We start from the raw sequence: 71248 nt of genomic DNA, 5'->3' as shown, positions 1-71248 counted from the left end.
AGTATATTAGCACCATCTCCCAGGATCTTTGCAAGGATATTAAATCCTGTATCATGAAAGCGTAGTCCCATATTGATATGCTTCCATCATCCAACTTTATGTCCTCTCCTGATCTAGAATCCTCAGAACGCTTTCCCACATACACTGATCTACAATCCCAGAACCCTCAGAATTCTCCCCCACATACACTGATCTAGAACCCTCAGGATCTTCCCCCCATGTACACTGATCTAGAAACCTCAGGACACTCATCTACTGATCTAGAACCCTCTCTCAGAATCCCCCCCACATACATGGACCTATAACCCTCCCCCATGTACACTGATCTAGAATGCTCAGGACCCCCTGTACACTGATTTAGAATCCCAGAACTCTCAGAATCTCCCCACCATGGACACTGATCCACTGATCCAGCACCCTCTCTCAGAATCTTCCCCCACATACACTGGTCTAGAACCCTCAGGATCCTCCCCCACATGAACTGATCTAGAACCCGCAGAATCCTTTCCCATGTGCACTGATCTAGAACCCTCAGAATCCTTCCCCACATATAATCTCCCAGCTGGTGCCAGAGAATGGTGTCGAGGTCTTGTAGCTCCCTCAGACTATGGTCCCTTTCCTCCCTTCACAGGCCCATCACTTCTCCAGCCAGGCTATGGAAGGGCTCAACCCTACTTATTGGCCTGGTGGCATCATCTTAAAGAAAGAGGGAGTGCTAGCCTTTAACAGTGAGAAACACATCACTTCCGTGGGCCCAGACGGTCCAGAGGGATCTAGAGATTCAAGATTTTACTGACCTAGATGTCCCCACTGTGGTCTCAGGATTCTACTCTTCCCAACTCAGGGCCATGACCTCGGCATAGCAGGCTTGACAGAATGACAATTCAACCCTCTCAGGGACACTTGTACTCTTCCAATGGTTTTGGGCCATTTGGCACAGCCTTCCCATTTGGCCTTGTTTGGTGATTGATTACCATTAGCCTTGACTATCTTTCTTCAATGCACCGATTGCCCCTGTCTATGACCCTCCAGTTCTAGCTTCTAAATTACTGCTTCCTCCTTAATTGGCAAATGCCTGACGTACCACCGTGGCCAGTGCATTCATTCTCACTGGTGTTGCATTCCAGTTGGCCCCAGCAAAAGTTGGGATGACTGCGTCCGTAGAGCACGCCAGGGGCAACCCATGCTCCCCGCATCAGGGACGGGCATCTCGCTGCCAGCTGGGTGGAGGGTGATCGATACAGGTTTGGTGAATGGACGGCGCGTAGGTAGACGGCTGCTGGGAGGGGAGGAGTTCTCCGGAACCCCACCTGGTTAGCCTGAGAAATAGCTGAGAAACACTGGCATTTCCTAACCAAAAGTTTTCCTTTAATAAGAACACTATACAAATAACAGGGAAAGAAAAAGCAATTCTTTGGGGACTTCTGACTTCTCAGCAATTAATAATAAATCTGTAAAGTGACAACTAAAATGAACAATCATTAACCAAATATATTATGACCATGAAACACTAATGTAAGTTCTAATACACTTCGGTCAGAATCAACATCAGTCAGAGGGGCCAGAGGAGACGAGATGCTCTGCCCTCCAGGCCCTGGAGCCCGGTGGGTGACAGGTGTCTACGTCACTCTCAGCACTGCCTCCTTTGGGATATTTATGGTGTAGTTACCAGGCAAAGCCCAGGAAAGAGAAGGGCAAAAAGAGAATTTCTTCACATTGAATACTCTGGCACTGTTTCCAGACCAATTCAGAGCCGGGGGCCCTCTCTGTTCCTCCCTGGTCATTTATCGAACTGCCAGAGAAGCTGAAATATCTCCAATTGTTAGGAAATACCGCTGTTTTGAATTTTGACATCCTTTTGTTCATTCGGCCTCCAGTATGGAGACAACGTTGAAAGTGTGAACACAGGTAGCCCCTGGGTACTCACCCATCCTGTGGTCATCGACCATCCTTCAACGGTCCAGTTAAGGGGCTGAATGTCTTAGTTCTGGCTTATGATTGTCACAGTCCTTGTTGCTTAAAAAACATGTCTCCGGGGGCGCCTGGGTGGCGCAGTTGGTTGGGCGTCCGACTTCAGCCAGGTCGCGATCTCGCGGTCCGTGAGTTCGAGCCCCGCGTCGGGCTCTGGGCTGATGGCTCAGAGCCTGGAGCCTGTTTCCGATGCTGTGTCTCCCTCTCTCTCTGCCCCTCCCCCGTTCATGCTCTGTCTCTCTCTGTCCCAAAAATAAATAAACGTTGAAAAAAAAAATTAAAAAAAAAAAAAAAACATGTCTCCATCCAGAGCCCTGCGTCAAACGTGCCCCGTCACCATCTCTTTAGGAAAGATGCCCCGTGAGGATCACCGGCAGACAATGAGACAGTGTCACGGACTCAAACACATTTATTTGTCAGAGCTAAGGCTTCTGCTGACCCTAAGGTTTCCTGAGAGTTAGGGGAAAGGCACCTGAGTCCAGACCAGAGGCGAGGCCTGGTGAAGTAAGTGGGATGCTCGCAGCTCCACGTTCGTTCCACAAACGTTTGTGAGTGTCCGCTCTGTGCAGGTGCCGCGGACACCGAAGAGCAAAACCCACCCAGGCCCTGCCTTCTAGAAACTTCTAGCAGGGAAAACAGAAACTGATATAAATACATGTGTAGTGTATACATATACATGCACGTTGTGTGTGCATATAAACGTAATACCCTGGAACAAGCTGCGGGAAGATCTGTGAGGGTCTAGGTCCAGAAAGTTCTAAGAGGGAGCACAGTGTGATCTGCTCTGGTCTGGGAGGGCAGGGAAGGCTTGCCTGGGGGGAAGGGGGGGGAAAGGGCAGTGCCCACAGTTCTGCCCCCTCCCCACCCCAGGGCTGGAAGATTGAACACTGCGTTTCCCAGACTCCCTTGCCAGCGGGTTCTGCACGGGGAGGTGGGAAGTGGGAGGCAGGGAGATGTGGTCGCCGCTGCCGTGGCGGCCGTGGGCTCAGGGCAACACCACGCTCTCTTCTGTGCATCCAGCCCCCGGAGGCGGCCGGGCTTCCTAAAGCAGCCAGTCTTTGAGTTGTTCGCCTTCCCCTTTCTGCTCGGCCGCTCTTGCGAGACCTCCATTACCAAATTCCTGCGTTAAATTCCCTCTGTTTAAAACCCTAGAGGAACTTTTGCTCCCCGACAGCACTAACGCTCAGCTCCTGACACAGCCCCACGAACGGACTCAAACATGGGCGTCTGGATGGGTCACCGGAAGGGACGCTAGCGGCTGCAAGGCTCGAGACCCATAAAGCTTCAACGACCGTGAAAGAGAACCTCTTGTCTCTCACAGACCCAGAGCCACCTACTAGAGGTCAGACCTCACACCTGATCGGGCAGACTGCAGAATTATCAGTAACAGACCCACCGCGTCTCTTTTGAGTCCTGTCCTGTGATCTATAACCAAGCAAGCAACCCAGCTGCGCCTCTAGGTTGTGGGTCTGGAGGTGCACAGGACGCATGGTACACAGGACCAACGGCCCTTCCAGCCCCAGGAAGGTCCAGGCACAGATCGGAGGAAAGGCACTCCAGGCAGAGGGAACGGCAGGTGCGAGGCCCAGAAAGGGAGCCAGAATGGAGAGCGTGAGGAACGGGGAAAGGCCGGCGTGTCTGGAGCACGGCAAACGAGGAGGAGCTCAGAGGGGCGTGGTGCCCGAGAGACAGCGGGGTCACATCTGGCCCAGCCAGGATGAGAACTCATTTTCTTCTGGTTTAATAAAATCCAGTTGAAGGCGAAAAGCAGGCGGTTTCCTGGGGTTCTGACACTAACCACTCAGAGTCAGCGCAGAGCCCCCTGGTTCAAGGGCACAGCCCCCAAGAAGGCAGTCACTGCTTCAATGCCAGCTATGAGCTCAGGGTCCTGAGGCCGCCCACACGTCTGCCAAGTGGCTGAAAATGCAGGGGTTGCTATGGCCTCCTCGCCAGGGTGACTCACAGCCCCCAGGGAAGCGCGGTGCCTGTGGTCAGAGCTGGATTCGAATCAGGACCGGCCAGATGGAGAGACACATAAAGCCAGGTCTGGGGGAGGCCCAAAGGCAGAGCCTCCATAGCCTCCCCCGGGGACCTCCAGGGACCCAGGGTGTGTCACCAACCGGGGCAGCTCCCTCCGGCCTCAGTGCCCAGAGCATCTGCGGGGTTTGGTCACCACGGAGAGACTGGCGAGCTGAATCGTGGGCCACGTGGTTGGACTGCACCTTTTTCGTTTTTTAATTTTTTTAACGTTTATTTATTTTTGAGACAGAGAGAGACAGAGCGTGAATGGGGAGGGTCAGAGAGAGAGGGAGACACAGAATCCGAAACGGGCTCCGGGCTCCGAGCGGTCAGCACAGAGCCCGACGCGGGGCTCGAACTCACGGAGCACGAGATCGTGACCTGAGCCGAAGTCGGACGGTCAACCGACTGAGCCACCCAGGCGCCCCTGGACTGCACCTTCAAGCCTCTCCTCCCCCGAGGGCAGGCTGGCACCACGTGCTCACAGCCCGACTGACCACAGGCTTGGTGCTTCTGGGGTGGGCTATCTCGTCAGCATAAACCATCAAGAACCACCACGAAACAGTGGCACTCGCATCACTTGGGAAATCCGGTGGGTTTTAGAAGTCCACGCTAGGAACCTGGGACAGAGACCAAAGAAATTCCTTGCGACGTAGCAGCAGGAGAGTTTCACAGTCAGAGTTAAGTTTTACAAAGATCATCGATCGCAGCTGCTATGTGGAGGGGTGGACAGCAGGCATCTATGGTGGCGTTCCAACAAGACGGCCCCTGGGCAGACACCTAGTGCCCTTGGTTCTGTCCATGTCCAAGCCTGGTTCCGTGGCCTTCCCGGTCATTCTGGGAGCTACAAAATGCCCTCGTAACAAAGTGTTTCTGCCCAGGTTCACTGGGAATGGTTTCTGTACTTTTCCACCAAGAGCCCTAAGCGTGGCACATCTTTCTAGGCTCCTATGGCCTAGAAATGTGGCCTAGAATGTGGCGGGGGCCTTGAACGCTCGGCACAAAGCTCCCGCTGACAACGAGACGGGAAACCACCAAATCTTTGGCTGGAGACAGGTGTGACGGAAGCTTCGTCTACGTGGTGGCACCAGGCTGGATCAGAGGTGACGGTGGTGGAGACGGAGAGAGACAAACAGTGTCGAGATAGGATACGGATGTTCCCTCTGCACGGAGGATGGAAGAGAAACAAATCATCATCATGAAAGCCAAAGTTGTGTAGAGGGAGAACAGTAGGCACCGATTTATGAAGAACGTCCCATAAAGAACAGTCAGTTCCTCGCCGCGTCCTTTCTGCTCCTTCCCGAGGTCAAGAGGCCACGGCCCTGCCTGCTAACGGCCCAGACGCTCAAATCTGATGAACGGCTGCTTCTCCTCGAAGGGGAAATGGGGCGGTTTTGCTGACTCAGCCCCATTTTCCCAGTCAGGCAAATTTATTTCTCGTACGCACACGCACCCTATTCAAGAGCCTCGTCTCCCGCTTTCCTCTCGTGCAACTTGTTCTCAATTCCCTCAGGGAACCTCCCTCTGTCCTCCAGTTTCTTCTTTTTTTTATTTTATTTTATTTTTTTTTAACATTTACTTATTTTTGAGACAGGGAGAGACAGAGCATGAACAGGGGAGGGGCAGAGAGAGGGAGACACAGAATCTGAAACAGGCTCCAGGCTCTGAGCCGTCAGCCCCAGAGCCCGACTCGGGGCTCGAACTCACGGACCGTGAGATCGTGACCTGAGCCGAAGTCGGCCGCTTAACCGACTGAGCCACCCAGGCGCCCCAGTCCTCCAGTTTCTTCCACGCGTGAGCCGAGGAAAAGCGAGCCCAGCATGGTTAGTGCACAATAGTGCCAGCGACACACCCTCTCGAGGAGGAAGGTAGGCCTGACACTAGGAAGCCAGGTCTCATGTCCTGAAGATCCCATCACCTCCCGGAACGTCTAAGGACACACATTTCCCTGCGGACCGCCAGCACCGATCTATACCATCATCCTTCCTTAACTAGCCCTATGTCCCCATAGGTGTCACTGTTTAGTAAAAATGAAAACCTTCCATAATCAGTTTCAGGGATGACGGATTAAATCACTTACCTAAATGCTAATGTTGCAATGGAGAAGGATTTTACTACAAATTTTTCTTGCAGACATACAACCTGGCACTGACTGATATCAGTTTTTAATTTATATTTTTAAATTTTTCAATGTTTATTTATTTTTGAAAGAGACTGAGTGTGAGGGGGGGGAGGGGCAGAGAGAGAGGGAAACACAGAATCTGAAGCAGGTTCCAGGTTCCGAGCTGTCAGCACAGAGCCCGACGCGGGGCTCGAACTCACAAGCCATGAGATCGTGACCTGAGCCTGAGTCGGATGCTCAACCGACTGAGCCACCCAGGCGCCCCAATATTATAAGTTTAAATGGTTAAATGGTGTTAGAGGGCCAGCCTGGGCACCCCATTGTATTTTTATTTTATTTATTTTTTTATTTTTAACGTTTATTTATTTTTGAGACAGAGAGAGACAGAGCATAAACGGGGGAGGGGCAGAGAGAGAGGGAGACACAGAATCTGAAACAGGCTCCCGGCTCTGAGCCGTCAGCCCAGAGCCCGACGCGGGGCTCGAACTCACGGACCTCGAGATCGTGACCTGGCTGAAGTCGGACGCTTAACCGACTGAGCCACCCAGGCGCCCCATGTATTTTTAGGAGAAAGTGCGTTAGGCCTTCAAACAAACACTTTCAAGGTGACTGCTGGAAACGCAGGTTTTGGAAGCTGAACACAGCTTAACTCTTTTTTTTTTTTTTTTTTTTTTTTAAGATTTTTTTTTTTAATTTTTTTTTCAACGTTTATTTATTTTTGGGACAGAGAGAGACAGAGCATGAACCGGGGAGGGGCAGAGAGAGAGGGAGACACAGAATCGGAAACAGGCTCCAGGCTCCGAGCCATCAGCCCAGAGCCTGACGCGGGGCTCGAACTCACAGACCGCGAGATCGTGACCTGGCTGAAGTCGGACGCTCAACCGACTGCGCCACCCAGGCGCCCCACAGCTTAACTCTTAATAAAAAAAAATTCTAATGAGACATACGAAGTTATATAATTATTTTAAGTATAGTAGCGGAGAATTCCAACATGCGTGTCGAACGCATGTGACTTCCTTTCTCGCCACTTAATTGGTTCTGGTAACCTGCCAGTCCTCTCTTTGTTGTTCTAAAGCTGTCATTACGAGTTTTGCTGGCTCGCAGGGCGACAGAAAGGCAAGCTGGAGGTATGAATTCTGCTGCCTGAGTTTTCTACATATATTTATTAATACTCCTTAAATTATCCTCGAAGCTGGGTGTCTCTCTCGATTTAGAGCCTCTTCTCACCTGGTTTAGCACCGCGGTCTGCCTTTGATTGTTCATACGGCCAGATGCAGCTGCATTTATTCACATGTTTTAAATGAACGCCACGCTTAGCTTGTTGACATATCGGAGAGTCTACAAGTGCCCCGGTTAAAGCCCTCCTCACGACGACACCCGCAGGGCCGGTAGAGTGGAATTAGCCCCATTTGGCAGCACTGTTCCTTTTTTTCGGGGCAAATGCCCGAGCGGGAGCTAAGGGCTCAGAGAGCCGTATTACCAAGTGACATGGAAGGAACGGTTTGGGTTGCATTTCAAGTTTCCAACGGAAATTTCAAGTCGAGGCCATGACACAAAAGCCACGGGAGCCACGTGGAACGGAAACACAGCTGCACTTGCACTGCGCCTCCAGGAACCGGATTTTCTTCTTCTGCGCCTCTGTCCCCAGCGACGAGAGGGCAGGGGTTCTGAAGCTGCGATCTTCAAGGCCAGCCTTGAAGGCCACGATTACCCACAGCGTGTGACTTCGGCAGTCGTCGTGCACCAGCTGACAGGTGAGGAGAACCCACCGGGCTTCACGCACGGTCCCGTGGATGGAGCCACGAGACCACAGAAGTGAGTAAGATTCCGTGGCCCTCCTCCCGCAGCTCCCGATCTGGAGACAAAGCGAGTGGCTATAATACAAAGCAGACAGGAAAGAGGTTCCCTAGGAGAAGAGGAAGCAAAACCGTGCGGAAGGGCAAAGCGGGGACCGACGCGTTCCAACCGGTGGAAGCGAGGAGGGTCCCTCAGACGGCAGAGCAAGGACACGGAGGCAGGAACGGCAGGTGGGGCGGCGCGGGGAGCCGGAGGAGACGGATGTGGTGGGCGAGGGGGCCGGAAAGGCAGGTCGGGGCCACATCCTCCAGGGCCCGAGGCCACAACCAGGGCTTGAACCAGACACTATCTGACCCGTGTCATAGAAGAACACCCGCGTGACAACGGGGAAAATGGGCTGGAAACCTGACCCACCCAGAAGCTCCTGAAATACCCAGAGTAGAGTTAATCAGGGTGGAATTTAGAGCAGAGCCACGGCCCTGGGATGGGAGGCTCACAGGAAGAAAGCGCAGGGTTGGCAGTCGATCATTTGGACATCGAGAGGCACCGGAGTCCAGAGAGAATGGAGGGCAAGGGCTGGAAGCTGGCGGGGCATCCGGCCAGGGTAGGGGCCCCCAGCAGCCACGTAGGTAAACACGGCAAACGGAGCAGCGAGGTGGAAAGTGGGTGTTGTTTCAATGCAGCCAGTTTTCGTCACTGATGAGAGATGCGCATGAGGACATCCAGGAGAGCGTCAGAAAAACGGTCATAGCTCAGACCCTGCAGGAAGGGAGCCTGGAAAAGAAGATAAAAGACGGGAAGATAGAACTTGGAGGAAAGCTGCATTTAAGTTGTGAAGTTAAGCCGTACGCAGAGAGCGGACCAGGAACAATCACAGAGAAGACACGGCCCAAGATACAGCGAGAGCCAGAGGAATGTTCCCGGCGCTCACGAAGGGGAACGGGGTCATGGGGTTTGAAAATAGCCCCAAACCAGAGGCGCCTGGGGGGCTCAGTCGATTGAACATCCACCTCTTGATTTCTGCGCAGGTCACAATCTCACGGTTCTTGACTTCAAACCCCGCATCGGGCTCTGTGCTGACAGTGCGGAGCCTGCTTGGGATTCTCTCTCTCTCTCTGTCCCTCCTGCGTGCTCTGTCTCTCAAAATAAATAGACTTAAAAAAAAATTTTTTTTAATTTAAAAAAAAAAGGAGAGACAATCCCCCCAAACCAAAGCTCTTTGAGTTTGCTACCTGTCTTGGCTAAAACCAGAGTGGAACGATCAAACCGGACCTGGCCTTGGGGGTGGTTCAAGGCCCTGGCCCTCCCCCACACACCTGCTCATGAATATTCAGGACACACGCCTCCTCTCGGCAGAAAACCACCGGGTCCGTGAGACTCTCGGGGGACGGTTCCAGCACTGAACAAAGTCGGCAGTTTGGCAAAGCCCAGGTTGCACCCTTTCCCCCTCGATCGGTGCGTCCGATTCCTATTCTTCAATCTGCCCTTCCTGCCCCGGGTCCCGTGCTGCTGTGGAGGGAATGGAGTCGTGTGTTGGGGGCGACGCTGACCGTGAGCAGGCGGTGGCTCACAGCCCACTGGGTCCACTGACGCTGGCCAGGTGTCCCCCTGAAGGCCCGGCAGCTGCCGCGTGTCGACACAGCGCTTTGGCCAACGAGCGCTTCTCCGCGCGTGGACGCACTTACGCCGCCCCACCAGCCCACAAGGAGGACGCTATTTTGCTCCCTCTGACTCACACGCTCGGAAACCCCTGGCCCCTCTGTCTCGGGGCTGAGTCTGCGTCATCGTTCCGGAAACTTCTGCAGCTTGTCCTCTCCCAGCGTGGCACCCAGCTCACATGTGGCCGGTGATCCTCACCTCTACCCGAGTCAGTATTCTCCGCTGGCAGCCCTTCCCCCCGTGACTTGTCCTAATTTTAGGTGGCCCTCCCTCCGTCTCTGCCCCCTCACCCTTGAGCCATCAGAGAACCTACACGACAACTTGGCATTAAGAAACATCCACTCCCCACCTAAAAAAAAGTGCCACCAAAATGCAAACAGGCTTGAAAGGGGGCTGTCCCAACCGGGCACTCCCGGGACAGCCAGACCAGAGGTGGCTGGGGCAGGCTGCCAACTGCTGGCCCTCGCTGCACAGGCCCCAGCCGCACACACTGCCCACGCCCCGTGTCCCGGGACCTCACTCTGCATCCAGGGAGGCCAGCCTCGCAGATGGCGGCCGCGGCCTCCCTGGCCTCCAGCTTCTGGTCGGGAGAGGCCAACAGGCATCCGAGGATAGATGAAGCAGACGATCGGAAACGTGCCCCCCGCCCCCTGCCGCTCTGAAGGTGACGGTGGCCACTCGTGTCCATGGCAGGCCCAGGTCCCGGCACGCAGGCACCTCGTGGGCGCCACCCCCACCCTGCCTGTCCCGGCACCCTCTGTCACCCTGTGGTGGGACTCACCCCTCACCGCCCGTTAGGCCCTCCCCCGCCCACACCTTTGCATGTCCCCTCGTTTAACTGTCCTCAGCCACCACATTTGAGGGTCACCTGCCGACACGGTCCCTTTCCAGAACAAGCTCAGCAGCAGCCCCCAAGCCCCAAGGACTGTCAATCGTTGCAACGGCTAATGTGCTGACGGAGCAGAGGACACGAGGACACGAAGCTTCAGACAGCTAACCTGGGATGAAGGAACGAGGTACTCGTCGCCCGGGGTCGCCGTCCACACCACAGGCTGGCGGCTTCGGCCAGCAGGGCTCCCCCACAGGTGTGAGATCGAGGCGATGGCGGGGCTGTGCTCCCTCAAGGGAGGGGAGCACCCACCCTCAACTCTCCTGGCGCTTGCTGGCCGTCCTGGCATTCGCTGGACCGCATCGTGGGGCTTGGGCCTGCACGCGGCCTTCTCCTCGGCCTTCCCGGTGCGCGTCCCCACCCCCACGCGGCCTTCTCCTCTTGTGCCCGTTGACGAGGACCCGCCGGCACGGCACCCGCACCCGCCGCCGCTCAGTCGGCAGGAACCAGCCTGGACGTGCCCGTGAGCGAGAGCACCGGCCTCTGTCACGACGCCGTAGAAAAGGCCACGTCCGCGCGAGACTTTGGAGGCTCGGGCGGAGGCGCCGTGTGTGGTGACGACGTGCGATCGTGGAGGCCGTAAGGGACCCCGTTGCAGTAGAAGACGTGGGCACGGTCACGCTGGTCTGACCGCTGGCTTTTTCCAGGTTTGCTTTTCCGGAGTCAGTTACGGCTCCTCTCGAAGACTTCAACGCAGAAGGAACCTCTGTTCTGAGCCCGCGCGGACTTGCTGCTCGGGTGTTCCAACGGTGGTATTTTTAACGATCGTTCGTTTGTAGAATCAAGGTGACGTCTCTAGGCAGACCGAAGGTCTAAAATTCTTAAATCCCGGGCGCCCGTGGGGGCTCAGTTGGTTAAGCATCCGACTCTTGGTTTCAGCTCAGGTCACGGTTTGTGGGTTCGAGCCCCACATCGGGCTCTGCGCTGACAGTAAGGAGCCTGCGGGGGTTCTCTCTCCCTCTCTCTCTACCCCTCCCCTGCTTGCGCTGTCTGTCTCTCTCTCTCAAAATAAAAAAGATAGGGGCGCCTGGGTGGCTCAGTCGGTTAAGCGTCCGACTTCAGCTCAGGTCATGATCTCGCGGTCCGTGAGTTCGAGCCCCGCGTCGGGCTCTGGGCTGACGGCTCAGAGCCCGGAGCCTGTTTCGGATTCTGTGTCTCCCTCTCTCTCTGACCCTCCCCCACTCATTCTCTGTCTCTCTCTGTCTCAAAAATAAATAAACGTTAAAAAAAAAATAAAAAAAATAAACTAAAAAAATAAAAGTTAATTCAAAAGTAAAATTCGTAAATCTCAAACTATAAACCATTCCTCTCTGCCACCTGACCCTGCAAAATCAACTCAGCATTTCCAGTAATGGGCTTTACCACCGTAGGCAAAGCACAGTCCGAACTCCACGCAGCACTGAAGGTCCTGTCACCTCGCTTAACCACGCACGCCCCTTACATCCCATCACACGTCACGCATTTCGTTTGTTCACTCAACAAGTAGTAATTAACCACCTACTTCTTGCTTAGCAGGCGTCAACAGGGTGAACTGTGTCCCCAGCCGTACAAGTACCTGTAAGAAACCGTACTCAGTACCCGTGAATGTGCCCTTGTTAGGAAATGGGATCTCCGCAGGTGTAATAAAGTTGAGGTCGTACTGAATTAGGGTGGCCCGTCAGCCCAGTACCCAGTGCTCGGTCAGCCCAGGACCTAGCGCTCCGTCGGTCCATTTGCATTTAGTCATTTCACAGGATATTAACCAAAGCAAGAGAAGTCATCCCTACTGCGGGCTCTGGCCTGGGAGTTCCGTCTCTTAGCAACCGCCCGAGGGCTCTACCCTCCCCCTCAGCTTGGCGGCCTCCACCCCATCCCTCCCCCCCACAGCAGTGAAATTCAAGCCAGCAGCAGGGATGGGACATTTGTCGGCTCCTTCGCGTGTAACACCCCACTGCCCTGTACTGATTCCAGGCAGGAAGCTTTCACGACGTAAACCAGCTTGTGTGTAAGAGATCAGATCGGAGCAGGGAGCACAGGTTTACCGGGTCGTGAAACCGAATAGTCAGGCAGAAACCTGTCACGGCTGCACACGGGGGCTCGGGCAGTTTCATTCGGACCACGTTTGTCCCCACCTTCAATCCTCCTTTCCTCTGGGTTAGCTTTGCTCATTCGTGCAGGCAGCCACCCCGGGCTAGCATGCTCCCCGCACACACCCCGGGTGAGGCAAACACATCTCCTCCCAACATTCAGACAAGTCCTGAAACTGAGCCCCTCCCCCCTGCCTGGCTCAGATCGTGCTCCCACCCTGGGGACGGTGGAGACAGAGTCCTCCCCCAGCACCCTCCACACCCAAAGGAAAACCGGGGAGCGTCACTAGAGGGGGCACGGCGGTGGAAGGACGGGTGAGAACAAAAGTCATTTCCTAACTCGAAGGGTGTCGATCACTCGGGGCAAACAGTACGACTCACCCACCCCGTGTCCGTTCCCGATACTTCCTGTTCCCGGCTGATGGAATCTCAGTTTTGCTTGCTTGGCAACATGCTCGCTTTAGGGCATGAATCAAACCAAGTCAAAATTAGTAAACACGTTTCCTGTTTCCAGATTATCTAATGGATGGATTCAAAACAAGCTCTGGTCAATGAGTTAAGAGGGGAAATCTGGGAAATCTGCTGTGGACGTATGGCTCGGGGAACAATCCTCCTCCCTGAAAGGAAAGGAGGTTCATGAAGACAGTCCACACACGTGCTGTCCTGGGCTTCCCTCTGGGCCAAGTATATGGGGATATGATGGGGATGTGATGGCTGGAGCTGCCGCAGCCACCTTGCGACTGTGAGGGGAGGGCCAAGAGAATAGCATAAATGCCAACCCACTGCCCTGATGTCCCGGAGCTACAGACCCAGCTCCAGACCTGCCATCTCCAGGCTGCTTATCGGGAAAACCGCATGCACGAAGCCAGCCTGGCTGTTTCTCACAGCTGCACACGTCCAAACTATTCCACTACAATCCACGGACACGCGGGGCCTCTCCTCACACAGCCGTGGCAAACAAGGAACCAGCAGGCCTTCAGTCAACCACCCTTTGCTGAGTTAAAACTACCCGGATGATCACCATCCGGTAGCGTGCCAACACGGGACTAAATGAGGAACACAAGCCACAGATGCTCCTCCTGCCCCAGAGTGTCACTCTTTTCCCTCAGTTTCCCGGGGGTAAAATGAGGCTAGTTCTCCCGCCCGGCCTGGGTCACAGAGTGATCACAGCAACTGCGTGAAAGAGACAGGGTCCGGGGGCAGGCACCAGGTCTACCTTGCATAGCCGGTGCCCTTCGCTCGATAAATGTTTATTGCGGTAATGATGCATCCACAGTGCTGAGCAAGCCGCTGCATCGCACACACAGAGAGGTGTGGAGGCTGCAGTCAGTGGCCACCCCTGGGAGGGCCCGCTCTGCTGCTGCGGCCTCCCCGGCGGCCGTGCGTGCGGCATTTCTCCTTGGCCAGTGTTCGCTCCAGAAAAGAAAGCCAAGAACGCATCTCCCATCACGCAGCAATGCCCTGGCAGCGAGGCACCAAGGCCAATCCGGGGCGATGCGCAAACCCCGGCAGGGCTGAGACCAGCCCCGCCCCAGCCTAGCGCAAGCTCGGTGCGGGGTCCAAGCTCCTGCATCCGGGTTTTTGGGCCAGCTCGGCCACCTAAGCTCCCAGCCTGCCGCCCCTGCACACCCCACGGGCTAAGGCCCTGAGGGCCAGGCATCCCTCCAAGATCTGCTCAGCTCGGCCCCTTCCCTCCGCAGCGACCCAGATCCGTGGGGTTCATGGGGACCACTCTCCCCCCACCTCCATCAGCCCAGGCGAGCTGAGAGGGGGGAGGGAAACAGCTGAGACACATACACACACACACACGTATGTCCCACATCTGCCAATGAATATGCAGGTGCCCCATCTCCAGGCCCCGCGAACCCTGCCCCTGAAACGAGCCAGCCCTGAGGAGTGGATCGAGCCATCAGGGGCACACCCAGGCCTCCTGAAAAACCTGGAGGGGGCCCAGGAAGGCCCCGCGGGGAGAACCATGTCACCGTAGCGATGTGTAGGGACAGAGGGGAGGGAAGCGCCTGCCCCGTCCGTTCGGCCGTGTCCTACCCGTGGCAGACGCCACACCCGCCACACGGCCCATCAGCCTCCTTTGTGCAGGACCACGCCACTGACCACGTGCCCCAAGACGGCTGTAGAGACAGGGTGTGCCAGGCCCCGCTGTCGGGGCTGGGGAGAGGGTTCGCCCTGACCCGACCCCAACAGCGGAAGACCCAGGACGCTTTACCGCAGCACTTTTGCTTTGAGATGCAAGAATTTGCCACTTGTAGCTCTGAGCGGGGCTCTGAAAATGCAGCGATGAATAGGGTGCCACGGCTGCGCTCAAAGGTCATGGCCTCGGGGCGCTGGGGCGGGGGGGTGGGGCTCAGCCCGTCAAGCATCAGACTCTCGATCTCGGCTCGGGTCACGATCTCGCAGTTCGTGGGTTCGAGCCCCACATGGGGCTCTACGCCGACAGCTCAGAGCCTCCTTGGGATTCTCTCTCTCCCTCTCTCTCTGCCCCTCCCCCCTGCTCACGCTCTCTCTCTGTCTCTCTCTCTCAAAATAAATGTTTTTAAAAAGTTCACATTCGAAACCAATTTGTCAATAAATTTCATATATAAAAAAAAAAAAAAAAGTTCACATTCTCGTGGCCAAACGGTAGTGGGTTTGTAGTTGAAGAAGAGCAGGTGCCCCCCCGGTTTTTGAAAGTCCAGTTCAACCCGCTTTGCCTTTATCAAAGACCTACATTAGCACCTGTTCTTGCTAACTGAAAGGCATCCAAAGCGGACTTCCACTTTTACGAGAGAAAGTGAAAAGAGAAAATAGCCCTCAGTGGCCCCCGCCCAGCTCCCTCCCCCCCACCACGCGGACCCCCACGCAGCATTCCCACAGCAGGTGCCTCTAAGCGTCAGTTTTGTGCATCCGTCGGTAAGACGTGCCCTACGGTGTCAGAAAAGCCCAAGACAGGTTATTTCTTGGGTCTGGAAACGCTAAGAATATTTCCCATAAAAACCGACGGTAACTGTTGCTCCTCTCTGCCACTTCGGTTTATGGAAGGTTTCACGCTTTCAGATACTTTCAGATGCTGCGGGGAACCTCCAGCTGGTTTTATGTAATTAAATACAAAGTAAATGAGGCTCTTTTAATATTCATATAAGCAATGGCTTTCACACCTTCACCTGGTCCACTCATCAGCAATCCGTCATCGAGCTCTCCAGGGACGGGACACCGGGTTGACAGTGGGGACTCCATCCCGGGGCCATCTCACAACGTGACCTACGACGGCCTAGGGAAGTGCATATACAGAGCAGACCTAGTTTTTTTTTTTTTTTTTTTAATTTTTTTTTTTTCAACGTTTATTTATTTTTGGGACAGAGAGAGACAGAGCATGAACGGGGGAGGGGCAGAGAGAGAGGGAGACACAGCATCGGAAACAGGCTCCAGGCTCTGAGCCATCAGCCCAGAGCCCGACGCGGGGCTCGAACTCACGGACCGCGAGATCGTGACCTGGCTGAAGTCGGACGCTTAACCGACTGCGCCACCCAGGCGCCCCGAGCAGACCTAGTTTTTAACTAAATTAATCATCTGAAAAATGGGCAAGAGGCCTCCATTTTTTTCTAAGAAGGAAACGTGGGTTAAATAACAACGCAAGACAGAGTGAACAAGTAAAAGCCTGCGCTCGGTCAGTCAGCCACATCACGGGGAAGACGAGGCAGCCAAAACGTTTCCCAAATTATCAAGACCATCGGCAAGGTACCTTTACATTCGGCGTTGATAACGAGAAACCTAATCCCAGGCATAAACGGTGCCTCAGATATTAGCTGATGGCAGTAACGGAAACACTGCATTTGACAAGACATTTAAGACTACTGGTTACATTATCTTCACCTGTCGTTTCTGGATTTTTATGCATATTTATAAGGAGCATAATACATTGGTACCGTAATGCATGTATAAAACTACAAATAAATGGGTATACACCTGCTGGGCGCCCACTCACACAACAGCGGGCCATCAGAAGGTTCCAGGGGCACCTGGGTGGCGCAGTCGGTTAAGTGTCCGACTTCAGCCAGGTCACGATCTCGCGGTCCGTGAGTTCGAGCCCCGCGTCGGGCTCTGGGCTGATGGCTCAGAGCCTGGAGCCTGTTTCCGATGCTGTGTCTCCCTCTCTCTCTGCCCCTCCCCCGTTCATGCTCTGTCTCTCTCTGTCCCAAAAATAAATAAACGTTGAAAAAAAAAAATTAAAAAAAAAAAAAAGAAGGTTCCGGAAGCCACCGCTCTGAGCGACAACGCCCAGTATGTACCGGAAGTATAGTAATTCCCATAGATGATAGTGGGCTTCTTTTCAAATCCGTCTGTGTCCGTTTCATACGAGTGGCGGTTAAAATACCGAGCAAATAATGTAGCTAGAGTGCAGATTTGTGTGCAAATGTTGGAGAGGAAGGCGGTAAGTGGAGGAAGGTTGGGGGGGGGGGGGTGGCCTGGTGGGGGATGGGCACTGAGGAGGGCGCTCGTTGGGACGAGCACTGGGTGTTGCAGGTAAGAGATGAAAATCACTGGGTTCCACTCCTAAAGTCAAGACTGCGCTGCATGGTAACTAACTAAAATTTAAATAAAAATTTGAAACAATAAATAAATAAATAATCGGATATTGATGATAAAAAAAAAAAAGGACGATGAACGAGGGGCTCTTTGCCGCCAAGGTGCCACCGCCTAGAAGCAGGGCGCTGACCGCCAGCCTCCTGTGGATCCTTACAACCTCGGGCCGCTTTCTGTCCCGTCCTCCAGAAAGGGGGGTGGTTTGTGTGACAAAGCTGGGAATCTAACTGTGACCAGGAGAAATGACCAAATCCCCGGAAACAGAGTGAAGAACAGGCTGAGAAAACCGCACTCAGCCAGGTGCCATCTCCCGGCAGGAACGTGCGGGTTTGCTGCCCCCTGCTGTCCCTTCCTGCCCGCGCCGTGTCCTGTGTCCTACGCTCCCCGTGACCCGTGTCCTATGGCCCCTGTGCCCCCTATGACCCACGTTCCCTGTCCCAGCCCCTGTGTCCCTGTGTGAGTCTCAGAGGCCAAAGGACACAGGCCACAGGTGGCAGAGGCAGGTCTCGAGCCCTGGTCCGGAGGACCCCAAATCCCATGCTTCACGTGCCCACATCCTTCCGGGGCTTGGTTCTGTTGTGCGCAGGGGGGACGCGGCGGCACGGAGCACACAGCCATGACGGTGTCACCTCGGGGGCTAGAGAAGGGAAGGGCTACGATGGGGGCACACAAATGTTTTACTTCCTGTATTTTATTTTTTAAAACTTTTTTTTAATGTTTTATTTATTTTTGAGACAGGGAGAGAGACAGAGCGTGAGCAGGGGAGGGGCGGAGACAGAGGGAGACACAGAATCCGAAGCAGGCTCCAGGCTCCGAGCTGTCAGCACAGAGCCCGACGCGGGGCTCGAACTCACAAACTGCGAGATCATGACCTGAGTCGAAGTCCGATGCTCAACCGACTGAGCCACCCAGGCGCCCCGACTTCCTGTATTTTAAAAACAAAGTTTTGGGTTGCCTGGGGCTCAGTCAGTTAAACATCTGACCAGCTCAGGTTATGATCTCACGGCTTGTGGGTTCAAGCCCTGCGTCAGACTCTGTGCTGACAGCTCAGAGCCTGGAGCCTGCTTCAGTTTCTGTCTCTCTCTCTCTCTCTCTCTCTCTCAAAAATGAATAAACACTTAAAAATTTTTTTAAAAACTTAAAAAAAAATTCTCCCTAAGTATTTTTATTTTATTATTTTTTTATGTTTATTTATTTTTGAGAGAGAGAAAGAGAGACAGCGTGAGCAAAGGGGGGGTAGAGAGAGAGGGAGACACAGAATCCGAAGCAGGGTCCAGGCTCCGAGCTGTCAGCACAGAGCCCGACGTGGGGCCCGAACTTGGGAGCCGTGAGATCATGACCTGAGCCAAAGTTGGACGCTTAACCAATGACTGAGGTCCCCAGGCGCCCCTGCTAAACAGTATTTTTGAAGAAGAAGGAAAAGACGCTGAAGGAAGAAAGCATCCTCCGAGGATCTGAACACGAAGTCCTGAAAGCTGGTCTCCCGGCTCGATGGTCACAGGTGGCTGTGAAAACAGGTTTCTCCTCATGGAGAAAATCCAGGTATTTATACAGCACTTTCATCTGGGGACCGCTGAGCATGTCACAGACAGGAGTTAATGGCACCTCCCGTCACCTCCTAAAAGGCGGAGAGGCACTCGTTAAATAGAGTCTGGGCAAGGCGAAGCATCTGGTCTAACCCCGCAGCCGTGGCGGGGGCAGCGGGGGGCCGCGGGTCTAGAAAGCGGACAAACGGCCCACCCGGCCGCGGCGGTGACGCATCCACCACGGGCCCTGTGGGGGCAGCTCGGGCAGAGGACAGCCACCGCCTCCACAAGAAGCCCCATCTGAAAATATCCTTCCACATATAAATAGAGACCTTTTTCGGGGACAACCCAAACCACATCCTCTGCCTTTTATTTTACATGTTCAGCCAGCCTTTTTCAAGCACTGGGTCATCCGTCCTCTGTCCCCTCTCGGCAGACAGGGCCCAGGAGGAGCAGGGACAGGGGTGAGCAGCCGCTCCAGAACCCCCTTCAGAGCCGCAGCAAACCCACCTCTTCGCGGCAACACTAACCTGCCCACCCGACTCCGAGGCACGAGGGCTGGCGGTCCCCGAGACACTAGCGGGGTGTCTGCTCCCCCTGGCTCCGCGCCTCAAGTCCTGGCCCCCTGACGGGCCTCCAGGGCTCCAGACGGCCACCTGCAACAATCCTAGAGCCCTGATCTGACCCCGGGGAAAACCCTAGGTCCCCCCACCTGCCGGAGGCGGGTCTACACCCCTGCAGGCGGCAGCCTGTCCCCCTTTCCCAGAAGTAGGGCAGCCCTTGGGGCGGGTCCTTGGGGAGCACCGCAGATCCCCCCCCCCCCGAGGCCAGTCCAGGGAGGGAATCCCATGAAGCTGGGACAGGCGGGGGGGAGAGGCACGGGTAGCAGAGCGGGGGCTCCAAGCTGCGGGGGGCCGCGGGAACAGGACTCGAGCCACGAGGCCGCAAGCCCCTCCACGTCTCCCACAGACCCACCGAGGCAGAGAGCCTTCTGGACGGCCGCCCCTTCTCAGGCGCCCCTTCCCCGGGGAGGACGTGGGAGACACCTGCACGGTCATCAAAGCCCTGGGGACGCCGCTCTCGGGGGCCGCGCAAAAGCACCACGGTGACCCCGGCGTCCAGACTGCGGGGCCCAGAGCCCCCTCCCCCCAGAGCTCAGGGCTTCCGGGTTGTCCCGCAGCCGAGGGGGAGCCGTGAGGGACCTCCGTGGGCGGTGGCGTGACTGCCGCTCTGGCCGCTGTCCGGGACAGGGTCACGGCGTCACAGCCGACGCCGGCAGGGGCCCCCAGTGGCCAGCAGGGACCAGCAGAGACTGGCTCCCCACGCACGCGGGTGCCCCGGGCCTCAGCTCCGGTGTCTGACCCTGTGCCGCCCGTGCTATGGCTCCACCGCCAGTGACTCTGCGGGAGACAGAATACGCCAGGGGCGCGTACCCCGCTTCCCAGAAGTCTGTGTGGCGCGCTCTGCTTCTTCGGAAGACCTTCCGAAGCACCCGGTCTCGCTAAGCAGGAGAAACCGAAGCAGATTTTCACTTTTATGAGAGACAGTGAAACAGCGGCCGTTAGGGGGCAGCGACGGCGCCCGCCCAGCTCCTTCCCCGGGCCCCACGCGACATCCCCAGGCGGCCTCCCCACGGCGGGCGTCTCTGAGCATCAGTTTTGTGCAGCCGTCGGCCAGATGTGCCCGACGGCACCAGAGAAGCCTGGCGGGCTATTTCCCGGGGGTGGGGATGCTCTGGTGCCTTCCATGTAAATGAGAGGTACCTCTTCTTCCATTTACGCCGCTTCAGCTCACGGAAGTTTCCGGAGGAACGCTCCGCCTTCGGACAGCGAGGGAAGCCTGCCTCCGCAGGAGAAACGGGGGCTGGACTGAGCCACGCTTCGAGGGATGCCGAAGTAAGGGGACACTGGCATATTTGGTGCCATTAGCGATGCGGACTGGCGGACGGCTCGCAAGGAGATCTGATCCCCGCTGCGCTCAGCAAAGAAACCTGGTCCCCTGTGTCCCCCGAAGTGAGGGCGCTCGGAGCTCTCAGTCCCTCCCTCCCGCACAGTCCCTGCACGGAGGATCCCGAGGCGCCCTCTCGGGCCGCACCACAGAGCGCCGGCCACCTCCTGACCCTGACACCGAAGCTCACATCTCGCAAATCAGGACAGACACACACAGCACCAGATCCAACGGTGCGAGCACCTCCGTCTCTGCCGGGAAAGCCCGCTCCTTCCAGGGCTGGAAGCATCCGCACCCCCACGTCCGAGCTGCGCCCTCCCACGAGTCTGCAGAGGCCCGCGTCTGGATTTAATGACCACCGTCTAGAAAAAAACGTATCTGGAGACCCGGGAAGGAAGGAGAAGCGTGTGTTTCGGGCAAAGGGAGGACGATGTGCTTGTCTCAAACCGTCTAGCTTCCGGTTTGTAAAACCCGCCACTGCCGACGCGTGTCAGGCCGGGCTCTCACAGTGCTCCCGCGTGACGGGACGTGAGGACCGACGATGGAAACGCCTCTCATCCACCGCTCTGGGGGGCAGACGGCCCTCCTCGCACGCAGGGAGATGGACTTTCCTTCCAGAGAGAAAAGCCTAGGACTCGATGCCGGTTGTCCAGAAATGCCTAACCCCAGGCCCACGGGCATCCAACGTGTGTGTGGCCCAGAGAGAGTGCTCCCAGCAGGGGCCGGGTGTGGGCCTTCTTCCTCTCATCACAGGGCCCACGCAGAGCAAGCGTTCTCCAAAGCCGAGCGCACACAGCCCGTTTAAAGCCCCGCCTCGGTTCAAGGTGGAAACACCAATGGCGCCCCTCAGTCTGGGAAGCCTATGGGCGTCTGCACCTCGGCAAGAATCCAACGGGGAGACGCGATGCCAGGTACCCATTTCTTGCAGACAACCTCGAGGAAAGAGCAGGGGTGGAGGTGAGCTTTCCATACCGCAGTACGCTGTGGTATAGTGGGAAATGCTGTGCTACGCTGTGGTATACTCAAAGCCTTTTGGTTTAATGATGGGCCCTAGTTGACAAATCTGGCTGTTGTAGCCAACATCATGGGGATGTACACAGCGGAGAGAGCTTCTAAATATGCATGCATATTCAGCAAACCCTGGTACAGAATTTATGACACGTTAGGCACTATTTTAATCACTTTTAAGACACTCATTTAGTTTGGGGCGCCTGGGTGGCCCAGCTGGTTAGGCATCCGACTTCACCTCAGGTCATGATCTTGTGGTTCACAGGTTTGAGTCCCATGTCGGGCTCTGGGCTGACAGCTCGGAGCCTGGAGCCTGCTTCAGATTCTGTGTCTCCCTCTCTCTCTCTGCCCCTCCCCCGCTCATACTCTGCCTCTCTCTCTCTCAAAAATAAATAAAATATTTAAAAAAATAAAATAAAATAACGATATTCATTTAATTTAATGTTCTTATAAACCCAGAAAGCGGTTACTCTTGTTCTCCTCATTGAGAGACGAGAAAACGGAGGCACAGAAAGCGTACTTAATCTGGCCAGAGTCACAGTGCTATTAAGTGACAGAGTCCATACTGGAACCCAACCTGTCTGGACCCCCTTCCGTGACGACGCTAACGCCTGGCCTCTTTTCTGGGTGGCTACGATTCTCCTGATGTAGCCTCTCGTGTTTTGAGAACCGGCGCATTCACTGTTTTGTGAACACGAGGACTTCTCACGCAGGTGCTGAGAATCCAAATGAGATCGTCTCCCTAGTCCCGCACCGCCACGGCCCGATTGCCGAACGCGCGTGACATTCCAGCAGAGAAAGGGTCTAATGTAAAAACGACCATTTCCTCGTCCCACAGGCGACTGCTGGAGACCTGGGGGCTTGTGGGTTGCCCTGGGGCTCCCCCGCTTCCCCGAACAGGGAAGGCCTTGGAAGTAGGGGTGAGGCGGGCTGTCGTCACAGACCCGCCCCCACAGCCCGAGCCCACTAGCTCCCCCACGGCTGGGCCCATGAGCAAACAGCACAGTCCTGGCTGCCACAGGACCTTTGCGGTGGGGGCCGGGAGGGGAGTGTCGCAGGGAGAGCCGAGCCCGAAGGGGAAGGAGCAGAGACCGTGAAGATGGGACGTGCCAGCGCCGGAGCTCTGCCCGCAGGGCCGCGCGCGCCACCATTCTCGGACGAGGGGCAGATGCTGCGTCCTGCTGAGTCACCACAGCGCCACTTCCCCGCTGGGTTTTGTGTGACGCCCCCCGTCACGAAGGAATTTCGTTCCCGAGACATGCGCTAGTCCCCAAAGATTCGTTCCCAAAAGATCGCCAGTGGTCACAATTCCATGATCCGACATTCCTGAAAGTCAGAAAACTGCCCGAGGACCTTGGGCACCAAAATCTTTGTGACTCGGGGTGGGTGGGGCACACAGGAGAAAGCGCGTGCTTTCAAAGTGGCAAACGCGACTGAGCCTGCAAGCCCATCGATTCGGGAGAAAACCAAACCTGTAGCACAACAGGGAGCACATTACTGCCTTCAGTTAAAGCTCTGGCAACATTCACACACCCTGCACCTCCAGGTTGCTGATGAACCTTTTATTCATTTTTGAGAGAGAGAGAGAGCAGGGGAGGGGCAGAGAGAGAGGGAGACACAGAACCCCAAGCGGGCTCCAGGCTCCGAGCTGCCAGCCCAGAGCCCGACACGGGGCTCGAACTCACGGACCGCGAGATCGTGATCTGGGCCAAAGTCGGACATCCAACCGACTGAGCCCCCCAGGCACCCCTGCACCTCCAGACTTTTTATAATCAATCAAGAGTTTGCTGGTTTTGTTGAACACCGAGAGTCTGTACGGTATCGATATAACCAGGAAATAAGATTAAGGCTCAGAATCTGTTCTACCGAGACTGTGCCGCACGGCACAAACAAGGCCATAGCGTCAGTCTGGCAGCCGCGAAACCTCGGTCCCGCCACAAAGTCCCTCCGGGCCCTCGTTTTCTTGTCGGTGAAACAGGGACACTTACACCTGCCGCAGGAATCTGATGTTCTTGCAGCTGCGAGATACAAGTTAGCCAAAATGGGGGTGGGACAGGCGTCAAGGTGTTTATGGATCACCCCACACACGAAAGCCACAACTGGTGATCTAGCGAGAGAACAGAAGACACGGCTGGCTTTTAAAGAGCTCACGCCCGAGACGGGGAGCAAACGATCCTGTTAGACGCTGAGCAGCACGGAAGTCTTCCCAAACCTCGACCGAGCACGGACGGCGAGCCAAAGCACGCTGACTGCTTCGGGGGTGGGTCTCGTTGGATGCCCTCGGTGACCCGCTGAAGCACCTGCTTCCAGGCTTGGGTTTAGACTCCCACGATCCGGATCTGTGAACACGGGTGTGTGCCGGCCGGTGACGGTCATGTCTCGGGAAATCGGGCAGAGACTGAGGGCTAGTCGAGGCCGTGGCCCAGCCTTCTCGGGGGAGCCGAGTCCCGAAGGAGAAATGCGACCTGGACCGGCAGGTGCCAGGGTTGGCTGACCTGCGGCCATGGAGGGCTTGGACCCCAGGCCTAAGTGTGGAGGGCACCGCTCAACTGCACGGTCCTCAAAACCACCTATTTATTCAGCAGGACCAGTATTATTTGCATTCTTGAGATGAAGACAGAGTCTGAGGGACAGCAAGTAATTTGAGTGGAAGTTTGGTCCACTCACAACCAGCTGGGCTTTGTGACACCCACTCCTCATGCCCACCTGCCCCCAGAGAGGGCCACTGTGTGTGTGTCCCCGCTGGGCCCTTGTGTGTGTCCCCGCTGGGCCCGTGTGTGTCCCCGCTGGGCCCATGTGTGTCCCCACTGGGCCCATGTGTGTGTCCCCACTGGGCCCGTGTGTGTCCTGCTGGGCCCGTGTGTGTGTCCCTGCTGGGCCCGTGTATGTGTCCCCACTGGGCCCTTGTGTGTGTCCCCGCTGGGCCCATGTGGGTCCCCACTGGGGCCGTGTGGGTCCCCACTGGGCCTGCCTGTGTGTGTCCTGCTGGGCCCATGTGCGTATCCCCGCTGGGCCCGTGTGTGTCCTGCTGGGCCCGTGTGTGTGTCCCCGCTGGGCCCATGTGTGTCCCTGCTGGGCTCGTGTGTGTGTCCCCGCTGGGCCCTTGTGTGTGTCCCCGCTGGGCCCGTGTGTGTGTCCCCACTGGGCCCGTGTGTGTGTCCCCGCTGGGCCCATGTGGGTCCCCACTGGGGCCGTGTGGGTCCCCACTGGGCCTGCCTGTGTGTGTCCTGCTGGGCCCATGTGCGTATCCCCGCTGGGCCCGTGTGTGTCCTGCTGGGCCCGTGTGTGTGTCCCCGCTGGGCCCGTGTGTGTGTCCCCACTGGGCCCATGTGGGTCCCCACTGGGGCCGTGTGGGTCCCCACTGGGCCTGCCTGTGTGTGTCCTGCTGGGCCCATGTGCGTATCCCCGCTGGGCCCGTGTGTGTCCTGCTGGGCCCGTGTGTGTGTCCCCGCTGGGCCCGTGTGTGTGTCCCCACTGGGGCCGTGTGTGTGTCCCCGCTGGGCCCGTGTGTGTGTCCCCGCTGGGCCCTTGTGTGTGTCCCCGCTGGGCCCGTGTGGGTCCCCACTGGGGCCGTGTGGGTCCCCACTGGGCCTGCCTGTGTGTGTCCTGCTGGGCCCATGTGCGTATCCCCGCTGGGCCCGTGTGTGTCCTGCTGGGCCCGTGTGTGTGTCCCCGCTGGGCCCGTGTGTGTCCCCGCTGGGCTCGTGTGTGTGTCCCCACTGGGCCCTTGTGTGTGTCCCCACTGGGCCCGTGTGTGTCCCCGCTGGGCCCGTGTGTGTCCCCACTGGGCCCGTGTGTGTGTCCCCACTGGGGCCGTGTGTGTGTCCCCGCTGGGCCCTTGTGTGTGTCCCCGCTGGGCCCTTGTGTGTGTCCCCACTGGGCCCGTGTGTGTCCCCGCTGGGCCCGTGTGTGTGTCCCCACTGGAGCCGTGTGTGTGTCCTGCTGGGCCCGTGTGTGTGTCCCCGCTGGGCCCGTGTGTGTGTCCCCGCTGGGCCCGTGTGTGTCCCTGCTAGGCTCGTGTGTGTGTCCCCACTGGGCCCATGTGTGTCCTGCTGGGCCCGTGTGTGTCCCCGCTGGGCCCTTGTGTGTGTCCCCACTGGGGCCGTGTGTGTGTCCCTGCTGGGCCCGTGTGTGTGTCCCCGCTGGGCCCTTGTGTGTGTCCCCGCTGGGGCCGTGTGTGTGTCCCCGCTGGGCCCGTGTGTGTCCCCGCTGGGCCCGTGTGTGTCCCCGCTGGGCTCGTGTGTGTGTCCCCACTGGGCCCATGTGTGTCCCCGCTGGGCCCGTGTGTGTCCTGCTGGGCCCGTGTGTGTCCCCGCTGGGGCCGTGTGTGTGTCCCCGCTGGGCCCGTGTGTGTGTCCCCGCTGGGCCCGTGTGTGTCCCCGCTGGGCTCGTGTGTGTGTCCCCACTGGGCCCATGTGTGTCCTGCTGGGCCCGTGTGTGTCCCCGCTGGGCTCGTGTGTGTGTCCCCGCTGGGCCCTTGTGTGTGTCCCCACTGGGGCCGTGTGTGTGTCCCTGCTGGGCCCGTGTGTGTGTCCCCGCTGGGCCCTTGTGTGTGTCCCCACTGGGCCCGTGTGTGTGTCCCCGCTGGGCCCGTGTGTGTCCCCGCTGGGCCCGTGTGTGTGTCCCCGCTGGGGCCGTGTGTGTGTCCCCGCTGGGCCCGTGTGTGTGTCCCCGCTGGGCCCGTGTGTGTCCCCGCTGGGCTCGTGTGTGTGTCCCCACTGGGCCCATGTGTGTCCTGCTGGGCCCGTGTGTGTCCCCGCTGGGCTCGTGTGTGTGTCCCCGCTGGGCCCTTGTGTGTGTCCCCACTGGGCCCGTGTGTGTCCTGCTGGGCCCGTGTGTGTGTCCCCGCTGGGCCCTTGTGTGTGTCCCCGCTGGGACCGTGTGTGTGTCCCCACTGGGCCCGTGTGTGGGTCCCCACTGGGCCTGCCTGTGTGTGTCCTGCTGGGCCCGTGTGCGTATCCCCGCTGGGCCCTTGTGTGTGTCCCCGCTGGGCCCGTGTGTGTGTCCCCGCTGGGGCCGTGTGTGTGTCCCCGCTGGGCCCTTGTGTGTGTCCCCGCTGGGGCCGTGTGGGTCCCCACTGGGCCTGCCTGTGTGTGTCCTGCTGGGCCCATGTGCATATCCCCCGGGCCCGTGTGTGTCCCCGCTGGGCCAGGCCTGCGTCTCCACGGTAGCCAGAGTCCCCGCTGTGGCCTCTGCCAGAGGGCTGGGCCCGCGGTCCTATCTCCTCTGCCCCAGCTGTGCTGCGAACAGGGAGAGTCACCAGCTGCCTTATGAATCTCAGGCTCCGTGTGCAACCGGCAGGGTGTGTGAGGATGAGATTAGGCGGCGGGGGGGCTGGCCCCTGTGCCTCGGCCTGTGAAGTTCAGTCCCGGAGACCAGCCAGGATGAGGGCGGGGGACACAGAGACCCGGGGCAGGAAGAGAGAAGCAGGGGAGCAAAAGACAAGACAGAGAGGGACTGGGGGCCAGAGGACCAGCACAGGAAAGAAGCAAGATGAGCTTGCGAGCAAGTATGGGGCCCGTGTCTCAGACCGCGCTCAACACATGTCAACTTTCTTCAGAGTTACGTCGTAGGCAGAATTCGGGGCGCGTGGGCTAAACGGTGTTCTGGCGTCTCACACAAAATAAAGGCCGTTCTCTTTCACATCCTCCCCCCCAGGGTGCTGGCTCCACGTTCGCGAGTGGCCGGGCGCCTGCGCACAGCCCAGAGCACCCAGCCCACCGTGCCCCCTGCCCCTTCTCCGGCCGGCCTGCCTCTGTTCCTCCCAATTCTCATGGTCTTAAATCCACGGCTTCCTTTCTGTGGTTAGAGAACGGAGAACAGCTTTCCTTTCTGTTTGCCAGGGTTTAAATGCCTTTGGAAAACATCCAGAAAAGACTATCAGAGGGGAACGGTCTCTCCCAACCGACTGCTCAAGAGTAGAGCTCAGAAGGGAGTACGGGGGAGGGGGGGATGCCCAGCGATGGGGTCTCCAGTCACCTGGCCCCCTCCACTCCCCTCCTCTTCCTGCTGGAACAGCATCCCCCTCCCCAAGGGTGCCTTGCCGCTCTCCCGAAGCTGGGAGTCCCAGGAAGCAGGGATGTGGGGTGGGGCTGAGAGCCTCCAGATGGGCGGCTGTTTGCAGGGACCAAAGGAGGCCCCTCTCCCCTTGCTCCCCGTGGGCCATGTGGACCCGCTACAAGGAGCGACACTCTCCACTGACCCACCGCCTTCTCACACGTAATCTCTAGCCACCGCATCCTGGCAGGTGTCTCTCTTTGGTGGGGCCAGAGAATGGCTTGAACCCCCCCAGTTTCTGAGGACCCCAGGGAGACAAGGGGCTCGCTCTCTGCCCGCCATACTCCGCCGCGCCTGGACCCTGCCCACAAGCGGCGTCCTGGAGGGAGACCCTTGTCCCGCAAACCACCCTGCACGGGGACCTGAGGGTCCTCCGCTCACCTGCCCACCCCACCTTCCTCGACACCATCCGTGCAGTTTTGGGGGGAGTGTCAGGCTCCTCTGCCCCCCCACCCTCCCTGTCATCTCTGCCGGACTCAGCATCCAGGGAAGTGACTCTGGGCACATAAATCTCTGTATGAAACTCGAGTGTGCAGAAGAACATGAGCTGAGGGGCAGGAGAGCCCGGGTTCCAGTCCACACTGCCTGCTGGCTACAAGGCCAGAGGAAGGGGGTTACGTTAGATTTTGTGGGAAGAGACCTTAACAAAGAGCCATGCACGCAGAAAGCTCTCGGTAAAGATATTATTATCACTGGCAACCATTTATTCAACACTCAAGCCTCTACACTGAGCACAGTCAGAATCCCTCTTAGCTCAGGGCACCTGGGGACTCAGTCGGTTGAGCGTCTGACTCCCGGTTTCAGCTCAGGTCACGATCTCGCGGTTTGTGAGTTCGAGCCCCCCATGGTGCTCTGTGCTGACAGCTCAGAGCCTGGAGGCCTGGAGCTGCTTCGTATTCTGTGTCTCCCTCTCTCTCTCTGCCCCTCCCCTGCTCACGCTCTGTCTCTCAAAAATAAATGTTTGAAAAAAAACAACTCTCTAACTCAAGGTTCTTTCTGTTGAATTAAGGACTCAGAGAAATAATGGATATAATGCTACAAAACTGTAAGAATATATACATGTATATGTTTATTGGTCTCTGCCCCCCATTCCTACTAATATTTTGTCTTTGACCACAGTTCCTGACACAGAACTCCTAAATTCCTCAGAATTTCCTGGGTGATAGTGCCTTTTGTTCTAATGAGGTGACTCTCAGTGGGGTGGAGGGGTGGGTCCTGGGGGCACCAAAGAGTCTAGACCATGTTTAGAAGCTTGGAACTTTCACCCCTCCCCCACTTTTGTGCACGCGCTCTCTCTCTCTCAAAAATAAATAAACGTTAAAAAAAAAAAGACAAGAAAAAGAAAGAAAACGAGAGCCTCCAGGCTGGTGAACACGTCCGCGTGCCAGGCGGCTGCTGCACTCCGGCTCCGTGGACCCTTCTGGACCTCGCCCTATGCGCCCCTTCATCTGTATCCTTTATCTGTATCTTTTGCAATAAGCTGGTAGGTGTAAGCGCTTCCCTGAATTTCTGTGAAACATTTTAGCAAATTATCCAACCCAGGAGGGAGTCGTGGGAACCCCGACGTGTAGCCAGTCAGTCAGAAGTACAGTGACAGCCTGGGATCGCGGCTGGCCTCGGAAACCCCTGCAGCAGGTAACCAGTCAACACGTCCCACTGGCCACAGGGATGGCTGCAGGGTAAACATGGACGTAAATAAACCTAGTCGGAATGAAGGTGGGTTAGGAATGCGGTGCCAATGCATTCTCCTGTTCTTTAGAGATGAGAACAAAGAAACAAAAGGCCAAAGGTTGCTGGCAACCATCTTGGGACTGTGAAAATCAGACAGAGAGAAATGGAGTCCTTGGGGAAATTGCTCAGCTGCTAGATCAAGCCTTGCCTGAAGCTCATGCCATAATGGACTTTTTTTTTTTTTTTAAGCCCCAGGAGCAAATAAATCCCTGTCTCAGATAAGCAGTTTGAGCTAAGCTTTCCAGTTGCTTGATGCTCATGTATAGCAGGATTGCGGGTGCAGAGGGGGATGTAAAAGACATTGAAACTAGAAAGGTTTGAGGATTAAGCCACGAGAGGTTTTCCTTGTTCCATGCTAGGGTGCCAGACTTCATATAGGCAGCGGGGAGACTCGCTGAAAATTGTTGAGGAAGGAGGTGGCGTAATGGAATCTGTTTTTCGGAAATTAGCTCTCACGGCAGGATGAGTGGCCGACTGGAGGGAAGGGAGATTAGAAGCAAAAAAAAATAAATAAATAAAAAATGTGATTAGTAACGGGTATGGGAAAGGACATTTTATCAAATATCCCCAGATGTCGACGTCGTGGGGAGAGGGGGCGTTGGCGAGCAGGCAGTCACTTCTGCACAGCGTCTCCTGTTATCAGCGCTGAAGGCCTTTCCTTCACCCCCTAAGAGCAAACAGCCCACAGCTGAGAGGCTCCAAATCCTAACATCGCAATAACTCTGAAGGCTATCCAGCTGTCTCAGAAGTTTCGAAAAGACAGAAGCTTTTTATTTGGAAATCTAAAACAAAGTTAATTTTAATCTATTTTTTTTAACTAACAATACTTCAAAAAACTTCTTTTAATATTTATTTTAGAGAGGGCAGAGAGAGTGAGTGTACAAGTTGGGGGAGGGACATAAAGAGAGAGGGAGACACGGAATCCGAAGCAGGCTCCGGGCTCCGAGCTGTCAGCACAGAGTCTGACGTGGGGCTCGAACTCACGAACCGCGAGATCATGCCCTGAACCCAAGTCGGACACTTAATCGACTGGGCCCCCCAGGCGCTCCCAACTAACAATACTTTAAAGAGTGGAAAGGAGGGACGCCTGGGGGGCTCAGTCGGCTAAGCATCCTACTCTGGATTGTGGCTCAGGTCATGATCTCACGGATGGTGAGTTCGAGCCCTGCGTCGGGCTCTGCACTGATAGCACGGAGCCTGGAGCCTGCTTCGGATTCTCTCTGTCTGTCCCTCTCTCTCTGCCCCTCCCCCTGCTTGCTTTCCCTCTCTCAAAATAAATACACATTTTTTTTTTAAGATTAAAAAGAAACAGTGGGGACAAGAATACACCCCAAAACAAGCTATATAACAAGGTGTCCCCACTCCCAAAAGTTTGCGAGCCACTGATCTAAGTCATGGTGCTCCCAGATGTCCACCGGGAGCACCTGCCAGTGAGCTCCAGCCTCCCGGCCCCTGGGGACGGCCAGAGGCCTCCAGGGCTCACGTGGCTCTGTCCCCACGTCCACGAGGAATATGAACACCCGCATCTCCTGTCCCTGCGTCCACAGACAGCCCCAGCTGGCCCACTGCTCCGGCACGGCCCGGGGCTCCACACCCCGCCCCCCTGCCTCGCAGCCTCTTCCTGGCCGCGCAGTGCTCCCCGACCTGGCCGCGCCCATCCTCAGTCCCCAGAGCTTCCCACGGGCAGACTGCCACCCGCGTTCCAGACCCGCTGTTTAACCTACACGATTCCCATCGCGCTCCTTGCCGGCTTCCCGTTTGTGGAAACTCCTTATACAGCTTTTGCGCGTCACGAGACCCAGGAGCCCGGCTCACGACAGCCCCCTGCCAGTGTAGTCCCTCTGCATCGAAGGAGACGGGGAGCCGCTATCTGATCATTTCCCTTTTTGTTGTAGAAACAGAAGCTTGAAAACACCCCGGGGTTTCCAATCCAGAGAGTTTCCCACAAGATTTGACTGCACTGCCCGCTGGCTTCCTGTTAGCAGAACAAAGTTTCAGGCTGAGTCACAGCAGAGAGCCCAGCCCGGCAGTGATTCACGAGTGTGGCTAGCGACGCCCCTGCCACCAGCACCGGCCACTGTGGGCGCTGCCCCCGCCGGGGCGGCCGCGGCCCCAGCTTAGCGGGCTCCCGGGAGCACGGCGGGCGGGCCGCGTTCCCGAGTCTCTGTCCCGGAGGCACAGGCCTGGCAGCAGCAAAAACAGGCTGGCCTTGAGATCCGGGGACCAGACGGGGCCTGAATCGGGACGGTTCCAGGGATGCCCAGGAAGGCACCCCTGCTTCCAAACAGGCCCCCCCCCCGCCCTCCACACGGCTGAAGAGTCCTCCCTCCGAGTTTTCTCGGTCTTCCTTGAAGGCACAAATGCAGCTTAAACGGGCCGCTCACACCCCAGTGTGTAACGTGATGAGCTCACTGTGGAAAACACTCCTCACGGGGGCGGCGGATGGAAGGCACACGGCCAAACACGACCAGGCGGGGAGAGGCGGGCAGGGGACAGGCACGGCGTCCAGCGCTTCTCAGTCCGGCCCAGGACCGGGCCTGGCTGCAGGGCCCACCCTGGGGAAGTCCCTCACCGTCTGCTGTGAGGCAGTTCGGGGTTTCTCCTGATTCCAAGAGCCTCCCGAGGGGCCTCTGCACACAGCAAGCCCCGCGGCTTCTGCAGGGACAAAACTCAGGGGCTCCAAGCCACGCCCAGACCCGGACACGAAAGTTCACAGGTGGGCCTGTCACCTGCATGGTCACCTGCACCGCATCCCGGGAAATGCAGCCCCTCCTGATGCCAGAGACGAGGGGGACGGGACCCCACACGTACCTCTGACCCAGGTCTTCTGACCCAAACTAAGGGACCAGGGGGACGGGACCCCACACGTACATCCGACCCGGGTCTCTGACCCAAAGTACCAGGATACGCCACGGCAAATTGATTAATTCCTAGACTTAGCAAAACTCCAGACATCATCACGTAACACAAAAATCCACGGTCAGCAGGTGGCAGCGGGTTCACTGTGTGGCCCAGCCACCAGGGGTCCCCGATTCCGTGTCCGGGCGGCACACAGACGGCCTCCTCGCAGTCTCTGCGACGGGCCTGACCCCAGAGGAGGCGAAAGCACAAACTCCGACGTACCGATGTACCGAGAAGGGAAGGCAGCTGCCTGGGGGCCGGCTGTGTCGCAGGAGCTCAGGGAGCCCCCGACCCCTGTCCCAGAAGCCTTGGGGACTCTCCCACTCCCCGGGTTATGCTCCAGGAGACAGGAGCTCAGCCCTGTGGGTAGGCCTCCCGCCTCGGGCATCTCATAGACATCTTAAACTTGTAATTTCGAACTGCAGTTCCCCTTCTCCCCCATCCCCTCTGTCCCCCAAACTCACTGGCCCCTCTTGACCTCCTTTATCTCTGCTCCTCTGGCCCCAGGGACTTGGCACGTGCCGCATCCCGCCCTCCGTGCGCTCAGCGACTTCCCAAGCCCTCTCCTCCCGCACTGGGAGCCCCACCGCTCCTGGGGGCTCAGGGCCCCACCCCAGGGAGGACCCCTCAGCTGCCGGCCACGCCGCCTCTCCACTGTGCCCTCCTGGCCGCGTGGACCCAGCTTCTGGGGCACACTTGCTGCTGTCGTGGCCGTGCACGCGCAGGGTGACCCCCTCATCGGTGTCCGCAGACCCCCCCCCTCCGTGTCTCCTGGGACCCTCAGCGGCGACACAACCTGGCACCGACCTGACCGGCCAAGGAGCTCGGTTTTGTCTCTTTGTTTTCACCGACGCACTTATTTATTGAGGTCTAACCTGCAGACACGGTGACTCAATATTTGTGTATATTGTGAAACGATCAGCACAAGAAAGTCTGGCTAACAACCACCACCGTGCAGTCACTGAAAACACTTCTTCCCGTGATGATGAGGAAGAAGCCCCAAGAGCTCGCGGGGACGGAGCGGTGGCAAGAAGAACCTGAAAACTGCGGCAGCAGGAGGCTGTCGGTCCTGCGTTCATTCCTGGGCTCGCTTCCGCCTTACTGTGACCGAGGGACAAGGTTTGCGAGAAATGTGGCTTCAGGCACAGGGCCGGCAGGCAGAGGACTTGATAAACCGGTTCCTACCTTTGGTCTACTCTCCCTGCCCGCCTTCCTGCTTCCAGAAGGCAGGCTGGAGGAGGCCCCATGCTGCCGGGCGAGGGGAGAACACGGGGACACACAGGGACAGCTGGGCGCCGGGGAGATGTGCACATTCCGTTCCTTCTCATCCCTGGGACTACGCGGCGTTTCAAGGGCGTGGTGATTTTTGGGGCATCCGGGTGGCTCAGTCGGTTAAGCGTCTGACTTCAGCTCGGGTCACAACCTCCCAGTGCGTGAGCTTGAGCTCCGCGTCGGGCTCTGTGCTGACAGCTCGGAGCCTGGAGCCCGCTTCGGATTCTGTGTCTCCCACTCTCTCTGCCCCTCCCCTGGTCACACTCTGTGTCTCTCTCTCTCTCAAAAATAAATAAACGTTAAAAAAAATTTTTTCTAACGAAAGGACTTGGTGATTTTTGAGATTCTGTATGAAAATGATGTGAGATTTAATTTTTCCAAGTCCTTGTGGTCCATTCTATCCAGAGGGCGTGAAATACCAACACCGTAGGTACAATACTCAGAAATTACATTATCACAGTTTTTGGCCCAGCACAGGGGATGAGACCGGTTCAGACATGGGCACCGGTGGCTTCTAAGACGGAGAGTCTGGAGACTTGATTCCGGACCTTGCTGTTACTTTGAAGAGCCACATCAGATCAGATCGACGTGTTCAAGTGCACCGTCTGTGAAAACTCTGCAGTCGGTCACAGACGACTTGCACAGCGATGGCTCCGGGGCAGAGTGGTGTAGACAGAGGCGCCTGGGCCCGTGAGCAGACTGGGGGGAGGGCATGGGGTCTCGGGGCTGGGGACAGAGAGTGTCTCCCCTGCGCCACTGCTGGGCCCCCAGGCACTCAGGGCCACCAGGCAAAGAGAAGGACCCGAGCTGTATCTCCGATACTCGAGACGAACCCGTTATCCGCAAATGACACCATTTTTTTTTACCATGACCGAAACAAGTCATGTGGGACACACCTTTCTAGGTCGCCTGGACACCTGGTTGAGAAACTCAGAAATTACTGGATCACTTTCCTGGATGAGAAGGTGCACTGGTTTCCCAGCGTGTGCCTCCCCGTCACCAACCCCGACCTGGCTTCGGTTCAGCCTGTCTGTGCTTCTAACACCACGGCCGTGTTGCCGAAAACCTGTGCGCAGTTAGGTCTTTGTAAACAGTCCCACGTTGGAAAGGCACCGAGGGAGCTTCAAATACCGAAACGACGGCTACAAAGATGGGAAAATGCTTAGAGTCGGTGTTAGGAGGAAAGAGTCACAATCAAACCTGTGTGCGCACTATGGATAAAGGTTTCAAATAACATAGATGTACACTTGATAAAATTCTGGAATAGAATTTCCCAAAATTGATAATACATTAGGGTGATGGAATATGGGTAATTTTTTTATTTTTTTAATGTTTATTTTATTTTTGAGAAAGAGACCAAGTGTGAGTGGGGGAAGGACAGAGAGAGAAGGAGAGACAGAATCCGAAGCAGGTTCCTGGCTCTGCGCTGTCATCACAGAGCCTGACGTGGGGCTCGAACTCACGAACCAGGAGATCGTGACCTGAGCTCAAGTCGGACGTTCAACTAACTGAGTCACCCAGGCGCCCTGGGTAATCTATTTCTCATTCTACTTCCCAAACTTTCTGGATTGATGTTTTTAAAACTAAAAATATGAATTAAAAGAATTCTGAGTGCGTGGCTGGCTCAGTTGTTAGAACATGCGATTCTTGATCTCGGAGTCATGAGTTTGAACCCCGCGTTGGGTATAGAGATTACTTGAATAAATAAACAGAAAGAAAGAGAGAAAGAAAGAATTCTGCAATAAATCTTATGTTAAAAGTTGAACATTTATTCCACTGTGCTGTTATTCTGAATCTTTCCACAATGAACTTCTTTTAAGTTGAGGCAAATCTGTATTGCAAAGGGTTTAAAAACAATATTTCTCATTACAATAATATTTAAATGTAACAAATAGAATAACCCTGAAGTCACTCAAAATTAACAGGTGAAGGAGAAAAACAGAAGATTTCTCTGTAAGCAACTCCCCAGGCAGTTCACGTGCGCAGGACGGGCTCTGGCCCACCTCTGTGCAGGTTCTGTCCCGGGACCCGTGCAACCTCCCCTGCGCCTCTGTCCAAATGGGAAAGCGTTGGTATTTTGGCCAACAGCACACACACCCCTTCCTTGAGCCCCTGGGGCGGGCGGAAACTACCTCAGAGACGCACCCTGGATCTACACACTCACACACACCCCCACCCACACACGCACACACACACACCACACACGCACACTCTCACATACGTGTTCACAGCCACACTCACACACACTCGGTGTCAAACCCTTCAGAGCCTCAGGGAGGTTTCCCTGGCCTTTTGGTTTGCTAAGCACAACTCTAAAGGCCAAAACAAAACAAAACAAAACGGTAAGCATCGCCATGCTCTGCAAATACAAAATTGCCGCATATAGGGGCGTCTGGGTGGCTTCGTCGGTGAAGCAACTGACTCTTGACTTCGGCTCAGGTCATGATCTCACAGTTCGTGAGTTCGAGCCCCACGTCGGGCTCTGTGGCGGCGGTACAGAGCCCGCGTGGGAGTCTCTCTCTCTCCCTCCCTCTGCCCCCTGCCCCATCCACGTGATCACACGCTCTCTCTCAAAATAAATAAACTTTTAAAAATAAATAAATAAATAGAAAGGAAAAGTCTCTTCTTTCTCATCCTGAAATGCCCTTGTCCACTGGTGAGAAATCAATGTGCCCTGGGACAAAAGCCCTCACTACCCGGGGACGTCGCTGACCACACCCTTGTAAAGTGACGAGCCTGCTCCTTGGTTCCATGCTGGCCCTGCTGGACGTTACAACAAAGGAGCCAAAGTCACTCAGTCTTGCCATCAACGGATGGCGTCTGTTTTTATCTTCCACGCACCTAACAGCCTCTGCTATAAACTCAGGCATGAAATTGAAACTTCTGGAAATAACCTCAAAACGAGATGCAATAACCCCGGAGCAGGGGCTCCCGACCAGCGACACCGCAATGAGCCCACTCACGAGTGCTCCCCGCCAGTGCAGCCACGGACATCCGTCCGGTCCGGGCCACCAGGCTTGGTCAGGACTTCCAGGACCTTCCAGCATGGAAACGGGTGACTCGGTGAAGGTCGATGATCAACCTGAGATTGGCAAAACAGACATCGACTTCCTGGGACTGAGGGAGCGGACTGAACTGAGGCGAAGGTTCTGTCTTAAGCAGGTATGTGAGGAAAAACGCTCCTTCCACCCTCGTCTCTAACCATCAGCTTAACCTGCTTTCATAAACAGCAATGGAACGTTCCGTAAGCGATCCACTAGGCCCACATCCCACCTTAGAATCCAGCAGGAAGAAAACCTGTGATGAAAATGACAAAGTTGAATGAAAGTTACAAAGTTTAATTTCCAGTAATGGCCTTGTTTAACGAGCAGCTTACAAAATTCCTGCAGATTTAACGATCCTCGCTTGTGAGCCAACGGCAGTCAGCTCTGGGGAAAGTCTCCTGGAACCCACGCTTATAGAACATCCGCTTTACAGGTAATAGAGAATTTCCCTGCAGGTCAGGAACTTGACAACCTGCAGCGTCTCAGACAGAGGACACCTCTACAGTCAAACCACAGGGGACCACATGGAAGGGTCCTTGTTCCTTAGCTCAGGAGACGAGCTGATCAAGGTGATGAAATAATTCTGACACATAAAAGTAAATGACAGCGAGGGGCACCTGGGTGGCTCAGTCGGTTAAGCGTCCGACTTCGGCTCAGGTCATGATCTTGCAGTTCGTGAGTTTGAGCCCCACGTCGGGCTCTGTGCTGTCAGCTCAGAGCCTGGAGCCTGCTTCCGATTCTGTCTCTCTCTCTCTCTCTCTCTCTCTCTCTCCGCCTCTCCCCTACTCTATCTCTCTCTCAAAAATAAATAAGCATCAAAAACAAAAGGAAAAATTCTTTCTTAAAAAAAAAAAAAAAAAAGCAAATGACCGCGACAGAGGATTTACAAGTTAACTCTGAGAGCAGATCTGCCCTGGTTTTATGAGCGTGCAATAAGGATGCCTCTGTACAGACAGCCCCTGACTGGAACGGCTCCGCTTCCTAGTTTCCGACTCTTGAGATGGAAGCCAGGCACTACACGCCCGGTAGAAACCACACTTCGAGTGGTAAATTTTGACCCTTTCCTAGGCTAGCGATCTGTGACATTCTCCGGCGAGGCTGGGCAGAGGTCCCCGCTCCCTGCCAGCCGGCGGTCAAGGGGTTAGCGCCGCACGCCCACGGCCATTTTCTGCCCACAAGACCGTTACACTCTTCAGTACAGTCGTCAATAAATGACACGAGATATTCAACGCTTCACTACAAAATGGGCTTTGTGTTAGATGATTTTGCCCAACTGCAGGCTAATGGGGGTTTCTGAGAAGTTTCGAGGTCGGCAGGTGTATTAACTGTATTTCCGGGTTAACGGTATTTTCAACTGACAAGGGGTTTATCGGACTTGACTCCGTTGTAAGTCAAGAAAGTTGTGTAAACAACCAGTGAACATAAACGGTGAACCAGTGAACATAACAAGATATCAGTCGAGTTACACCGAACCAGAAAACTTCAAAACAACCTAAGAGGTCAAATCTGAGTGTCAGGTTGGGGCTGGACTGTAAGGAGAACTGGCTGGCTCACCCTCACCTTTGCACCCGTCCACTTTGCACACCTGTCCACTTTGCACCTGGAGACAAAACAAACAAACAGACAAACAGAACCAAATCACAAAAACCAGGATCGCTCTGCGTGCTCCCAGCCCGCAAAATATGAAACCTCGAACCTTTCCTGCAGGTTACCGACCCCCTACAAAAAAACATGTCTCTCCCTAACTTCTACAAAGTTGATGTCTGAAGATCCGTCTCAGCCTGTGTAAATACTAAAATCATGCAAGAAAACTAATTTTTCTACCCTAAACAGACTGACTGTAAACTCAGTGATTCGGTAATTTCTCCCTTTAAACACCTGTTGCCTTTTTTCCTTGCTCAGCCTGTCTTTCTCAAGCCTGGACTCCCTTACAAACTTCTTTATAAGCCAAGTTGTTTTCTTAAGGTATTTTCATCTCTGAGTCCTTCTGTGACAGTGACTTGCTTATCTGTCCCCATCTTGTGGTCCTACATACCTCTCTCCATATCTGCTTCTAGTCATGGCCGTGTGGCTCCTGTCAAACCAACCTTCTCACAAATAACAACTGTAAACTCTGGGCAAAACATAAAAACAACTAACCAAAGACACTGGGGAGTAACCAGAACAGGCAGATACCGGAAGGAAGTGAGCAACTGGATGGAGGGAAAAGAAGTGGGTGCATTTCCTGGTTTTTATGGCTTTTATCCAGGGGGACGTGCTTGGATTACAGTATACGAGGCAGCTAAAAGTCAGAAAGAAAACCCAAAGTCTTACTAACATGAAGCACCAGAACATAGAGTTGAGAGAGACACAGCTCCTGTAAAGCAAAGGGGAAACCCTGGAAAGTGGAGAGCCAGAAAGGGAGAGCCCCAGACTGCGTGCATAAATTTTGCGGGAGTCCCTGGCTCGTGCCAGAACCACACTGGAGGAAGCAGCGCTCAAGCCACCCAGCCAAGACTACATGAAGTGAGCAGAAATTTGACCTACAGTTCACAGCACAGAAGACAAAGCTAGCAGTCTGAATGCAACCAAGTTAACTGCCTACCACCAGAAACAAACAAACAAACAAACAAACAAACAAACACAGAACACAACTCTTACAGACACAGAACACAACTCTTCACGAGAACGTACCAGAATTGAGAATCTCAACAACACATCATTCACAATGTTCAGGACACGGTTCTAACCTACTTAATTAACAATTGGGGCGCCTGGGTGGCTCAGTTGGTTAAGCATCTGACTCTTGACCTTGGCTCAGGTCAAGATCTCACGGTTCACAAGTCTGAGCCCCATGTCAGGCTCTGTTCTGTTCTGACAGCGAGAAGCCTGCTTGGGATTTTCTCCCTCCTTCTCTCTCTGCCCTTCCCCCCACCCACATGCATGCACACTCTCTCTCTCTCTCTCTCTCTCTCTCTCTCTCTCTCTCTGGAAAATAATAAACTTAAAAAATAAAAAAATAAACTTAAAAAAGTACTTAGAATAATTACAAAGAAACAGGAAGACATTATCTACACTCCAGAAAGAAATAAAATCAATGAAGATCAACCCTGAAATGATTCACATACTATTAGCAGATAAGGGCTATAAAACAATTATCATAACTAAGCTCAAGGACATAAAGGAAAGTATGTTTATAATAAATGAAAAATACCAGCAGGTAACTAGAAACTATAAAAAGAACTAAATAGAAATTCTGGAACTGAAAAGTATATATCTGAAATGTTAAAAACTACTGGATGGGCTTAACAGCAGAATGAAGACGAACTTAAAGACAGATGAATAGATTTCTTCTTCTTTTTTTTTTAAAGTTTATTTATTTATTTTGAGAGAGACAGTGAGAGACAGAGCTTGAGCAGGGGAGGGGCAGAGAGAGAGAGGGAGACACATAATCTGAAACAGGCTCCAGGCTCTGAGCCATCAGCACAGAGCCCGATGCAAGGCTTGAACTCACGGACCTCGAGATCGTGACCTGAGCTGAAGTCGGACGCTTAACCGACTGAGCCCCCCAGGCGCCTCAGTAGATTTGTTTTCTACTCTGAAGAGCCAAAGGGGAAAAAAAAAAACGATGAAAACAACAGCTTCAGGAAGCTGCGGGACATTATGAGAAGAGTAAACATACGTGCAATTAGAGTCACAGAGGAGAAGAGAAACAGACAAGACACTTGAAGACATAATGGCCAAGCTTTTCCCCAAATTGCTACCCCATCTAGACAGCAAGCTCAGTGAAACTCAGGAACTCCAGGCTACACATCCTTAGTGGTCCACTCAGCGCCTGGCAAAACGGCAGATTTGCCCCTTCTACACATTTATGCGTTCAGCACCCAACCTAATTCTTTATTGAGTGCTTACTGTATGTAAAGCACGATGAAAGGCGCTAGGGGCACAAAGATGCCTCAGGGACAGCCGCTATGCTCAGTGCAGGGGGAATAGGGCTTTGAAAAAGACAAGAGGGAGGAACCCAGCTCGGTTTGCTTACGGTCGTCCCTACTGAAGGGAGAACATAACCCTGTGAGTCCCGAGTGAGAAGAGGTCTCCTATCAGCAGGCGACAGTTCCAGGGGCCTCTCTCCAGATCCCCTTCAAACAGTCCTTTTCTCCCCAAACTTTGTCCGTTTAGGACAAAAGCGGGAGCCTCGTCCACACAATTTTCACTAATTCTGCTTGAAGGCGCCTTTCGCTTTTAGGCAGAATTTATATCCTAGGGACATCTCCAGGTGATTAACCGCGACACACGGCGACGCTTGTGTCACATGTAAGGAGAAACGGCTGAACAGGACCATCTCTCCACCTGGAAAGCGTACACAGTTGCAGAGGTGTGAACGCCCCTCCAGGGCGTAAAGACTAGAAGCTCGACAGGACTCCGTTTGTGTGTATGTCAGAGAGACAGCAAGGCAGAGAGAGTCGCAGAGGCAGACGCAGGGTGAGCGGGACTCTTAGCATTCCCTCCTCTCCGTGAAACGTCGCGTCGCGGCCGTTTCCTCGGGCTGCTTGCTCGCTGTCCACTTGCAGCCCGTGCTTCTGAGAGGCAGCCCGTCCACAAGTGAACTCAACAACACGCCCCGGCAGACGGGTGCCGGTCTGAGAGGCTCCTTCAAGGTCTCACCGTGGATACAAGGGCACGGTTTGGGGCACAATGCCCAAAACGAGACGCCTGGAACCATGAATTTAGTAAACCCCTGAAAAGAGCCGCTGGAAATGTCTCATTTCTGTTGCAAAAAAGAATTCACCCACAAAGATACGAGCAGAAATTAGATTTGGGTAGGTTTGCAGGAGCCTCTGCGTCCAGGAAGTGGCATTTATGAGTTTGGTTCTGGATCTGTCACTGGCTCCCTAAGTGACTTCAGCCAGTGTTTTAGTCACTGGTGCCTGCGTAGCCGCCGGTCGGGGATAATATTCTCTGCCACCCGTTTCTCAGCCATGCCACATGTGTCATATCATGGCGGTTGTCATCCTGAGTTACTCCTGTGCTCCCGGCACTGTGATGCACTCTACTTGTATTCTTTTTTTTTTTTTTTTAAACATTTATTTATTATTGAGAGACAGAGAGACACAGAGCATGAGCAGGGGAGGGGCCGAGAGATGGAGAGACGCAGAATCCGAAGCAGGCTCCAGGCTCCAGGCTCCGAGCTGTCAGCACGGAGCCCGACGCGGGGCTCGAACCCACGAACCGCGAGATCATGACCTGAGCCCAAGTCGGACGCTCAACCGGCTGAGCCACCCGGGCGCCCCTACTTGTGTTATTTCTGATCCTACCAACCCTCCTGAAGGTGGGCACTATTCAACTTATAGATGATGATGCTGAACCTCAGAGAGGTTCAGATTTGGAAAAGTCACGCTAACTAGTACATAGTAGTGACAGGATTCTACCAGACGCCTCTTGTGATTTTATCTTAGTGTGGTTTTATCCATTACTTGATATATAAAAACACTCTACGTGTGTACATATATGTATATATACGTATATGTATATACATATATACATACATACATGTATATACATATATATACATACATACATGTATATACATATATATATACACATATATATATATGGGGGAGGAGAAGGGGGAGGAGAAGGAAGACGAAGGAAGCTTAGGAACTACATGCATGGAGTGTAAATCCAGATCAAAGATGAGATACGGCCTAAATCAACCAGAGACTGTAAACAAAGCACAGAAAAAGCTACAAGCTGCGAGGACCACACATAAAACAAAAAGTCAGAGAGTATTTAGATGCCTGGTGCGTCCCCTGAAAATCACTGAAGACTCTTAGTTTTCGCGTTGTATCCATCTGGACCTGGAAAACAAACCAGGAGTCTTACACCCACACCACATGAGACCAGGGCTGTGCGTCCCCCCACATGACGTCTGTACTCGAAGACGAGTCTCTAATGTTTGTAAATCCGCAGCACTGGAAAAATGGTCGTTGACGAGCACACGGGAGCCCACTGTACCGTCTCTGTATTTGCGCAGGACTAAGATTTCCCATAACCTAAGTTTTAAAAGCGAGAAAGGGGGAAAGAGAAAGCAAAAGAAAAACGGCAGTCCGCCTGGGATGGAAAACAAGCAAGGCCTGAAAACAAAGAAGAAATCCTGATACAGTAAGTGACTCGTGAAGGGGCCTCTTTCCCCCGGCTGGACAACCGTTCTAAGACTTCAAGAGGAGAAAATGCAGGGAGGAGAGAGAAAGGTCCTCCTGTGAAAACCCGAGTGTGTTCTCACGAGACGTGAGGGACTCCAAATGACCAAGAAAAGCCAGCATCTTGGAAGAGACGCCAGAGGGGCCCGATATGGCGGAGCCCGAGCACCTGCACAGGGACCTCGTGAACAAGGGCAGGCGACACCAGACGACTGCTGACAATGAACGTAACAGCATCCCACAGCAGAACTCAAAAACATGCCTAGAATATTGACATACGCATACCAAAGACAGATCTACACTGATGTCCCCGTGAATCGGTCTGCTTAAGCACTCACCAGGACTTCCAAACACTTAATTGATCTTTCTCGAGTTGACCTTATTTGCTGCCATTGGCATGAAGCGGCCAGCTGGGGCTGTGATGGTTATTCTTCCGTTCACGCATAACTTGTAAACCGGTGATTCCCGACGTTTTTCAAGTTACCATGGCTTACTTGATTTTATGAAAATTGTTCCTTTTTTTTTTTTCTCCCTAAAGGAAAAAAAGCTTTATGACATATTTGGGGTTTTTTTTTGTTTTTTTTGTTTTTTTTTTTTTGATGAAACTAAACAAAACTAAAAGTCCTGGTAATTCTCTTCAAAAAACTGTCTTTCGGGGTCCGTGGCTAGCTCAGCCAGTGGAGCTGCAATCCTTGATCTTGGGGTTGTGAGTTCGGGCCCCAAGTAGAGATTACTTAAAACTAAAATCTTTAGGGGCACCTGGGTGGGTCAATCAGTTAAGCGTCTGACTCTTGATTTTGGCTCAGGTCATGATTTCACGGTTTGTGAGATTGAGCCCCACACTGGTCTCTGTGCTGACACCACAGAGCCTACTTGGGATTCTCTCTCTCCCTCTCTCTCTGTTCCCCCACTCTCGTGCACAGCTCTCTCTTTCTCTCTCAAAATAAATAAATAAACATTTTTAAAAAAAGAAGATCCTTAAAAAATTGTTTTTCATGGGATGCCTGGGTGGCTCAGTGAGTTAAACATCTGAGTCTTGATTTTGGTCATGATCTCGTGGTTCATGGGATCGAGCTGTGTATGGGGCTCTGTACTGATAGCACAGAGTCTGCTTAGGATTCTCTCTCTCCTTCTCTCTCTCTCTCTGTCCCTCCCCCAGGTGCTCTCTTTCTCTTTCTCTCAAAATAAATAAACATTTTTAAAAATTGTTTTTCTCTTTTTTCAATGTTTATTTATTTTTGAGAGAGACAGAGCGCAAGCAGGAGAGGGGCAGAGAGAGAGGGAGACACAGAATCCGAAACAGGCTCCAGGCTCCGAGCTGTCGGCACAGAGCCCGACGCGGGGCTCGAACCCACAAAAGGCAAGATCGTGACCTGAGCCAAAGTCGAATGTTTAACCGACTGAGCCACCCAGGCGCCCCCCCAAAACTGTTTTTCATATTAATAGGAGCACAAAAATATCTAGCATTCAATAAGGTTAAACATCCAATGAAAGACTACGAGCCACACAAAGGAATAGGAAAACCTTACCCTTAACAAGGAGAATGATCAATGAGGATAAACCGACCCACAACTGATGGCCCCAGATGTGAGCATTAACAGACAAGGGCATAAAAACAGCCATCACAGTTGTATTATACGTGTTCAAAATTTCAGTGGACGACCTGAAAGCTATTTCTTAAAGACTCTTATCAAATTTCTAGACAATATAGCAATGGAACAGAACAAAGAGCACAAAACTAAACCCATGCATTTTTGGTCTACTAATTTATGACAAAGGACGCAAGGACGTACAACGGAGAAAATACAGTCTCTTCAGTAAATAGCACTGGGAAAACTGAACAGTCACGTGCACAGGAATAAAATCAAACCCCAGTCTCACACTATATACAAAAATCAACTCAAAATCGACTGAAGACTTAAATTTCAGACCTGAAAGCATAAAAATCCTAGAAGAAAACGTAGGTGGTGAGCTCCCTGACACCTCTCTCGCGATGAGTTTTTGGATTTGACACCAAAAAGCAAAAGCAACAAAGGCAAAAATAAACAAGTGGGACCACATCAAACGAAGAAGCTCCTGTGCTGTTGGCGGGACCTAATTTGGTGCCACCACTGTGGGAAACAGTACAGAGGTGCCTCAAAACGTTAAAAATAGAGCTCCCTTATGGGCCAGTAATTTCACTTCCGGGTATACATCCAGGGGAAGGAAGGCAGGCTATCAAAGAGGCGTCTGCAGCCCTGTGATCTTACAGCATTCTTTTTTTTTTTTTTTTTACGTTTATTTATTTTTGAGACAGAGAGAGACAGAGCATGAACGGGGGTGGGGCAGAGAGAGAGGGAGACACAGAATCCGAAACGGGCTCCAGGCTCTGAGCTGTCAACACAGAGCCCGACGCGGGGCTTGAACTCGCGGACCGTGAGATCGTGACCTGAGCTGAAGTCGGACGCTCAACCGACTGAGCCACCCAGGCGCCCCTCTTACAGCATTCTTCACAAGGGTCGAGATATGGAAACAACCTAAGTGTTCATCAGCGAAGGAATGGACAACAACGTGCACACGCACATACGCATACATACACTGGGATATCATTCTGCCACGAGAAAGGAAACCCTGACACTCGTGACATCGTGGATGGACCCTGATGGCATCACACGAACTGAACTAAGCCAAGGGGAAAAACTACATGGTGTCACTTCCGTGTGCAACCAAACAATACAAGTCAAGCTCACAGAAACAGAGAACGGACGGGCACCTGGGGGGCCCAGGCGGTGAAGCGGTCGACTTCGGCTCAGGTCATGATCTCCCAGCTCCTGAGTTCGAGCCCTGCGCCGGGCTCTGTGCTGACGGCTCGGAGCCTGGAGCCTGCTTCGGATTCTGTCTTCCTCTCTCTCTGCTCCTCCCCTGCTTACATTCTGTCTCTCAGTCTCTCTCTCAAAAATAAATAAACATTTAAAAAATTAAAAAAAAGAAAAAAGAAACAGAAAAGAGACAAGTGGTTGCCACAGCGGGGGAGGGGACAATACAGAGGTTGTTAAAAGGGCACAAACTTTCAACTAGAAGATGAATAAGGACTCAGGATCTAATGCACAACATGGGGACTACAGCTGATAATACTGTGTCACATAACTGAAATTTGCTAAGAGAGAGAGAACTCAAATGTTCTCACACACATACGCACAAACACGCACAAGATAAATATGGGAGGTGATGGGTGTGTTAATTAACTGGATGGGAGAAACTCTTTCACAATGTACACATGTATCAAATCATCACAGTGTATCCTTTAAACGTCTTACCATTTTAGGGCGCCTGGATGGCTCAGTTAGTTGAGCATTGACTCTCGGTTTCGGCTCAGCTCGTGATCCCAAGGTTGTGGGTTCGAGTTCCGAACGGGGCTCTGCGCTGACAGTGTGGAGACTGCTTGGAATTCTCTTTGTTTCTCCCTCTTCCCCTCTACCTTGCTCCCGCTCTCTCTAAAATTAAACAAAGAAAAATTTTTTAAAAATAAATATCTTACCATTTTTTTTGTCAATCATACTTTAATAAAGCTGAAAAAATAAAGTAAAATAAAATAAAATACCAGCCAACACCTAAACAACTCCTTAAAAAAAAAAAAACTTCTAGAAACAAAAACTACATTATCTGAAACAAAAATTAGGTCAGATAGAATCAATGGCAAAGTAGATATTGCAAAAGAAAAGGTTAGTGAATTTGAGACATAGCAATAGAAGCTACTCAAAAGTAAACAGAAAGAGAAAAAAAAAAGAATTTAAAGAAATAAAATCCTCGGTGAGCTGTGGGCCAATGTCAAGCAGCCTCATATACATGTAATGGGAATCCCCCAAGGGTACGAGGCATAGGGACATAAAACAATATTTGAAGAAACAGTGGTTGAAATTTTTCCAAATTGCATGGAAACTGTAAAGCCACAGATATGAGAAGTCCCATAAACCCCAGCACTTGCAACATGAAGAAAGCCATTTCAAGGCACATCATATCTATGCTGAAAACTGCTGATAAAAAATTGGCAAAAAAAAAAAAAAAATGAACCCCAACCGCAGCCTTCCACCATTTACAAAAATTAACTCAAAATGCATCGATTCAAATGTAAAATGTAAAACTATGAAATTATGAGGAAAAAACAACACAGGAGAAAATCTTGAAGATGTTCAACTAGGAAGAGTGCTTAGATCTGACGTTAATAATATCCGTAAAAAGGAAAACTTGACAAATTAGACCTCTTAAAAATTAAAAATGTTTGCTCTGTGAGAGAACCTGTTGAGAAAACAAAAAGACAGATTACAGACTGGAACAAAATCTTTGCAAAGCACCCATCTACCAAAGGACTCGGTGTCTAGAATATATAAAGAACTCTCAAAACTCAATAGCAGAAAAGCACACAATACGGTTAGAAAGTTGGTTAAGGACATGTCAATGAAGTGAATATACAGGAGGAAAATAACCAAATGACCCAATGTCAAAAATCAACAACCAGGGAAATGCACGTTAAAGCCACAAAACAGGGGCGCCTGGGTGGCGCAGTCGGTTAAGCGTCCGACTTCAGCCAGGTCACGATCTCGCGGTCCGTGAGTTCGAGCCCCACATCAGGCTCTGGGCTGATGGCTCAGAGCCTGGAGCCTGTTTCCCATTCTGTGTCTCCCTCTCTCTCTGCCCCTCCCCCGTTCATGCTCTGTCTCTCTCTGTCCCAAAAATAAAAATAAAATGTTGAAAAAAAAAAATTAAAAAAAAAAAAAAAACCACAAAACAAAAAATCTCAGTGCTGGCAAGAATGTGGAAAGACTGGATCACCCAGAGATTGCTGGGAGGAATATAAAAGGCTACAGCCACTCTGGAAAATAATTTGGCATTTTCTTCTCAAACTAAAAATGCACTTACCATGCAACCCAGCCTTAGCACTGTTGGGTATTTATCCCAGGCAAATCAAAACCTGCACACACTCAAAAACCTATACGTGAATGTCCATAGCAACTTTATTTGTAATAGCCAAAAACTAGACTCAACACAAATGTCCTTCAATGTATAAATAATTAAATACATTGTGGGACATCCACACCAAGGAGTACTACTGAGAGATCAAAAGGCACAAATTCTTGGTACAATGAGATCTTGGGCTGGCCTCCAGGGAAAGCAAAAGGCTATATATTGCACGATACCATGTAAACGATTCCATTTACATAACATTCCTGAGATAACTAGAATACGAAATGGACAACAGATTAGTGGTTGCCGGAGGTCATGGATTGGAGGAAGGGGGGCAGAGTGGCTACGAAGGTACAGGGGAGCCTTGTGGTGATGAGAGACACTGTATCTCACTTGCGGTGGCAATTACAGGAAGCCACGCATAAAGTAAAACTGCACAGATACATACATACACACATCCGTGCACACGCAAATGAGTACATGTAGAGCTGAGGAAATCTGCATAAACTCTGGGTTGTATCAGTGCCAATTTCCTAGTTTTAATGCAGTCCTATGGTTACACAAGAGATCAACATTGAAGGAGGCGGCTGAAGGGGACACCGGACCTTCCTATACATTTCTCTGCCACTTCCTGTGGATCTATAATCATTTCAAAAGAAAAAGTTAAAGAGAATAAGAAACTTACTATTTACAAAACAACAATATAGCCTAGGGTTTCTTACGTACTATAGCAAATATATAAGTAAAAGATATGACAGCAATGGCATAGAAACCAGGAGGAGAGAAACAAAGGTAGACTCCACGGGCTCTCACACTACACCTCCAGTGGCAGAACGTAACCTGACGGCAGACTGACGAGTTAAAGACAATACCGTGACCCTAAAACCCCAACGTAACCACTAAAACATCAAGGTGAAGAGATACAACTAACAAGCCAACAAAGAAGATAAAATGGAGGGGCACCTGGGTGACTCAGTCGGTTAAGCATCCAACTTCAGCTCAGGTCATGATCTCATGGCTTGTGGGCTCAAGACCCACGTCGGGGTCTATGCTGACAGTTCAGAGCCTGGAGCCTGCTTTGGATTCTTTGTCTCCCTCTCTCTGCCCCTCCCCTGCTCATGCTCTCTCTCTCTCAAAAATAAATAAACAAACAAAAAAGATAAGATGGAAACACAAAAAATATTCAAATCCAAAAGAAGGCAGCAAGAGAGGAAAAAGGGAATAAAGAACAGATGAAACTAATAGAAAACAAATATAAATGATAAATTTATTTTTTTAATATTTCACATAACCAAATTTTTTAATGTTTTTTTATTTATTTTCGAGAGAGAAAGAGAATGCACACAAGCAGGGGAGGGGCAGACAGAGAGGGAGACATGGAATGTGAAGCTGGCTCCAGGCTCTGAGCTGTCAGCACAGAGCCCGATGCGGGGCTCAAACCCACGAACCACAAGATCATGACTTGAGCCGAAGTCGGACGCTCAACCAATTGAGCCACCCAGGTGCTCTGATGATAAATTTAAATGTAATCATATGAGGGGCACCTGAGTGGTTCGGTCAGTCGGTTAAGCATCCAACTCTTGATTTTGGCTCAGGTCATGATCTCACTGTTTGTGAGATCAAGCCCCGCATCAGTCTGTGCTGATAGTGGGAGCCTACTGAGACTCTTTCCCTCCCTCTCTCTCTGCCCATCTCCTGGTCGCTCGCTCACACGGTCTCTCTCAAACTAAATAAAATAAACTTTTAAAAATGTAATCAGATAAATAATAACTGTGTCCAACAAAAGCAAAATGCATACTCTTCAAGTACACATGGAACATTTATCAAGATGGATCATATTCTGGGCCATAAAACTTATCTCAATAAATGTAAAAGGGCTTAACTCATACAAAGTATGTTCTGTAATCCCATGGAATTAAATTAGGAATAACAGAAAGATATCCGGAAAAATCTCAAAATATTTGGAAATTAAATAACACATCTCTAAATAACCCATGGGTCAAAGAATAAATCAAAAGGAAAATTAGAAAGTACTTTTCATGACATGAAAATGAAAATACAACCTATCAGAGTTTGTGGGATTCTACTAAAGCAATTCTTATAGGGAAATTTACAGCACTAATTGCCTATTAGAATAAAAGAAAGGTCTCAAATCAATGACCTCAGGACCTATGATATGAAACTAGAAAAAGAAGAATAAATGAAACCAAAGTAAGCAGAACATAGGAAATAACAAAGATCAAAGAGAAAATCGATGAAATAGAAAACAGAAAAACAACATACAGAATAAATGAAATCTAAAGGTGGTTCTTTGAAAAGATCAATAAAATTAATACACTTCTAGACAGACTGATCAGGAAAAAAGAGAGAAGAGACAAATTACCAATATCAGGAATGACAGAAGTAAGTGACATCACTACAGACTTTACAGATACTAACAGGATAACAAGAGAATATTATAAACAACTTTATGCTTATAAATTTGACAACTTAGATAAAACATTGTTTGAAAGATGCAAACTACGAAAGCTCACTCAAGAAGAAATAAATAACTTGAATAGACTTTAATTTTTTTTAATATTTTATTTATTTTTGATAGAGAGCACAAGTGGGGGAGGGGCAGAGAGAGAAGGAGACACAAAATCTGAAGCAGGTTCCAGGCTCAGAGCTGTCAGCACAAAGCCCAAGGCAGGGCTCAAAGTCATAAATTGCGAGATCATGACCTGAGCCGAAGTTGGACGCCTAACCGACTGAGCCACCCAGGTGCCCCTTGAATAGAACTATTTCTGTTAAAGGCATTCAATTAAATTAATTAAGGTTTAAATCCTTCCACAAAGAAAGCTCCTAGCCCAGATAGTGAATTATACCAAGTATTTAAGGAAAAAGTAACACCAACTCTACAGAGTCTTCCAGAAAATTGAAGAAGAGTAAGTAATTCCCACTTCACTCTATGAGCTAGCACTGCTCTGATACCAAGGCCAAAAAACATTATAAGAGAAAAACCACAGACCAATATCCTCATGAACGTGGATACAAAATTCTTAAATAAATTTCAGTAAATGGAATCCAACAATTATTAAAAGGGTAATACAGGGGTAATACAGTTGGTTAAGCGCCCAACTCTTGATATTGGCTCAGGTCATGATCTCACAGTCTTGAGATCAAGCCCCACATTGGGCTCTGTGCTGGGCATGGAGCCTGCTTGGGATTCTCTCTCTCTTCCTCTCCCTCTGCCCCTCCCCTACTTGTACTCACTCTGTCTCTAAAAAAACAAAAAACATAAAAATTTTAAAAGAGTAATACATTATGACTAAGCATGGTTTATCCCAAGAATGCAGCCTCAGTTTAACATTTGAAAAACAATGTCAGTCATTCTATTAACAAATTCATAAGAAACACCATGTGATCATCTCTAATGCAGAAAAAGCATTTGATAAAATGCAACACTTTTTCATGACAAAAAGACTCAACAAACTAGGAATAGAAGGAAACTTCTTCAACCTGATAAAGAGCATTATGAAAAGCCTGTAGCTGGGGCACCTGGGTGGCTCAGTGAGTTAAGCATCCGACTTTGGCTCAGGTCATGATCTCATGGTTCGTGAGTTCAAGCCCCACGCTGACAGCTCAGAGCCTAGAGCCTGCTTCAGATTCTGTGTCTCCCTCCCTCTGCCCCTTTCCTACTCACACTCTGTCTCTGTCTCTCAAAAATTAATAAACATTGAAACAAATTTTTTTGAAAAGTCTATAGCTAACATCATAGTTAGTGGGGAAGAACTGAATACTTCCCCCCAAGATCAGGAACAACATGAGGACATCCATTCTCATTACTTCTGTTCCACAGTGTACTAGAGGCTCTAGCCAGTGCAATCAAGCAAGAAAAAGAAATAAAAGGCATCGAGGTTGGAAAGGAAAACATAAAGTTGCCCTTAGCCCCAAACAATATCATCATCCAAGTAGAAAATGTGATGGAATCTACAAAAAAGCTACCCAGAACTAGTGAGTTTAGTAAGTTTAATAAGAACATAAGATCAATATAACAGGTCAATTGTATTTCTGTATACTCACAACACAAAATCAGAAACTGAAATTTTTCAAAATAATACTATTTATAACAGCATCAAAACAAACAAAAAAAGAAAATTAGGATAAATATGGCAAAAGGTATGCAAACAGCTACGCTGAAAACTACAAAACATTGCTAAAGAAAATTAAAGAAGAGCTTTTTAAAGGGTGGAGAAATATACATCTTCCTCGAATCTGAGAACTCAATATTGCTAAGACGTTGACTCTCCCCAAATCGTTCTATAGATTCACTGCAATGCCAGCGAAGATCCCAGGTGGATCTTGCAGAAATTAGCAAGGTGATTTTAACATTTAAATGAACACGTGAAGAGCTTAGAATAGCCAAAATCGCTACGAAACAAAATACAGTTGGAGAACTCAAACCACCTGACTTCAAGATTTGTATAAAGGCTACAAGAATTGAAAAGTGTGATTTGGTGTAAATAAGCACACAGAGGAAGGGGACACAACAGGGAACTCGGAAATAGACCTACACATATATGGACAACTACTTTTTGACAAAGCTGCCCAAGTAGTCAGTGGAGAAAGGGCAGGGCTGGGATGACTGGATACCCACACACAAACACAATGGCCTCCAGTTCATACCTGGCGCCATATGCAACATGGAGTGATAGGTCTAAATGCACAACCAAAAATGGTACAACTTCTAGAAAAAAATGTTGGAGAAAAATCGTGTGATTTGGAGGCAGGCAAAGATTACTTAGAACACCAAAAACGTGACCCCACAAAAGAAAAATTGATAAAGTGCACTTAGTCAAAATCTTAAATTTAGCTCCTAAGAGAATGAAGATGACTTGTAAACTGAGAGAAAACCTTTAAAACGTGTATCGGATAAAGGATTTGTATTCGCACTACATAAAAAAACTCTGAAATACTAATAACGAGAAAACAACACATTTTTAAAGTGTATTTAGTTTGAGAGACAGAGAGAGAATGAGAGCGAGAGGAAGGGCAGAGAGAGAGAGGGAGAGAGAGAATCCCAAGCAAGCTCTGAGCCCGACTCAGGGCTCAAACTCACAAACAGTGAGATCACAACTTGAACCGAAACCAAGAGTCAGACGCTTAACCGACTGGCCACCCAGGCGCCCCAACAACACAATCTTTTAAACGGGCAAAGGATTTGAACAGGTACTTCCTCAAAGAAAACACACAGATGGAAAACAAGCAAACAGAAGGACTCATCAGGGGGATGCACACCAAAGCCACGGCAAGAGCCCACCTCGCACCTATCGAAATGGCTAAAACTGAAAAGACTGACCATCCCAAGTGCTGGGAAGGTGACAGAGAGAGAAACTGGAAGTCCCACACGTTGGTGGAAACATAAGATGGTCCGACCACCTTGTAAAACAGTTGGGCAGCTCTTTACAAAGATAAGCAGAGCACAGGGGATTTTTAGGGCCGTGGAACTGTGGGGAATAAGTTTAGCAATTCCCTGAGTTTGCACCAATGGGTTAACAGGGTTTAGGACTAAAGCACCTAGGATTAGGTAAACAGAGCAAAAGTGCCCCCAGCATAGTACAAGATCAGAAAGCTGCTTCCACAGAATGCAAGGTCCGCAATAGGTGAACAGGTAAACAGGGCTACAGACTGCACAGCAGGGTGAAATTGCCCAGATCTGAGCTAGTTAGCAAAATAAAGGTGCCTTGTAGACCCTGAGGTAGCATGCTCAGTCCGTCTTATCCCCTAGACAAGTTAAGATAAACAGACGTGCCTCGTGCCTGCCATAAACAGCCATCTGCCCTGCGTCGGGATTTTGTTTTGTATTGACCCAAACCCCTAACGCCACATATCTTCGAAACCCCCTTTCTCTCACACGCGAGTTAATGTTCACAGTTTTATCGTCTCTTTCTGCACATCCATCACCATTGTTCGTAAGTCTTCTGATCCTACTAAATACGAAGCAAGGACCCTTACTCGGAGCTCTTGTCTCCTCCCGGTCATTAGCCTCTCTCATATTCAATTCTGCATCTTCTCCCTTGCTGGACAAGAGAGAACTCCAGACTCAAAGTCTGTGACATGGAACTATTCTGAATGATACTGTGACGGTGGATACATGTCATTATAATCTGTTAAAACCCATAGAAGGAACATTGTGTGTCAACTACACTCAAGTAAAAAACAGAAAAAGAAAAAAACCAACATAGAACGTAGAGCATCAGGAGCAAATCCTTAGGGATGCTGTCGATGGGTGATAACAACGTGTCAACACGGGTGGACAGATCGGAACGAATGCACCATCTGGTGTGGGGTGCTGGCGGTGGGGGAGGCTGTGCCTGTGTGGGGTAAGGGCTGCACCAGAACTCTCTGTGCTCACCACTCAATTTTGCTGTGAACCTAAAACTGCTCTACAAAATAAAGACTATTTGAAAAGACAAAGGGGGCGAAGTATGGATCCACGCTACAACACGATGAACCTTGAAAACACCACACGGAGTAAAAGAAGCCAGTCCCAAAGGACCACATACGATATGATTTCACTGACATGGGATGTCCACAGTAAGTAAATAAGAGAGACCAAACGTGGATTATTAGTGGGTAAGAGCCACCAGGGGAGGAGGAAAACAGGGAATGACTATTAACTGGCAAAACACAGTTTCTTCTGGGTTGAATGTTTCAAATTTAAGAGAGCAGTGCTGGTGCACAGCTCCGTGAATGTACTAAAAACCACTGAACTGTACACGTAAGTGGGTGAATTTTATGGTATGTTCACTAAAATCTTGAGAAATGTTTTAAAAATTAAAAACTATGAAAACCGAAAGAAGAAATGATTTATACGGTTATTCTGGAAGGCACATACGTGCGAGGAAAAGTATACGGTCAAAAACAGACATATACGTGAATTCGTGACATCTCTTTTCCTTGTGGTCTCGAGTTGCACATGGGACCAGGACAGCAGGAGCCCCTTCTGTGCAGATATTGTTCCATGGAACACTGGCACGATGATCTCCCCACGGAAGGAAAGGGGTAAGAGTCGTACTGGCTATGAAAACATCTACTCTCCAAAACGTATAATGACTCACAGGTAAGTCTGTATTACACATCTTTTGTTTAAAACGTACAGTGATGGGGGCCCCTGGGTGGCTCAGCCGGTGAAACATCCGACTTCAGTTCAGGTCATGATCTTGTTGTTCGTGAGTTCAAGCCCCACGTCGGGCTCTGTGCTGCTTCGGATTCTGTGTCTCCCTCTCTCTCTGCCTTTCCCCCGCGCATGCCCTCTCAAAAATAAATTGAACATTTAAACAAAGATCCTTCTGTGCATTTATGGAAGCCCAGCTCCACCCCACCCACCCCACCTCCACGGCAACAACACTCAAAATTCAGTAATTCCAAGAACGACGGCACCAACAGATCCATTTTGCTGTGCGCACAGAGTCCTACCAGAGATCCGAGTTGTGTGATTTCTGTTCTTTATGAGAGCAGTGGCCCCGTGCCGTGGTCTGGGTGAGAACAGGAAAACGGGTGGGTGCCACTGAGGGTCCCCATCTGTAAGTCTGGCTTCGGGTAACACGGACCCACGAGCCTGACCTTCACTTCCTGGAGACCAGAAGTTCGTAGTCGCGGGCTGTGTTGGCAGGTCCGTGAGGTCATCCAGGGTCAGCCTTCTGCCGTGGTCCTCGGCGTGTGGCCCCCGTCCTCGGGCTGACATGGTGGCTGCTACAGACCTGGAATGTGGTCAGCAGCCACGGGAAGGGGAAAGGGCAAAGGGAGGTGCTCTGACTGTTCCGGGAGGTAAGGACGGAGCTGCCCCGAGCAGGGAGAGGGCGATGGCCGGCAGGTCAGGCGCCCGGCTGTTTGGAGCCAGAAAGTCGGTGGATGCAGGAACCGATCCCGGGATAACACGCGTGCTGTCCTGACCCTCGAGGGCACAAAAGGGCTGATGTCCGGAGCTGAAACGCCTGGGTTTAAAGACCAACAGCCTTTCTTAAAGACCAACGTCTGCAAAGGAGTTCACTGCTGTGTTCAGGTCCCACCCTCCAGGGACCTCTCCCCACGAGGACCGAACTCGGCACCGGGGACTCTGAACATCTTGCACGTTCCCCAAGGCTGCTTAGCTGCCCAGGGTTCTTGAACTCACGAACAGTGAGATCACGACCGGAGCCAAAGTCGGACGTGCAGCCGAATAAACCACCCGGGCGCCCCAGAAATATCTTCTGTTTACCGAGGCTGACGGCGGGGGGGGGGGGGTGGTAAGAGGGAAGAGGGGCATGAGAATGCAAAGCGGAGAGACAGGTGACAGGTTCATGGTGAGCTGAGTGAAGGGCACGGTCAAGCAGGGGCAGGAAACACGGGTATCGGACGGCGAGAAGCACAGAGAAGGAGGCCGCTTTCATCAGACCCGGCTCTCCTGCCGGAGGCAGGCCACCCCCACCCGAGCCCTGCTCCGAGTTGGAACCCGGGAGAATCTGCCTCGCTCGCCCGGTGAAAGGTGCTCCTGGGGCCTCACACCTGCGAGGCGGCAGGGACCTGAGCGCGGGCTTGGCTCTCCACCTGGAGCCCCTCGGAGGGGGGCAGCCTGGCAGGGGCTGCTGCCTTCCCTCCTGTGCCCCGAGGAGCTACCACAAGCTCCAGGACCAGCCTCCCCTCAGCAGCGGGCCGGTGAGCGAGTGCCAGGTGCACGGTGCTCCCTCAAAACGCATGAAGGGACTAGAGGTGCCTGAATGCGGAACGAGGGGGGCAGGAGCCCCGGAGGGAACATCCTGCGCTTCTGGGCATCCTGCCTTAGCTGGTACTTCAGCTACAATGTCACGTAATTCACCCCTTCTGTGCACAACAGATCTCAGAGGGAACTAAAGCTATAAGATTAAAAAAGCCTCTCTTTCCCCTTTCCACCCCCGCACCTGCCGGCAGGCCCTATACGGGGCTGGTGCCTCAGTACGTACGTATTCTGTCCAGATACTTCTGTTGAATGTATTTGCAAGAATGTAACTTATAAGCAATTTGATTAACAATAACTCACTTACAAAGTACATCCTACATTAAAATTACTAGCAAGGGCCGGGGTTGGGCGGGTGGGGGAGGAGGGTGGGCCCTTCCCCGGGAGCAGTTCCTGGGATGGCCACCAGGTGTCAGAGCCACCAACAATGCTCCCAGAGCCCGGGGCAGGGGAGCGCCAGGAAGGGTGGCAAGACCCCCCTGGCAGTGCTCGGCCCTTTGGTGCGAATTTTGTCTACTACGGCGTTGGGTGGGGGGAGTAAGGGGAGCTGCAAACCCCTTAAATTCTCAGGCCACAGATTCCCCTTCACTGGGTAGCCTCTGATCCTTGGAGAAGCCATGCGAGCGCGGCCGGGTTCTCTGGGGAAGCGTGAGGATGGCCTGGGCCGTCTCCCTTCCCCAGCCAGAGGCCAGCGGAGAGGTGAGCACCGCAGGGCACACAGAGGCGGGCTCGGCCACCCCTCCTGCACGGGTAAAGTTCTGCACGCAGAGTCGCGTCCAGCCGGGCCTGGCACTGTCCAGCAGGCTTGGGGGGCTCAGCTCACGGGCAGCGCCCAGGGCGATTCCGGGGTGACCAGAGCCAGCCCATTACAACAAGGAGGTCGGGGTGGGGGTGGGGGGCACGACGACCATGGCTCCAGGCAAACAGCACATCTGTAGAGTCTCCAAAAGGAAGAGGTCCCTGGACCACACCCCACTTCTGGCCTCGGGTCCAGACCCACTGCACACTGGGGCTTCTCACGGGTGAAACTTTACCACCTATAAGGATGCCAAGCTTGTGGGAGGGGGTGGGGGTAAGGGGAGAGCTCGACACTCCCTGTACCACATCACTGACGTCTAAGTATGACTCCAGATTCATGATCTCCACGCATTCTGACAGGCAGATGAAGGTGACCTTTTTCTGTGATTGGAATGGCCTCATCGTCTAAACTGGTCCGTCCCACACAGGCCACGTGAAGCAACAGTAACTATTTAAGTCACTCTACACCTTACGTGTCATGTGTGTAATTTAAAATAATACACCTGTTGCCATACACGTAATAAAAGCGGCAATTATCGTTAAAACATAGGTAGTGTTCATATTCAAATGCGACCATGCATTTTATGCTCGATGTCTCAAGCGTCATATTCAAGCCAAATGATTCATTTAAAAATAAGAAAGGACAGAGCAACGTTTAGAGTGGGATCCACGTTAATGTACCACGACTGGTACAATAATCGTTGCTTTGATGTGGCCAACACTGGTCTGGCCGTGGAGGTGTTTTGTTCTCCATTCTCCTATTACACATGATATCAGAGGTACGGAATTGAAAAAATCTCTCATAATGCTAACCAGACTACTCCCGTGATCATTTCAGAGGGAACACTGTCCCCGAGGAGGGACAGACAGAGCCAAGGGAAGGGGCCGTCGAGCACCACCCTAATTTGCTCTGGGTTTGCCTACCTCAAGGAAGCCTCCCCTCCTGGATCACCCTCGACCCGCTGGATTCCTGGTAAGTCAACGAGCCTCCCAAGCCCATGAATAGTCTAGTCTCCTTCATGAGGCCACTCATGTGACAGGGTTACACTAAGGCCCAGACACATGCCACAGGTCAGTGTCTCACGAGATCCCCAAGCTTCTAGGCCTCTGAAAAAAAACAAAACAAAACCATGGGGTGTCGAGGGTGGGAAAGGATGGAATTCAGGCCCCGCCCACTTCGCTGAATCAAATACCTGCTTGCCACACGCCCCTCCAGTTTAATCACGTTTTGGGAGGGTGAGTCAGAGAGGAGGTGGGCGGCCGTGCTTGGTTTTCCAGGCATATGGTACCCTAATGACCATGACTCTTCCCTCCACTTAAACCTCCCTGCACAGACACTCCTCCAAGCCCTGCACCCGGCCAGGCAAAAGGCCTGATTCAGAATCTCGTCTCCTCACCGGTACCCGAGGCTGATCCCCTTCCATAAAAGGGGGAAGGAAATCATCAACGTGAACGCACAAAAACAGATGACTTCCTGAGTCACACCTGAGTTTGGGCGCAGAGTTCGGGTGCAGGGTAAGGTCAAGCTAAAAGCTCAGAGGTCACGGACCATAATTATCCCTCCAGAAGGGCAGCCTTCCTTACCCGTAGCCACGCAGCTTCTGAGGCCATGACAAAGAGCTGGGCCCATCGAAACCCCGGAGGAGGAAACATTCCTCACCAGGTCTCCCAGCCCAAGCTTCCGTGACAGGCACCAGAGGAGTAAACAGACTAAGCCAATAGAAGCAAGCGAGAACTGGTTCCCCTGCTCTCTAGATGGCTCATGACATTTCAATTACGCTCAGCACAATATAGCCAAATTATTTATAACCTGTATGGAGCCTCCTGGCTTCACAGAAGAAATCTTAGTTGGTGGGGTTGAAGGAAGCTAGAAGTAGAGACCAGAGAAAAGTTCACAAGTAGAAATGAGCCCGTCCAAGGGGCCGTTTGCGTCCTGGATACGTAAAGCATGGCGACTTTTGTTCAGGAAGCCGTGAGGGTGGTGTGTTTTGGGAGGTGCTTACTTGCAATTTATTTCTCCGAATAATGTAGTGTTCATGTTCTGTCTCTCTCTGTCCCTCCCCTGCTTGAGCTCTGTCTCTCTCTCTCTCTCTCAAAAATAAATAAACATTAAAAAAAGTGTGTTTAAAAATAAATAAATAGGGGCGCCTGGGTGGCGCAGTCGGTTAAGCGTCCGACTTCAGCCAGGTCACGATCTCGCAGTCCGTGAGTTCGAGCCCCGCGTCAGGCTCTGGGTTGATGGCTCAGAGCCTGGAGCCTGTTTCCGATTCTGTGTCTCCCTCTCTCTCTGCCCCTCCCCCGTTCATGCTCTGTCTCTCTCTGTCCCAAAAATAAATAAACGTTGAAAAAAAAATTTTTTTTAAATAAAAAAATAAATAAATAAATAAATAAATAAATAAGGACTATTAGCTTTAAAAAAAAAAAACAGGAGTGCCTGGGTGGCTCAGCCGGTTGAGCGTCCAACTCTTGGTTTTGGCTCAGGTCGTGACCTCATGGTTCATGAGTTCGAGCCCCATGTTGGGCTCTGTGCTGACAGCACAGAGCCTGCTTGGGATTCTCTTTCTCTCTCTCTCTCTCTCTCTCTCGCTCTCGCTCTCTGCCCCTCCCCCACTTGTGCTGGCTCTTCCCCTCTCTCTCTCTCTCAAAATAAATACCGAAAGTTAAAAAAAAAAAAAAAAAGAACAATCTCAGGTCACCACTTTGCCAGCCCCACCTTCGATGACTAAAGGAAGTCACTGGGAACAGAACTGCCCTCAAAGTCAGGAACGTACGACTATCAGGCCTCGCCAGGACACCTGGGCAAGACACCTGGCCATCACGCATGTCAGTCACGGTCACCTTGTCTGAAAAGTTTAGAGGCCCAGATTCCTTTCAATACTAAATGACCACACTGCAGAGTTCAATATTTTCTAGATGGTCACTTCCCACAAGAACAACAGGGAACATAATTAATAGGAGAAAACCCCCCAAAATAGATCACTGTGCTGTAGCAGGGTCTATCACACTGTGTAGACGTGGCCTTGGTGTGGCCAGGCTGCTTGGTTAATCAGACACAGGGATGTGAACACTTTTTCGGGTAAGAGAGCCACCCACCCGCAGGGGAGGACGGCCTGCGATCTCCAGATCGCGACTGCGGTGGGGAGCACCTCTCTGGGGGACGGAACGAGCGTGGGTCTTTTTTGAACCTAAACCCAGTGTCTCAAGGGAACATTTTGAGTCAGAAAACAAAGCGGGCCGACAGGCTGTTTGGAGCCGCGACTCCTGCTTTTCAAGTTCACGCTCAGCCTACCTGTGGTGAGGCCTGTGGTTGCCACACCGGGGCCGTCCGCAGGGGCCAAGTGTGCTCAGAGAGGCTCTCGTTACATAACCCTCGGCCACGGCCCCGCACGTGCATGAGCGGGCACACATGGGATCACACACGCTGCGTGCAGGGGCAGGGGGTTAGAACACACGAGGCTGCAGGACAGTGACAGGGGTGAGCTCAGGGCCTCCTGCCGCACAGGTTAACAACAGCAGCATTTCACATTCCTGTGGTTGTATGAACCGTGTGCCTCGGGCGAAACAAAGGCTCCAAGAAGAGTAGAAAGCCAAGCGAGTTCTCAGTGAGCAGCTCCTACCCACAGGCCCTCATGATGCGGGGGACGTGGGGTCGGGCGGGGGAGACTCGGCACCTAGTGCTCCTGTGTCAGCTGTGAACGCCGTTCGGCCACTGCTGGTCAGTGTCCAGCTTGCTCCTGCTCCAAAGAATGAGCCACCTTTGACTCCAAAACCAGCTTTACCCGCTCCCCGCCCCCCTGCGATCTCTCTCTCTCTCCCCTCCCCTCTCTCCACCCCCCCCCCCCCGCTCTCTCTCACCACCCAACTCTCTCTCTCCCCACCTCTGCTCTCCCATCCCCCCACCCCCCCCACCCCTGCTCTCTCTCTCTCTCTCTCCACTTCTATCTCTCAGACGCATTTTCTTCACCGCACCCTATGACCGGCCTGGCTTCGGGTAACCAGGGCTCATTCTAAGTTACCTTGTTGTCACCCCGAGGCTTTGTGTTATCTGTTGCCTCGGCCTGGAATGCTCCCAACCCTGATCTTCACGAAGGTGGCTCACAGAGGTCTTGGCCTACGGGGAGCCCCTCAGAGGGGCCCTCCCCGGCCCTCCAACTCCAAGCATCCCCCCACCCTGCATTCTGTCACGTGACCCTACCCTGATTCCCTGCCTGGCACTTCACACCCCCTCATTTACTTCCTGTGTGTTTCTTTCTTGCCTGTCTTCTCTCACTAGCATGCAAGCTCCGTGGACGTGGGCATTCTGTGTCTTGTTCACGGACTGTTTCTAGCCGCTACAACAGGGCCTTGCACACGGCCAGTGCTGGAGAGCGCCAGCTGAACGAGCGGACGGACAGTTGGATGAGGGAGGAGGGCAGAGGAGGCCATCCCTGCGAAGGGCCGATGGTGCGCTGGGAATAAGGCAACGAGGACTCCAGAGTCCTCCAGGGAAGACGGACATTTACCCAAACCAGTGTGGTGCAAGAGAAGCTCATGGAAGTGTGTGCAGCTGTCTGCTCGATGGGAACGTGAGGACAGTGTCAGGAAAGGTCAGAGGTGGCCAAATGGGCAAAGGAGACAGGGGTGACGGGGAAGGCACCTTGTCGGGGAGCATCACGGCCAAGCAGCACATCTGGGAACAGACCGCAGGTTCCAGAGGAGCCCCGCGTGAAGCCGTGAGGGGTGTGAGGCTGGATGGGGTGGGGGCACAGGCCAGCGCAGCCTGGAAGGGGGGGCACGTGCCAGGTCTTAAGAGAGCCTTGCACACCAGTCCCCGTGTGCTGGATTTCAATCCTCTGAGAGGCAGGAGCCATTGAGGTATTTTTTTTTTTAATTTTTTTTCAATGTTTTTTATTTATTTTTGGGACAGAGAGAGACAGAGCATGAACGGGGGAGGGGCAGAGAGAGAGGGAGACACAGAATCTGAAGCAGGCTCCAGGCTCTGAGCCATCAGCCCAGAGCCTGACGCGGGGCTCGAACCCACGGACCGCGAGATCGTGACCTGAGCTGAAGTCGGACGCTTAACCGACTGCGCCACCCGGGCGCCCCATTGAGGTATTTTTAAGTAGGGAGGTGACATGATGGGTTTTGACTTACAAAGATAGTTTGGGTGGCAGCGAAGGCCACGAGAAGAGAACAGAGCAGAGCACGTGGGTCACTGTCCCCTCTGGGGCCTGAAAACGCCTGGATGTCAGCCCCCAGCAGCAACAGAGAAGGAGGAGTGGTCACAGACTGGAAGCTGTTAAAAGGGTGGAATCAGTGGGACTCAGTGACACTCAACGTGCGGGAGGTGACGGACAGGACGGGGCTGTGGTCTGTGTGGCCTCGCGCGTGGGGGTCAAGAGGCGGCCAGGCCAGAGTGGCCGGCTCATGTGAGGCCGCCTGCCCAGCCAGTTATCTTCGGCCCTCAGCCACCGTCGGTGACAGGTCCCTCTGATGGGTGCACATCCACCCCACGACATGGCTGATTTATCCGCTCGTGAAGATCCGCGTGTTAGGATTTCAGCGCGGCCGTTCTTGGAGGCACACGCTGGGCCACCGCCACAGAAGCATGACTATTGGTCTAAATATAGACGCGCCTGTCACCTCCGAGAAAGAACAGACCAGAAGCCATGGTTCCACTCACTCCGAGGAAGTTTTAAGGGGAGAAAATTAAAGAACAAACCTTGCCCTGTCTCTCACGGCTGTGAATCTAAGCAGCAAACCACGACTGCCTCACCTGCTGCCCTTCTCCTGCCCTCCTGGCTAACTCAGGCCCCAGAATCCTCGAGAGCAGCCCCCTCCCCAAGACAGTTCTCACAGGCCCCAAGGGATACCTCACAGGGGCTGAAGAGCGGGTACAGCCGGCTGGCTGGCCCAGGGCTCTGCAAGGACCCCACTTTATTCCTTCTGTCCTGCCCCCCTGCCCCGCCCTCTCCCCCCCCATCCCCCCCACCACGAGCTGCCACCACGAGAACAAATGCACAATTCGGAAAGCGTGGGCTCTGGTACCTGGCTGCTTGGTTGAATCCTGGCTTTGCCATGTGGGAGCTGTGTGACCCGGGCAAGTTGCCTAGCCTCTCTGTGCCTCCGTCTCGAAAACAATGCGGTAAAATAACGCGGTGATTAAATGAACGAAGCCCACGGTGAGGGCCCGGCAAATGTTCGCTGTTGTTCCCACGGCCGCCCCTCCCAGCCCTGGGGAAGGAAGCCTCGCTAAGTCCTAAGACAGGGAGCCCCAGCTGCGGGCGTCCTGCTGCCAGCTCAGGGGCAGTGCCCTCCTTTTGCAACACGCCACCAACGGGGCCGACAGAGCAGGAGAGATGGCGTCCACTGGTTTCTGAAATTATCATTAGAATGTTCTTGACGGTTTATCCCCGCAGCCCTCCCTTCTCACGCCGTCCTCCCAGGACTCACCGCAGTCAGAGTCTTCCGGGCCAGCAGACAAGTGAGTGACAGACACACACGGTCTCCCTCCCTCGGGGACGGGGTCAAGTGGGGCCAGCCTGGCTCCTGCTCCCTTAAGATGGGCTCTTCCCAGGAGAGTCCCTCGCTCCTCACCTAAATAGGTTTCTGGAGTCTTCCAAAGGGAGGGTTGAGTCCGGTCCTTTGGAAGAATGAAAGCCCAGTTGCATTGTTACGTTATGTGTAAGTGGAAAACGAGGATAAGCTGTAAAAACATGCTAAGTTCAAGACCAAAACAATAGTTCTGATACGGACTTTTAACTTATCTTGGATGATGAGCTACCTGTCAGCAATCTTAACATTAGCACAGGGAGAGGAAAATGAAATTTTAAACATGATACCCATTCACATTCACATCAAAAACACCCGTCCGGCGCACAGGAATCAATCTTACTGATAAAAGAGGTGCAAAACCTGCCCAGGGAATCCAGAGACATTACCAAGAAAAACGAAAGAAGACCTATATAAATGGGACAGCATGCCGTGTTCCTGGGCACAAAGGTTCAATGCCGTGAACATATTCGCTTTTCCCAAATTGATCTACGGATCGTATTCGATTCCAGTCAAAATCTTGGCGATTTTTGGTGGAAACTGACAGGATGACTCCATTTTTTTTTTTTTTCTCTGAAATGCACAGGACCAAAAGAACCAAGGAAATCTTGAAGAAGAAAAACACAGTTGAAAGATTTACTCTGTCAGATGGCAAGACTTATCATACGATTACAGCAGTTAAGTCAGTACTGTATTAGCACAAACTTTGGCCAGCAAAGGCGCAAAGATACGTGAACCGACCAACAGAACCAAGAGGGTTTAGAAACAGACGCACACGTGTGCCAGTCTCTAATTCATGGTGACGACGCCATACTGCGGGGCAGAGAGGAAGGCATGGTCTTTGGACCCTCCGGATGTAAACACGGAAAAACTAATGAGCCTTGATCCTACCTCACACCAGTCACAAAGCTAAACTCTAGGGGCGTCTGGCTGGCTCAGATGTGAGAGCGTGTGACTGTTGGTCTCAGGGTCACGAGTTCGAGCCCCACGTTGGGCGGAGAGGTTACATAAGTAAATGAACTTTAAAACAAAAAGTCGAGGAGTGTGGACGTATCCAGGGCAGGTAAAGGATACCTCTGAAGCTTGCAGAGTCCATCTGAGAAGAGTATCTCCGTGCCCTTGAGGACGGGGAATGACTTCTGAAGTAGGACACAACAAGCACGAACCATAAGGGGAGCAATTGATGAATCGGATTTCATTAAGAACTTCTGCTCGTCGAGACACCATTAAGAGACTGAAAGCAAACCACACAGCGGGAGAAGGAATTTGCAGGACGTGGGTCCAACAAAACACTCACACTCACCATCCATAAAGAATTCCACAGATCAATGAGAAAGAGGAAACACAATGTTAAAAGGAGGGAGACGCAGAAGACTTGAAAAGGTGCTTCATAAAAGAGAATATCCCATGGCACACCCCCCCCCCCAAAAAAAAGAACAACTATTTTAAAAGGGCTCAACATGATTAGTCATCAGAAAAATGCAAATTAAAACGACGGTAAGACGCTGCTCAGGTCGGGCAATGTTTGCTTTCGTGGCAGGGGTAGGGGCCTCCCAGGAAAGAATCCAGTGAGCTGCACACTTAAGGATTTATGTGCTCTTCTCTATTTAGGACGCTTTCATAAACATGTTTCCTAAAAAAGCAAGAGACTTGAGAAATCTATCAAGCAAATTTAATGTGGAGACCTGACTGGATCTTGTTTCACACAAGGCAACTGTTGAGAAAGCGTTTGTGAGAATTCGGCCATCAACTGCATATTTGATGATAATGAAGACGTTGTTCCGGTGTTTGGGTGACGTGATGATGTTGCAGCGAGGTCTTGGGGCGCCGGGGGGGGGGGGTGCAGTCGGTTCAGCGTCCAGCTCTTGATTTCGGCTCAGGTCATGATCTCGTGGTTTGTGGGACTGAGCCCCGCGTCGGGCTCTGTGCTGACAGTGCGGAGCCTGCTCGGGATTCCCTCTCTCTCTCTCTCTCTCTCCCTCCCTCCCTCTCCCTTGGGCCCCCCACTCCCGCTCGTGTACACGTAAGTATGAACTCGCTCTCTCAAAATCAATAAACATTTAAAGAAAAAGGAGAGTTCTTATCGTTTAGAGCTACCTACTGAAGTATAAATATGTACATTATAAATAAAATAATACCTTAGATATGCTTCAGTAATAACCGACGAGGGAGGACAGTAAAACAAGAATAGATGAGTTACTGGCCAGTATTGCTGGACAGTAAGCACCTGGGGATTGCTGCACAGGTGGCCCTGGAACGTGGAGGGCAGGAGCACTGACTCCCCTCCGCAGCCAAAAATCCACGTGTAACTTCTGACTCCCTGAAAACTTAGCTGTTAATAGCCTACCATTGACTGGAAGCCTTGCCAATAATGTCAATAGGCAATTAACACATTTTTATATGCATTATATACTGTATTCTTACAAAAAAGCAAGCTGGAGAAAAGAAAGCGTTAAGAAAATCGTAAGAAAGAGAAAATACGTTCACAGGACTGGGCTCAGCGTATCGAAGAAAATCCGTTATCTCAGCGGACTTGCGCAGTTGAAAGCTGTGTCGTTCAAGGGTCACCTGTACTGTTGCACTTTTGTGTACGTTTACAATCTTGTATAATAACAAGATTGTATTTTTTTAATACAATAGCTTATTGTATTTGTAAAAATAGCTTTTTAAAGCTATTGCACAGCCAAGGTGTTATGCTTTGGGGCTATCCATGACTCCTCTCTTCCACCCAGCCCCGACATAATCAAATCATATCGTGCAGTGACAATGGAAACCATGAACACTGAACCCTCAGGCTACAGGGACCGCAGGAAGTCAACTTGGCCATTCCCTCCTTATCAAGCGGGGTATCTGAAACAGAGGGGCCCACGCCACATCTGCACACTGAGCAGCACAGGAAACGTCTACTCTCAGAGAAGCAGTTAAATAGAAAATATTTACAGAAGAGTAGTCATTGATCTGTACGCTCTGAGGGATATGCCGTCGTCGGAAGGTCTCTTAGCAGCCCGGGTGCCCTCCCTGGAACAGAAGACTCTTAACGGAGGCTCCCACAGCCTCCCTGAGCTAACTCTTTCTGTCTCATGCCCAGACAGTAAGCCTGTGCTGTCCAGCCTCTCTCGGTGTAAAGTCATCAACTAGGAATTCTTGTATAAAACAAGTCTGGGATCCTGGACCGGTGTGGGCTTTCACAGTCGGGAAACAAACGCTTCACGAGAAAAGACTCAGGTGGTTACAAAAATAACATGACTGAGGCCTCCTGACCCAGCGTGTCTCCCAGGAAGCCCTCCAGGTCTAGTCCTTCCTTCTGGCCCTCACTCACCACTTGGCAGTGAAGGCCACTGACTTGATAAGCAAATCTCCAGGTTGCACCTAGCTTAGTTTGCTCCCCTTCTTGGCAACAGGCCATGTCGACAAGGCCTTCTCAGAGAAATGAGCTCTCCCTGTGGTGGCTCCTGGAGGAAGGACCACCTTTTACCGCCCGCCCCAAGAGGCTCACTTATCTATTAATCAGGCTAATGAAACAGTGACGGCTTCAAAGGGAAGAGGCCAAGGTTTCATATACACAAAAAGGGCAAGGTTAAAAAATGAATTTATGGGACTGTTCCATTTTTCTCTTGACCCCCAGAGACCTCAACAGTGGATGCTTTTCTGACTAATACCAGGCATCTCTGAAGAGCGTAGGGGGGGAGCACACAGCTCTGAAGCCTGTATGCCCAGCTCTCCCCAACACCAGCTACATGGCCCCAAATTGCCAGTGCTTTGGTCTATCACCTGTAAAATGCAGGTAATGTACATGCCTCCCAAGGCCGATGAGATTAAAATAGTACAGTTTGTGTAGAGCGCTCAAAACAATGCTTGGTGTTGGCTCCTCGTGTTATCCTATCACTACAGAAGCCATGGACAGAGAGAACGAGAAGTGAGGCTCCTTGGAAACCGAAGGAAAAGAACAGTGTTGTTAAGGGGCACCTGGGCGGCTCTGTTGGTTGACTGTCCAACTTTGGCTCAGGTTATTATTTACGGTTCATGGGTTCGAGTCCCGTATCGGAATCTGTGCTGACAGCTCAGAGCCTGGAGCCTGCTTCCGATTCTGTGTGTCTCTCTCTCTGTCCCTCCCCTGCTCATGCTCTGTCTCTCCGTGTCTCTCAAAAATAAACAATAAATAAATAAATAAATAAACAAATAAACAAACAAATAAAACAGTGTTGTTGAAACTCTGTGGCTAAACTTTACGAACCCATCTATTTCCAGCTATTTCCATCTGTCACCAAACAACAGTTGTCAATAATTTGGGGAGAGAGAAAGATATTCCGAGGTAAGAGGTCAGAGGTCTACCAGGAAAGTGGACAGCCTTAGGTTTCAGAAACGTATACAGAAAGGCTGCTCCTTCGGGCGACAATGCAAACCCGACTCGCGCTAAATAAGGAGGCTGCAAGTCCGTGCACTGCCAGTCTGGACTCAGACACTGCCACTCCACTCGCCCCAAATCGGAGCTGAGAGCTGCTTGCACTCTCTCGTCGTTAATGACCGGCATCCCTGGGCTCCTTCAAACAACTTTCTAAAATTATTGACGCTATTTTAATGTTTCACATCTGTCTACACGCTTAGTATTAGTAGAGAGAATAATTTCAAAATAAGAATAATTAACCGAAGAGGTCCTGGGAATTAAAACATTAAAATTTTTAATTTTTAAAAGTGTAGCCGTTAGGGGCGCCTGGGGGGCTCAGTCGATTAAGTGTCTGACTCTTGGTTTCAGCCGGGTCATGATCTCACGGCTTTGTGAGTTCAAGTCCTGCATTGGGCTCTGCGCTGGCTGGCCATATGGAGCCTGCTCAGGATTCCCTCTCCCCCTCTCTCTCTGCCCCTGCCCTGCTCCTGCCGTCTCTGTCTCTCTCAACAATACATAAACGTTAAAAAATGTTAAAAGTCTAGCCATTAGACACTGTGTGTACATTCTGAAAACATATTGTCTCTTAATTCGAACTTGTTTCTTGTTAACAATCATTAATTGTGTTTTACCATGGACTGTTCTTTAATGATCATAATGCCAGAGAAGTGAACAAACAGCACATGACACTGAGAATGAGGAATGCTGCCCAAAGGGCTTGCTGTCTACCATGCAGACTCCAGGGGCCGTGAATTATTTAGCTACTTTTCAAAGTTAATAAATAGGAGTGTCTTTTTGCCCTTTATTCCCCAGATGAATTTAACCAAATGAGAGAAAGGGGTGTGTACATTCGGTTAGCAGTCTGGGCACACAGAAGACACAGGTGATGAAAAGGAGGAGTAAGGGGGCGCCTGGGTGGCGCAGTCGTTAAGCGTCCGACTTCAGCCAGGTCACGATCTCACGGTCCGTGAGTTCGAGCCCCGCGTCGGGCTCTGGGCTGATGGCTCGGAGCCTGGAGCCTGGTTCCGATTCTGTGTCTCCCTCTCTCTCTGCCCCTCCCCCGTTCATGCTCTGTCTCTCTCTGTCCCAAAAATAAATAAAAAAACGTTGAAAAAAAAAATTTAATAAAAAAAAAAGAAAAGGAGGAGTAAGGAATGTATAGATTTCATGTCAATTAAATATGCACAACACTGCTTTATCCGGCATGTTTTCATTATGACTAAATTGTCGTGAATATTTTGATGGTTTTTGAGGGTATTTTAAAACACATGAGTACCTTAAAAGCATACATTAACACACACACACAAAAGAAAGCAAAATCCAAATGACACTTAAAAAAATACTCATAGTTAGAAAATGCAAACACTGAAGGATCAGATGGGAAAAATAGTGCCTTCCCACCGCTGGAGTCCTTCCACCCAAAGGTTTAGGCTTTTCTTGGGGAGCCTGTGTGGCTCAGTCAGTAAAGCGTCCGACTCTTGGTTATGATCTCGCCATTTGTGAGTTCGAGCCCCACACTGGGCTCCGCGCTGGCAATATTTATTAATGAGTATTATATTTATTAATAAGTGTTATTAATTTATTGGTAAATAAATATATTATTAATATAATAAATGCATATTGCTAACAAATAAATTTAAAAAACAGAACAAAAGGTTAGGCTTTTCTATCCTACTGGAAAAATGATGTATGCACATATGTTGACTTGTTTACTAAAAGAACATTTTTTTTCTTTTTTTGTGAGAGAGAGAGAGATTGCAAGTGTGCGTGGGGGAGGGGCAGAGAGAGAGCAAGAGAGAATCTCAAGCAGACTCATGCTCGGCGCGGGGCCTGTTGCAGGGCTCAATCTCAAGACCTGAGTCGGATGCTCAACCGATGGAGCCCCCCAGGCGCCCTAAAAGGAAGCAGATTACGCAGTTTTGCTACATGCATTTTTTCCTTAATAGCGTACGTATCCTGATACTTTCAGGTCAGCACAGCTATTACCACATTCTTTTTGCTTTTGCACACGGCGCTTCAGGGAATAGCTTTGCACACAAGGCTTGGTGTTGTAAGTGGTTTTTCAACGCGACCTGCTGCCAAAGTCCATGCAGGCGGCTCCAAGCGGTCTATCCCACTTGTGTGGTTGGAAAAGAACGCGTCTAGTTTCCTGGGTGGATTTGGGTGCTTCGGAAACTTTCCTGGGACGCCCTGATTTACACCCCATGGGTCTCGGGAACAGCACGGGAAAGGCCTGTTTCCGGCTGAGGGACATGAATGCTTCCGCCTGTTCGCTTTTGAGCGTGAGGGTTCCCGTGGCAATGCAGGAGCCTGTCTTTGCTCTTAGGTCCTTTGCGCTCAGGGCCGCTCAACGCGCCCACCCCCTGCCGCTTACAGGTGCGCCCTGCAGGCTCACGGCAGGAGGAGATGTTTGCGGAGGAAACAGGGGAGCGCGGAACCGGAGCGAACAGCGGGTAGGACTGCCAGGTTAGCTTGCCTTCGCTAGCGAGCAGGTGTCAGAAACTCCCCCTCACTGAGGACCAACGATAAGGAGCTGCCTGCCTGGGGGCCGGGGGCACGGGAACACAGTCGCATGGGAGAGTGACCACAGGGTCTACGGCTCAGGACTGGTAAGAACAGGAAAACCATCTTACATCTTGGCACTTAGTTGCCTCAAATCCTTTTTGAAATGATGGCGGGCTTAAGATCTATTTTGAGGGGTGCATGGGTGGCTCATCAGTTAAGCATCTGACTTTGGCTCAGGTCACGATCTCGTGGTTTGCGGGTTTGAGTCCCCGGTCGGCTCTGTGCTGACAGCTCAGAGCCCGGAGCCTGCTTCGGATTCTGTGTCTCCCTCTCTCTCTACCCCTCCCCCACTCATGCTTTGTCTCTCTCAAAAATAAAGAAAGACAAATAAAAATTTTTTAAATCCATTTTGAAATCTTTTGACAGCATTTTCCCAAACGTTTGCTATATTTGTTACCTTGTTTGACTACCACAACAACTCAACAGGTAGGCTGAGGTCATTTTCTGTATGTACTTACAAGACGGAATGACTACAGGGCAGCAAAGTTACACAACTCACCCGAGGTTGATCAGCTAAGTGTTCTGA

The 71248-nt window shown here is 52.0% G+C and overlaps 2 long non-coding RNA genes across 3 annotated transcripts; both read right to left on the bottom strand.

Annotated features, from left to right (window-relative positions):
• Positions 1–15008: 15008 nt before the first annotated feature.
• Positions 15009–46101, bottom strand: LOC115505351. 2 transcript variants are annotated; one of them, XR_004343122.1, is made up of 4 exons: positions 46063–46101; positions 43105–43298; positions 38148–38187; positions 35279–36840 (listed from the first exon to the last, which is right to left on the bottom strand). It is a non-coding gene; the product is annotated as an uncharacterized LOC115505351 (long non-coding RNA). The 2 variants fall into 2 exon arrangements; XR_003965990.1 differs by lacking the exons at positions 35279–36840; positions 38148–38187 and adding an exon at positions 15009–15044.
• A 103-nt stretch (positions 46102–46204) lies between these two features.
• Positions 46205–63868, bottom strand: LOC115505286. Its single transcript, XR_004343137.1, has 3 exons — positions 63675–63868; positions 58167–58349; positions 46205–46239 (listed from the first exon to the last, which is right to left on the bottom strand). It is a non-coding gene; the product is annotated as an uncharacterized LOC115505286 (long non-coding RNA).
• Positions 63869–71248: the final 7380 nt, after the last annotated feature.

This window comes from Lynx canadensis, chromosome F1, assembly GCF_007474595.2.
Source record: "Lynx canadensis isolate LIC74 chromosome F1, mLynCan4.pri.v2, whole genome shotgun sequence".
NCBI classification, from domain to species: domain Eukaryota; kingdom Metazoa; phylum Chordata; class Mammalia; order Carnivora; family Felidae; genus Lynx; species Lynx canadensis.
This window is presented reverse-complemented; position numbering and strand designations above follow the sequence as displayed.